Below are 70,402 nucleotides of genomic sequence, written 5' to 3'. Positions count from 1 at the left end.
GGTCAATCATCTTCGACACCGCTATAGAATCGGATTATCAGGCCTGTATGCGGCCATCACGCGCCCCGCGTATGAGATAATGATTGTCGCAAACCCTGGTTCGGCGCTATAGATAATGGTCGTCAGATCTTCATCGGTCGAGAATCAGGCTCATTTTATAATTTCTATTATGCCATTTCAATGGAAAGCGTCTCTGTGAGGCGTGCGGAGGTACAACTTCGTCGTCGGACCGATCAGCAATGAGACGAGGTGAGAGAAGAAGTCAGTCGTTACGTTGCGCTCGAGCACGCCTGGAGCTGATCCGGTGCTCCTGCTCCGTTAACTCCGTCCGCCTTCCAGAGACCTTGTTCTCCTTTTCGAATTGGTGGTTGTTATTGCTTTCAGGAAGGTGCGAGACAACAATGATGTCATGATCATAACTTTCATCCCTTATATGTGAGCACGAATCAGATGGGACAAGCCCCTATCGGATCTGCGATTCCTCGAAAAAGAAGGAATACATGCTCGTCAGCGACTCCGCTTGGTGGGTGCTCAGTGTCCGAAACACGGTAGAGCGGAGCCGTGGATTTTGATTTGCAATCCGACTGATATCTTCCGAGCTGAGGTTCGTAGGGCCGACTTTCCCTAGTTGAGTGAGAACTGGGCGGCATACAGCTCCCAAAGTCATGCTACTGCCCGGAGTCCTTGCTCCGAGGTCACTTTTCGCCCAAGCTCAGGCAGCGCCAAAACCGCTGGGTTTTCAGGCCCAGCCTCTCGCAATGATCGACTCGGCCATCCTGCGATGATGTGTGCCTCATATCCCGAGTTTCCCTCGTTCGGGCGTCCACATGCTACAAAGTAAATCGGCCACAGGCCGCAGAAGTTCCGTTCTCAATGTGACCGTTTCGTAGAGGCACTTGAACATCCTTCCTGAGAACAACACTCGAATAGGTTTCCACAAATGCTTTCTCCGCAGTCTGTCCTCGACCGTCGAAAGCATCATCGATTCGCCCTCGAATGACGTCACCGACGAAGCGGGAATGCATGGGAGTTTTGAAGGCTCAACCTCCGAGAGCACTCCGGACTCGGGTGCATCTCGTTCAGGTGTTCGCAGTCTTGATGGAAAACAAAAACAGCTCCGGGTCCAAGGCCGGATACACGGCCCTTCAGAAACGTGAAACGTCCACTGTCGATGCACGAATGTTCTCCTGAGTTTTTCATCGTCCTGACTCTGAAAGATGTATTTCGAGAGAGTCGATCCTTGTATACTGAATACGATCTCATAAAGTATATCCTCCGAGTATACTATTATGACCTGACCGATGCCTTCGATTTTCGCGGGAAATCATGGGAGTTCTATAAAGTTCTATAAATTCGAATCAGGGCTTCTTCACTAGAAGGTCCGATCCGTATAAAACGCGAGCTTCACGAGTTCGCTATCTTCCATCGTACTCCCACCTGGGGCGTGAGCTCACAATTATCCTCAGTCACGCACATGCTTTACGGCATGCAAGCGAACTTCACCGGTATCGCTCTTCGAATCTCATCGGTCAGACCAAACGGCCAAGTCAGCGGGATCAGCGATCTCGCACCCCTTCGAGGTTCAGGCACTCTACACAACCGTGAGGGTCTATGAGCGACTGAGCTTTAGCTCTCCCTACTTGAACGCCCTCTTCAACTCCTCGCTCTCCGATGGAACCTGTTTGCCTATTGTTCCGACATCCAGATAAGAAGGTGCAAATCTTACCCCGCCTGGCAGCAGCTTGGATCCTTACAGCTATGTCCAATCTGCGTTGAAATTCGATATCCGCCCTCGTAGTAGAATCATTCGACGCGTAGCGAGATCGAGACCACGATTGGGCCCATTTCGGCTCGTGCCTACGATTCAGCGAGAGTTCAGCACGAGCCATGAGAATATGTGCTAGCATCGAGAGCGTCTAAGCAATTCGCAGCCCTGTTCGATAAAACTCAGGTCGCCGCGGGGAGATGGGCGACGGGAATGTCTGGACACGAAGTGGCGTCAGACTCCGTGCTTGGCGAACTTGGATGGTCTACATGCGAAGCCCGAGAAGCAGAGAGCAAAATCCGATGCCTTGCAAGGATCAGTGCAATGGACTGATCACGATGGCCCAGAATAGTTCTATCGATGATGGCTGCTGTCAACATATACCTCGGAAGCCCTAAAGAGACTCAATCTCCGGAAAACAAGATTCGGATGCTCGGACATCCCCTTGAATATCGGGAAGATCAGAGAGCAAAGATCACACTTTTCAATAAAACGGCGAAGAAACGTATCAAAGAGAGGTTGAGCGAGACTTGGTCGGAATCGATGAGAACCAAATCAAACCTGGCGGTCTATAGAGAACGGAAGGCCTGACATACCCGGCCGAGGCAGCGCACTGTTGGCATTGGCCCGTGCGGGAATGCTACCCACGCGAGCCCATCGCACGAAGTACGAATCCATGGACCCGCATTGTACAAGATGCGGTGGTCAAATGGAGACCATACCACACATAATGCTGCAATGTGACTCGCATCACCACGAGGCGGAAGAGCTTGCCAGGAGACTGGGCTTCACTTGGGTGAGTGATGAGGAGGGGGGGGTCTGCGACAGAGCCCCATGGTGATCTCAGCGTATCTTGAAATTGCGCCCGGATCTGATCTGCGAGACTCACTGAACCCGCGAAAAGCAGTGAGACAATCCTCGACGAGACCCATCAATCGCGAAATGTCTCGAGCGGTGACTATCCAGTGTTCAACTTCTATGTATTCTTCCGAGTGAGGCATGTGGAAAGGGACTTGAGACCAACGCGGATACAGACCAGGCTACGTTCAACAAGTACGTAATTATGGATAGAAGTATACCTACACAGGAACAGAGAACAGGCGCTGTCGGATTATAGGCGATGAGCTCAAATCAAAAGATTCACATGAAGAGAGGATTATGCATTATCCACTGGCATCAGGTAACCGTGTTTTTTTTCGGGATACGGAACCAGGCTCGGCCGAGGGGCTCCAATCTAACACCTACTCCCGCTTCTCGCGAATTCCATAGATTAGCATACGCGCCAGCGACAGGTGATCCATCGCTCGCCTCAAGAGATACCGGTTAGCCCGAGATAATTCGCTGATGGAGCTTCTGTGAATCTGAGAGAGATTGATCCCGCGTCCGAGAATTCCGCCTCGTTGAGAAGCGGGCCACAAAAAAGAACGCCTTACTCGAGGAGGTCGTCACTTATCTTGTGAAAACTTTTACTCATGGGAGAACTTTATCAATCTCCGGAATCCCTGCCGAATCGAGCAAATATATACCATATATCCCGTAACCGTGACGCCACGTTATAAATATGCGTACATACGAGCCAGACTACTCTGAGAGTCGAGACACCATTTCGGGACAAGTCACCATGACCGCTCAATACTGAGTGGCCCGATTCCTGATTCCCCAGTAAGTACCGACGATTTCAGCGGGGGCGAGGTCTCCGCGTTCATGCTAGCTGGTGGCATACACACTCACCGACACGGAGTCCGTGCAGTTCGCTCCGTACCTTGACCGGACAATGGGACCAGCTGACTTCCGCAACCGAAACCCGAACCCCGGATTGAATTCAGAGGAATTAGGTCCGTTCAATCGGACCAGTGCTCCGTCTATTCAGACCGCCCTGATCCCAGTCCTTCATCGGTCTCGCGGCGTCGCGTGTCGAGAGAGAATCCGCGATGTAGGATCCCATCTCTCAGGGGACAAGTTTGATACTTGATGAGTTGATGAGATTCTTGACGTGTCGAGAGTTTATCGGGTATATTCGAAGAAGAACCTGCAGCTTCACCGACGACATCGAATATCCTCTTTGAGGGAGACCGTCTACTCGAGGAATCCGTACTCTGACATCCAGGCTGCTCTGACCAGAACATCAGGGCCGATAAGGGGACCAGTTTGGATACCCACGTCGAAGTGATGTCGAGCCATTGAGTGGACCGAGGAGGTTGTTCAAGAATATTCCGAACAGTCTCATTCATAAATGATTCTCAGGCCGAGAAGCTGCTGCGTGCCCAGCAAGACCTGGGTACTGGGACTGGGTTCGCCACGAAAATGAATGATGAGTAGGGCTGTGGATTTTTTTGCGGAAAAGAACGGCTCGAATCGCGAACGATCGTGGGAAGAAATCGGGAAAGTCGCAGATATCGCACTGTCGCTATGTCGGGAAAAATGCTCGTCAAGATAATTACGGTCAGATTTGTCAATGTAGAGCGAGATTGAAGCTGCTGCGAGCGAGCAATGAGTGACCAGGACCAGATGTATGTATTCGGTCCAGTCGGGGCTCATCTGACGAAGACCGGTCAAACTCGAATAACAACGGGCTGTCCGGGCTAGTAGCGGGAGGGGGACCTCTGATGGGCCCGCAGCACCCGAATTGAGATGATTCGTAGGGGAAATGCGCGGGATGCTTGATGAGTCGCCCGTGTTTTTTTTCCCGGGAGCTCCGAGGGAAAATCCATCCGCGAACCTCTTCGGACTCGTCACGTGTTGGACCACACGAGAGCACGTAGACTCCCGGCTCTCGCTCTAAGCTCTCCCTGGGAGGGGTAGTCATCCACAAGCTTTGAGAGCGCAGAAATGGTTCGTATTGCGCTTATCGGAGACGAATCTTAATTTAGAAAAATACACTCCAGTCGACAGCAATCCCGAATTCGAGCAGATATCGAACGCCAGAGCCGCCCGGATTTGAGGGTGATCGAGCAGCCCTTATCATGAGGCCACCATGGACGAAATTAAATAAATTACCTAATTCTCAGCCTTGCGGAATAGAGACCGCGGGAGTTTCGTTATCTATCGATGTGCAATCTATCGAATGAGGACTCATTACTCATGACATGACTCATGATTCATGACATGCTTAATCATACAGGTGACTATGGGACCAAGGTCTGGCAGCTTCTCGGTCGCGAGTTTTTGGAAGTTACTTACATCAGAGAATAGATAAGGAAAAAAATTCTCGTCTCATCCATCGCTGTCTCGCTTTTATCGAAATCGTGAGGCATCTGATCGGATTGAGTATCTCCTCAGCCTTAGACACTAGAGACGATTTCTTCACTGATCATCATCGCTGGAACGTCTTCTTCGATCGACATTGAGACATGTCGAATGCCGGAGGGGGACAAAAGAGCTGGAAGTGGTAACGCGCCTCCTCGCTACCTGTGTTTTAGTTTTGGTACCTAAATATCTTGGAGGGCGCTATGGCCGCCTCCTTCCGCCTCGCCGCGGGAAGACTCACCAATGTGATTTGAAATACAACTTGAGGCAATTCAATGATGCCCATACGATTCGCTAGTGAGACTAATCTTCGAAACCATTACTTCTGTAGAGGACCCACCCGAAGGGAGGAGAGCGTTCGTCTGTTCCTCTGAAAAAGCATCTTGAATGAAATTATCATATCACGCTATTAGAATCATCGGAAAAATCCGTAATCGAAAGCCGAAGTCGGTTATACGTGAGGCACCCCGCAGAATCGGAGCGAACTTGAGAATCACGTCCGTGAACGTCGTAGCTCAACGAACAAATCAGTCCAATACCTCAGGTGGTCCATGAACGTGGGTGGACCCCAACCCCAACTTGGATGGTTGAAGCGTTCGGAATAAGTCGGACCGACGCTTCAGTTGGTCCCGCCGCGCGGGTGGATCCAGTGTCAAGCTGAAACCGATGAGGGAAAATAACAGACTATCCAATGAGCGGCTAGCGTTCCCCGTAGATGAATTCGAATACGAGGGAATATGTCTCATCGACTACGGGAGCTGCGCCGAGCTTAATTTGTGCTCGGATTAATGTCTCGGTATTATGAAGCCTGTACTCCGATTCAGCGCGACTGTTCGAGAGAGGGAGGGGGCAAATCCGGCACTCGGGATGATGGTTAGTCGGGCTGGTGGGTTCGCGAGTTCACGAGAGCTTCAAATATTAGCGAAACAGTGAGGTCACCGGAGCGTCGAATATCAGCGTTTCCTCACTTGACTGACTTCTACTCATTGTTTCAGGTTTCGGCGCTTCAAAAAACTAGTCTCCCTGATCTCCCTTGGGGTGCCCCTACCCGCCGCTTCAATAAAACCGCCGCAATAAAGGTCCGAAGGCTCAACCGCTTCATTAAAGGTCCGTGAACTGATTTGCAGCGACCTTCTCCGCCGCATCGTTCATAAAATCGGTCGCGATCAGGGAAATCTTCGGTTCGTTAGCTCATAGGCGACCTCACCACCCGGCTCTCCGTCGCATCTGACTTATTGAGACTTAAAGGGAAGAAATACACTGAGCTCCTGGACTTTCAGGCACTCGAAAACCCGAGAAGAGACAGGCAAAAAGTCACCGGAAATCGACGGAAAAGGCACTGTGAACGAGGCACCGTTCTCCCCTTTCCCCATTCTCCCGTTTCCCCGTTCTCCCGCTTTTCCGTTTCCCCGCTTTCCCGTTTCCCCGCTTTCCCGTTTCCCCGCTTCCCCGTTTCCCCGCTTTCCCGTTTCCCCGCTTTCCCGTTTCCCCGCTGGCCGGTCGTTTTTGAATGGTGAACGGTCCTGCAAAATCTAGTCCGACCTTCTCAAACGGCCGTCGGGGTGGAGCCACCGCTTCGGCTGAAGGCAGCCGATTTTCACGCCTCGAGGTTTCGAACTTTGACGCACACCACAATTCTTGACATAGTCTTGAACTTGGTTGTGCGACCTTCCCCGAGGAGTGCTTGCTCCCTCCGGATGAGTGTCGTGAAGTGCTCGTCCGATTTACGTTTTCGGTTGTAGTAATCGGCCGGGTTGATTTTCTTGCCTTTCGGAAAGCGGGTGAAGAATTTATATTTGAAAATCTTCGAGTTCGCTGTACCAAGTGTACCATCTCTTGCTATCGTCGTCCAGGGTGCTATAGGTCAACCGGAGTAGTTTTTGTTCCGACCAGTTGATCATGAACACGTCCATCTCCAATTGTTTGAGCCACTTTGGTGGCTCTCTTGGGTCGAGCGCCGGAAGGTCGTTCGGTGGAGTGAGGTTTTCCAGTAAAGCTGTGAGGACTTCCATGGTCAGGGACTGCGGAGGAGGGGGGTGTACAATATTTGGCAGTACATATTTGTTTCAGAAAATCTACATCACAAATGTCTCATGAAACTCAGTCAGTCCCGAGCGTCTCGATCGAGTGCAGACGACGGATCTCCGGCGGCAGGGCACTCCAGAGCGTCGGCAAGCGGTAAGCGAGAAGATGGCGGTTAGGAACACGCCGGGCAAATGGTACCCAGAAGCTCGTAGGTCGACGGGGAGAACGCTTCCCGAGTCGCCTCAGCGGGAACGCTTCGTCACCTGGAATGTCTCCCCTCGACGTCTTGAATGACAGAAATGCCACCGGAGTCCGCTGAATCTCCCGCGCATTCAGAAGTCCATATTCACTATACAGGTGGCCAACCGATTCAGAGCGCCGTTCGTTGAAAACAGCTCAAATGGCATCATTTTGAATGACCCGATGAATGATATTCTCACAACCTCTGCCCCCAGTGAAAAAGAACAAGAACGGAACGAAGAGAGCCCTGTACCTGTAGGCACCGATACGACCATTGATCGGGATGCCCACCAGTCTGAGTCGGCAGGTCGCAGCAACCAGCAACGTTCGAGTAACATTTGGGAATAATGTGATCAAGGTAGGAGCGCCAACTGAGATCCTCAGAGGGAGATGAGCCCAGGCATCTAGCAGAGCTAGAGATCTTGATGACAGCATCTCCCAAATTGACTGCAGGAACATCTATCTCCCTTCTGGTGGAGCGGGAGAGCACGAGCTCGGTCCTGCCCGCATTGGCCACAGACTGAGAGTACGGGAAGTCTCAACAGCCCTCTCGACACTCTGATTTGCTCTGAATGAGTCACCCCCTAGTGTGACGATGCTGATCGGAAATATTAATTTAGTGTCATTTGCATGTGCCATCATCCCCGAAGAAGTGTCTTAGAATATTCTCATGAGCACAGAGTGTGAAGTGTTGAAGACTCTTATTGGGGGCTAGCTATGTGCTCGGTAGCGATTCTCAGCAGCTCATCTGGGACTCCAGTGGTCCCGACTCTCCAGCTTGCCCTTGTGCCCCTAAGAACGTTCAAGGTCTCAGCATCATCAATGGCATTGAACACGAATCCAACACCGGCTCCACAAGTGGAGTCAAGCAGTGGACCCATGTCAACAGCAGCATGCGAGTCACCAATGGTCAAGGAACAAGCTCTTGCAATGATGATTCAGTTAGGAATCAGGCACCAATCCTCATCGGTCGCTTCTGCTATTCCCTTACGGCGATTTCTCCGCTCCCTGACTGAGTGAGACTTATCCGGAAAGATGTCGATTCGAGTCAGATATCCCGAATGAATTATTTTCTCGAGGAAGCTCGAGGAAGTGTGGATCCACCGTGATCCATCTCCTCCGGAAGGACTCGGACTCCTACAGGAGATGTTTCCGCTCCATTTATCATGGCACCGCTTCACATCATCCAGTGGTGGTCAAAATCTTAAGGACGGCAGCTGGAAGTACCGAAGAGGGTGCCGTTCTTGAGATTTTGGCCACCACGTATATTCAGCTTCCTCCCAATAGTGTTCTTCAACAGTCTAATGACCCCGGGAAGGTAGCGTCGTCTCAGCGGATGTTGAGACTCTCTCCCCTCTTTGGCCCGCGTTCTTCGGGTCAGCATCGTGAATAATTAGGGCTCGACTTCCGTCGCGGTTCGCGACCGTGACCGCGATTTTTTCTTGCTCTGCAGGGCGTTTCCCTATAGAAGGTTTATGGGAGCCTGAAAATGCCGCGAATTTCCGGCTAAAAAGCCGCGATGGAAGTCGAGCTCTATGAATAATTATCATAATCCGACATGCCCCATGTGAGGCGAAAACATACCGGACTTCGGGGGAATCGAGGGACAAATACTTGAGTACAGGGCATGAGCGAGAAGAACTAATCCCAACTGAGGCCTCAAGTCACCAATGAGTTCGAGCTTGGCTCGTAGTCCATGAGGAGGGAACAAGCAAAATCGAACGCCGGCACCGCGCTAGGTCTTTTTCCGGCTCTGAAATATTGACACTTTCTGAGGCTCGAGGCTACTCTCCCTTTCGTTCGAGGGGTCCGACTTGAAGCGAGACGCCAGATTCTGCTTCTGGAATTGAGTCACAGACTCGACTTTCCTTATGTCTGATGAATCATGGTCTGAACTACGAATGGACTCATATCCTTAAGCATTCTGAGAGAGAAGCCTTCCTCGGAGCTCGCTGCTCCAGATCTGCCAGATCTTTCTTCCATGTTGTAGTCACGTGATACATTAAGTTCTAATCCTTTCCAACCTTCTGGGCGAAGCTCGCAATGGTCCAATCGCGGTCACTGCCTGACGCCCGACCCCATTATCCGAGACCTACGGCTAATGCAGACACTGACTGTCACCTGCCAAAACAGTGTCTGATTGTTCCTTCGCCTGCCGCCTTCTTGTCCGCCTGCCTAGCGCGAGTCTGAGCGCGTGGTTCGTTAGCGAGGTCGAGAAATCTGAGTTTAAGCCTCGAGACGTTTCAGATTCGGAACGATCTGCTGACTGTGCAACAATCGCCCGGGAAGAAGCTGGGATCAGCGAAACACTTGTTGAGTGATGAACGGCAGAAAGTAAATAATTCAATTGGAAAAAGGGTTGAGGCAACTCGCCGACCAGCCTCCACATTATGTAGGTGATCCGGTGATCAAATCTCTAATCCTTCCGAAGATCGCTGCATGACTGATCCCATCCTCGTATATCGCTTTTTTTTCCGGAATTCGGTCTGACTAGGGTATGGAGAAAAGGCTTCATAACCACCTCTGCTCCTCAATTCCCACTCACAACCTGGTCAGCCTGGTCCCCGGAGAAGAGTCACAAGGGCTCTCGAAGCTCGGAACGGCAGAATACTCCCCCATACCTATCCAAGCTGGCATTCGTGTGGAGATACTCGCTTCCGGCTCTACTTATGCCAATCGGTTCCAGAAGGCGACAGAGGTAGTATGAAACAAATATTTTTGGGGGGGCATTGGCCCCCAATGCCCCCCCCCCTGAATACGCGCCATGAATAGCGACCATGAGCAATAGGAAGGTTACTTACAGGGACTTTGGATCAATGCTTTCCTCCGGCTCGAATGGAAGCTCACCGACGCCGACGGCGACCTCGGGCATACTTCAACATTTTCGCTTGAGTAAGCTACGAGGAATCAGCAGGACGTCTGCGCGAGACGACGTGTGCATACGAATACGCCTCGCACCCATCGCTGCTCGGTACCTACATGGATGGCCTCCAGAGCCGTTTTTCGAAATCCCATTCCTGATGAGCCTCGTCTGAACTTTTCACGGCTGAGCGTTTCATGTTCAAAGTTCTGTACCAGAATCCTCGCCTACCCTCGTGAATTTCCAAACCATCGAAGACCGATATTTCGATTCACCCAGGCCAATTCTTGTCGGGGCGGCGCGCCAGATACCATGAAGTTTTTCGAATGAAACTGCGGCTGTGACGCTTAGAAGTAAAGCCCGTGCTTACAAGCATTCATAATTTTTTCATTAATCATTTATCGATATTTTATTCTCAATTTTTTTGGATTCTCTCCCCATCGAAAAAAAATATATAAATCAATGATTACAGCAACTACTGGAAAAGTGATAAATGCTTGGATCCACGGGCTCTAAACATAAAAATCGGTTCACGCTCTAATAACACTGCGAGCATTGATACCTCGCATGGGTCGCGCTGCGGATTGAGACAGTCGCTTCCCGGCATCTGGAAGTGTTCTTCTCTCGAGCGAGAACTCGACAGGAAACCATGCGCATGACAGGATGGAATCCTCTTATGTGGGAGAGCAAAATAAATTATGCCCGATAATTGTCGAGTGGGCCATGCGCTCTAATCTGCGCAGAGAAAGCGGTCCACCTTCCTAAATCCATCATCAAGCATGCTCGAGGGTGATCCAGAGCTGAAAACAACGGGAGCGTCAGAAAAAGGGGACGCCCACTACTTCTGCGCAGACATGAGCAACACTCTCCAAAGTCTCACTCCGGTGTAGGTCACGAGGAATAATTCCTGATGGAGATGATCATTTGACTCGGGAGAGCGTCGCTGAGACACCGATAAATTCCATAGCTGATGAAAGTGTTCCTCATCCTATGAGCGTTAACTCTTGGCGGCCACTGCATCCGCTCCGCGTTAGCCTGGGGCGAAGCTTCGATTGAGAACGGGACTTGATGAATGAACGAGCAGAGTGACCGAAAAAATTAGCCGGCTGGGCAGCCTGCTAGCCACCCGGTAGCGAATCAGAAAGCGTCAGACAAGGTTCACATAGAGGGCCTACATCCGTGACGTCGGACAGAACAGCGAAAGGGTTTTCAAAGGGATGCAGCTGGACCATGAACTGTCTCGAGTCCGCGCCTTACCCGAGCGTTCGATTGTCCCGGCTGGGATCACGGTACGTCGATTGTTGGTCGAGAGATCCCGGATATCCCGTCATTCGCCGCTCGATTGGACCATCAGCTGGCAGTCTAGACCTCCTCAATCGTGATGAAAGCTTAATTCCCAGCAAAGGAGAATAGGCGAAACCAAATGTATCTCCCCGGGTTGGGTGAACCCGAGCGGTATCGAACGGAAGCGATTCAAAGCCCTTTCCGACACCGATGCGCCCATCGTCCTGCGACGCATGCGACGGAGACGTCGTTCAGAATGCGTCAGATGATTCGTCGTCAAAGTATGTTGAGCGAGCCTTCACTATGGCGTGTCAGGCTGCTGTCAAGGGTCCTGCGCTCACATGGCCGGGAGACGACTTCACCTGACCAATGGCGGTTCTACGACGAGCTCAGCGCTTGTTGTTCCTATGAGTCATCGAAACGAAACGAGAGCGTGACTAAGCATTCGTGTAAGAGCCAGGAAGCCTCCCTGGGCTCTCAGAAACGGAACTCTCAGAAAAGCTTCCTGAGCAAATCTCGGCTATTCGCTCCGTCCGGGTCAGGCATCCCGCCTTCCTAGACGTATACGAGATACGTATACTCCTCCGTGTGCGGAGGAGACACGCTCTGAACAGACTCGCGAGACTCGAAGTATCGGCGTCCATGGCCGGAAACGAAAGAGGCGTATGAGAGGCGATCCGCGAGAAAACTTTCGCTCACTACCCCGACGAGGCATCCGCGAAGCTTACCCGCGAGACCTCGATTCCGCGCTCGGAATTCATTGTCCGACGGGTTCCGATGCTCACTCGGCATTCTGGAGTCTTCGGCTGAGTGCCAGCCTCAAGTCATAGAACCTCAACTTATAGGGGGATCCTTCGTCTGATCGAGCTAATCCCATTCGATACACCCCCAAGAGGGATGGGAAGGAAACGGATCTCCCAGGCTAGCCTCGCGGGGCCAGAACCGCCGCGAAAAGATCCGAGCCCAACCTCCAAGCGTCGGTAGAAGATTCTGTCGTTCGAAAGACATGGACAAGGTCCAGAAGCTCGGGATGCGGCATTCCCGAAGGATCCTTTGCGGCCGGAAGGAGGAAACCGATGGGGAGTAGGTTGGCCGACGGCTATCTATATGTCCCTCGTGCTGTTCTCTGCGAAGGCTTGTCGGGAAAGCCTCGGCGAGGAGATCGTAGCTTCCTCGGGTAAATATGGCTCCAGGATTCAGGACTGAGGTCCCGCCCATGAGATGAGCGTTTTCTGACGATATGTCTCCCAGCGTGCGGTCCTCCGTCTTCTGGTAAGGCAGACTCTGCCTGCAGAGGCAGGGACGCCCCCAATCGTTTCGGCATTGCCCGCCCGCCTCTGTGCCCAGACGACTAAAAATCATTGCCTACTGCAATTGCTCACCATACGAGAGCAAACATAACTCCTAATTATCAATTTTTCCTCTGATTGGAAGATCTTTGAGGACCCGTCACCCCCTCCCTTCAAGAGTCCGATCTTGGCCCGGTCAATGCGCATAACGCAACCTCCGAGGTCTCGAATCATGTTCTGGCCGAAAAACATCTGGCAGCGTACCGTTAGCTCCTATGACGAGTCTTACGTGCTACTCGTATCCATGCTGGAAAATCTACACGATTCAACGATGGAGTGTGGCTCAAAACTGAGACAGCCACCCGAAAGCTGCGGAGCTACCCAGAATGAATCCAAATTACGAATGCTTGAAATCGCAAAAAGGCTGCATCACTATCGATGAAACGAAGGAAAAGTATCTCATCCTATATCTATCGAATGGAGACGAATGTTCCTCGGAAAATATGCTGTGAGGCAGGCATTGGCCAGCCCGCAGAATCGACAAATGACGACATCTTTCGTCTCCCGTTTCTGGCTAGGGTCTCGCGACCATTCTCGAAGCGCTCTACCGAGAAGGTTCCTCAGCTTGCCCTTAGATTTCGGCGTTCAACAGCCTCCCTCATCTGGTTCGTGAGACAGTGTACCGGGTGGCAGTGCGAACAAAAAATCATGTAACCAGACAGCTGTATCCCAAGCCGAGTTTACCGTATCGCTTGCTCGCGTTCGGAGCACTCTTGATGACTCTGACTTTCCGATGTCGCTATATCAAAATATCGCTTCGTGACTTCTGTGCTACCAATCGAAAGCGGAGCGATCTAGTAGGGAGAATATTGAAAGTTCCACCCTTCGCCGAAATCCGATTTGAAGAACATCTCGGTCGAGTTCGCGAGCCCTATACTTCACCACCATCTACGAGATATATAGTTGCGAGGGAGTGCTTCTCGCCAGCCAGCCACCGCCCACAGTCAGATCATATAGAGAGACTTCGAGCCACCTTTGGTGCCACTTGCAGGTCGTCTCGAGCTAAGTCGATTCGTATCCAGACAGCGTAAGTGAACTTCTCCAGCCATGAGTGGCCGTGGACCACAGTACGGCCTCAGTGCCTCCGTCGCTAATAAGGTGAGCTATAGGATAGAGGATACATATCATACGTACGCTTATGGCTCAGATTGATTTCTCCGATTGGTGCTTCCTCAAGTCAGCGAGAAGCTTGCGACATCTCTCAATTCGTGACGACTTGTACCGATTCCGATTGATATACAGTGAAAGCTCGTTACTACGGAGACGAAGGGACCGATGAAACTGGTTCGTTGTACCGAGTTTTCGCTGTGAGGGATGCTGCTCAACACTATCCCTATGGCGAGCTGGCCAAAGGAGGAGAAATTCCTTGTTCGTTGTACCGAGAGATTCGTTGTGATTGGGGTTATTATAACGAGCGTTCTTTGTATCACCGAGCTTCCTCTCTCTAAATGATGGCTCGCTGGGAATGGAGGTGAATCTTAATTTCTATGAATTATACAAACCCCTGTCGGGCTCATTCGGGGCGGCTTCAGCTCATAGGTTTCCGACTCCCTCTCGGGCGATTAATCCATTCCGAACGGAGAGTCACCGATTCAACATCGCACTGCGCCGGAACCTCTCTTTCGGGTTCGACTTTCCTGCATGATTGTTAGGACATACAGTAAAAGCTCGTTACTTCGAACAAGAAGGGACCGACGAAACTGGTTCGTTGTACCGAGTTCCCGCTGCAACGAATGCCGCTCAACACTATCCCTATGGCGAGCTGGCCGAAGGAGGAGAAATTCCTTGTTCGTTGTACCGAGAATTTCGTTGTAATGGGGGTCGTTATAACGAGCTTTTACTGTATAAGAGAAACCCACCATATTGCGGACGACTGCGCCGTCAAGCAGAATCTATTGAAATGATTGCAGTTCACACATATGTAAAAATCTAGATGCTCTCCGCCCGGCAGAGGCTGCCGCAATCGCGGCGACCGACTTTACCAACCAAGACAGCGCCATCGGGTCGATGTGTTCTGAGTTTGTTCTATCAGAGCTTCGTCACCCTCTCTCTTCGCGAGGAGTGCTTGAATCTGGGTTGTATAAAAGCTTGCTGCCGGAGGGATACGCGCAGCCCAGGGCTATAGAAGTCGTTCGGCCGAGAACTTTGCGTGCTTCCCCCATCGTTTGTGGAATGGCGAACCGTGGGCCCAGTTATGGGCTGAGTGCCCAAGTGGCAAACAAAGTAAGTATGGTCGCGGTATCCTCCGGCAGGCCATCTTGGCGTAATATTTGAACGGTGAGCTTCGTTAGGTACTTGTGAGTCTTGGTTGGGCTCTCCTCCGGCGGCTTTCGTCGCGATTTTGTTCATCCCGGTTCCGCCGCGTTCGGCCGAGGCCGAACGAGCAATTTCAACGAATGACGTCACAGACTTCGGGTATCGAATGTCAGAGAGAGATCGGCCATCGGCGTTTCGTTGAGGTCACGGCGCTCGTCCCTCGCGAAAATAGAGTTAAACAGTTGATTCCGTCGATCGACCACCATCGGATCTCCTCTCTCGATTCTCCACGGCAAGGGAACTCCCATCATGTCTGCGTCACTCATACACCGAAAGCGGAAAAGCTTGTTTGAGCCGCTATGAATGGGCTGAATTTCGACTCCCGATCCTTTTTGTGAGACTCACTTGATCGTGTGACCCGCGGTCGATCCGAAAATCACTTCAGAAAAATCGAGAAGTCCCTCCGTGGGCGTTGGCTTGCATTATACCCTCGGCGGGATGTTGTGATTGTGATTACCTCCCGGTAGGGTCGTTCCGAGTGGAGAAGAGAGAGATGTTAACAAGGCTCGGCCGACACAGATTTCAATAAGCCAGACTCGAACCAGAGAGCTTTGACCGAGCTCTGCTCTTCTCGATTGTTCGGCCGGGTTGCCACGTTTCGCGTTCGAGGTCGGGTGTTATCGCGGACTAACGAGTTGGCCGTCGATCCGACGGCGGAGAAGGAAACGATCGTGCACTAGACCATCGATAGAAACAACTCGACGGGAGCTCCCAGTCACTCACGGCTCGAGCCCAGCACCTTCCAGCAAAAAATTGACTGCAGAGCCGAGCCTGGAGCTTCGCTTGTCTGAGCCTTTATTCGCACGGAAATTCTACGATTAATCCTGCTCACAGAGACCAGGTGCCTCGCGTGCCTTCTGCAAGGCAGGCTTTAGCCTCGAGCCCTCCCTGAATTTTCGATTCCATTCAACAGTGGAAGCCTCGAATCTGAACAGCAAGTCGTCTCTCTTGGCTGGCTGTAATCATTCGATCTTGTCCGAGACAGGCGAACGAAATAGCATGATGGCGGGTCAAGAGTCAAGAGCCGAGTGACCAAGCGAACCAACTGTGGTCGATGATCTTGCTCTCCTCGAACCGGCATCGTCTCTGTTTACGGATCGACACGGAAGCAACCAGCTGCGCGTATTTGGCGGGTCTCCGGCCCACAAACAAGAATGCGGTACCTGCAGCGGCGATGAGCAACTTCCACGAGGATCGTCCCGAAGTAGACATCGAACGTACCCCACGTCGTGGGCACTCGTTGCCACCACGCAACGTATCTGCTCCCGCCTTCTATCCGATGTGCGTTTCTTTTGGCTGCTGGTCAAATTTCTCAATGCACTCCGAGGGACACTCAGTCAGCCCTTTCGCATTACGAATATCGCGAAAGCTCGGCACCCGACTCGATCGGGTTTCCTCCGCCTCCTGCCGTCGAAAGCGGCACCTCCATTGGACATACCTAAATATCCATGTCCAATAAGTAGGGGTCTGATGTCCTGGCTGGCAACCCACGCGAACATCGGAGCCGATCCAAATGAAATTACGGTCCAGATCGAGTTCCGCGACCGAACGGATGATGTCTTAGGAAAACAAAGTCTTACCCGGCCGACATTTCTCGAGACTACGATGGTCTCCCTATGCTCTCCGGATGGAAACGTGGCCTGCACGAAATGTTTTCGAGGTTTTCTCGGGTACATCCGACCGATGCGTATTCCTCGTCCTTGCGGATTTCAAATCTTCATTTGTTATACTCCGAAGAGTCAGAACTGAGTGAGCTCTCGGACCGTGCTCCGAAAAGCCGGAATGTTCTCAATATGTCGTGTTCGGAGAATAATGGTCCCCGTTAGACATGCGGCGTCTCGCGGTCTCTATTCCCTTAGATTTATGTCGAAGTTCCCCGACGGCCGATAGGATCGGGTCTGGTATTCGTTCCGTCCATCAGACGAGAAGTCGATAGTATACGTTTCAATGTGGAAGTAAAAACAGACAAGAGCTATGGCTCGAGCACTCTTGACCCGAAACAATGTGACTCCTGCTTGTCGTGAACAATCCCGATGTGTGGTGCTCGCAGTCCTCACTCATTATTCCGTCTCCGATTCTCAGCTCGCGGGAAAACGTGACCCTCAGCTTGAAGCCGACATCCTGGCGTGGATGGGGGATATTGTCGGTCAAAAACTACCCGATGGAGCCATCGAAGACGTTCTCAAGGATGGCGTCATCCTCTGCCAGTAAGCCTATCGGATCTGTGATGTATCTCTCGAATCAGTTACCTGGACCCGACCGGTCTCACTCCTGATACGTCTCCTGACCGACGAATGCGCAATCCTTTCAGTTTCATGAACAAGCTGATGCCTGGCTGCATCACGAAAATCAATACCTCTGGAGGCCAGTTCAAGCAGATGGAGAACATCAACCGTTTCCAAGAGGCCTGCAAAGCCTGGGGGGTTCCTGAAATCGATGTTTTCCAGACAGTCGATCTATACGAGAGACGGAACGTGCCACAAGTCACACAGTGTTTGATGGCTGTCGGACGCGCGGTAAGTGTTATGTTCGGCACTGATCTCGACGGATAAATTAATGAATCATTTCGCGCGAAGCGCCCCATAGAAGCGCAATTCATCCCAAGACAGTGGCGGATCATTGATCTATTTCCACAGTGCTACTTCCATCCCGAATTCCAAGGACCATATATCGGTCCTAAGCCCTCCGAGGAGAATAAACGCGACTTCACAGATGAACAGCTGAGAGCTGGCGAAGGCGTAATCAATTTGCAGATGGGCACCAACAAAGGCGCTAACCAGTCCGGACAGAATTTTGGGAACACCCGTCATATGTAAATGTTCGCCCTCCTATTCTGTGTAGTATGTGACTCGAAAAGCGACTCCTCGCAGCTATTCTGTCGGACTAGCTTCTTCAAAGAGGAGCAAACGAACCTTCATCTCCAGTACATATCCGAATTGTCGATCAGTCAGTATGACCCGTCCCGTAATGAATGGCTGCGATTCAACCTTGCTATCGTCCATTCTGAGGATACCCTTATGTTCCCGAAGTCGGAAACATCACTATGCTATGATATGAACGTCAATAAAGATCGACAATGCTTTTTTTTATCGAACTTGGGCGTGATTTGAGCTAATGCTGTTCCTGTCTACATCGTCCGTTGGGCCAGCTGCCAGGTCGACGCTCAGTTCCGTTTACTTTGAAGCGATGAATTTTCTCTGTTTACGTCGGTCGAGGAGAGCTTCGCCGTGGCTGTGAAAGGTCGAGAAGGACATGGCGCTTGCCTGAGCCTTCGCGGAAGTCGTGCTATAGAAATCGAAGAGGTGAATCGCAGCTGTCTGATGCGAGAGGTGGTTTCAGCAGATTCACAGCTGGATGCGTCGCGCGAGGAGCCCTCCATTGAGGAGCGATTTGACCAATCCATCCCGTCGAATATTCAGTACACTGGATGCAAATTCTCCTCGGGGGTCCACCAGGCTCCTGTTGCTGTCGTTGTTGGGGAGCGACGAGAACTTCAATCAATCAGTCTGGAAAAGAAGCCGTTTCGGCGTGCCACTGGCTAAGGGGAAAAGACGCCCGGAGCTGAGCTCGCAATCTCGTAAACGTCGAAGTGCCATATCGACGGGTCGTGAACTTTTGACGTTCAATATCGCCTCGTAAACATGCAATTATGCTTTACTGCTCCTTCGGGAGGAACGACTCAAATGTTTTCAATGATTTATTCTCCTTCCGATCTCGTCTTCCGCGGCATGCCCCGAGTTTTCATTCTAGGGCTCAGAGCCTCGAGCTGCGAAGCAACGATAAAGCAGGGTAAGTCCGACTCGCGAGCGAAGAGACCGTAGGTACGAAATTTCCGAAAGCCCGGGATGGAAATCGCTGATCTGATATCCCCCCTCACCTGAGCCCTGGCGCGGAGAGTCCCCCCCTTTGGCAGGATTCGCAACCCATTAAGGAGAACTCTCCTGAAAATCGGTTGTTAAAGTCAGCGGTCTGATGAGCACAATGGACAGACTTCCGGCCACCGGGAATAATGGCTGTTATTTCTCCGTTCCGTGATCGTATCTAGAACTGGTTCCTGCGCTCCCCAGAAGATGCCAGGAAGAATGACTAACAGCAAATAAGGATACTTATTCAGATGATAGACCATTTGAGGCGGTCGAGCGCGCAAGTTATCCTTCCTGCATTATTCTCGTTCGCTCCTCGGATAAACTACCATACATGTTCAGTCGATTTGAAGGGAGCCCTATTCACCCCGCGATAACCATTCTCGTTGGAGGATCAACGGGAATTTCCCCCCAATCGACGAAACTCCTGGTCCTCTCGAAATCATAGGAATCCCTCAGCGGGATATCTCATGGAGCGATCTCGTTCCTCGAGATAAGACAACCTCAAAGAGGAAAACAAATCTGCTGCTCATGAGCTGGAGACCGAGACCCCTCTGGGGGGCTGCTTCTAATTTTTCATATTGATTCGATTGCGTTCTCGTCGAAGTTATTCCCAAAGACCCGCAGAACGCCTGGGACCAATCCCGATACCGTTTACTTCAAGGCTATTGATCCCAAGGCCATCCCTCCACTTCCTCAGGACAGTCCCCAAGGAGAATGAGCACGCTGTGGGTGACAGAATCGCTGCCTCTCATTTTTCGAATGCAGTTTCAAACTCGATGCTGATCATCGAATCGGGGGCCGTAAGACGCGGGAGCTCGGTTTGGTCTTGAAAAGCTGCCCCGAAATGCCGGGAAGGGAAATTTTGAGTAAACACAGAAACGGCTCACAGCAAACGCTCCGCTCTTCCTGGCCATTCGGGAGAGATCGATCGCGTCTCCGTCCCGGGACCGGTACTCGACAGGGGGATAATATTTAGTCCATTGTCTCGAGACGGAAAGAGCTGTCTGATTAGAGGTAGCCATTCATTAGGAGCGTGACCGTCTCTCCAAGCTCCGAGGAGCTTCTTAATCCAAGCTCGGCTAGCTCTCCTTGCAGTGGGAAAATGTCGACTTAGCATTCCGATGGACGCTCCCCTCGCAGTTTTTGTTTCAGAGCCACTCCACTGCAGATCGGATGATACTCTTGGGAAAAGGAATCATGCTGATCTCTGCCGAACAGCTGTCTCGCTATCTGTTGTGTCATCTCGACGATTTGTCTTCGTTGAAGCGAGGTCGGCCATCGTTAGGATTGCTCGACCAAGCCGCCAAATGTCTTCGGCTCTTCGAAAATCTTTCCAGGAGAGATGTCATGCCCGAGCTGTGACTGACGCTCTTCCTGAGTGAGATACGGCACGACGGCAGCCGCTGAGATTCCTCAATCGTCAGTAGCTATCAACGTCGATCCGCTCCTGATGGCGCTTCGAAGGCAACAGGAGCGATAGAGTATCCCGAACCAATCGTTGAGGATTTTAGGATATCAATCGGGGAACCCGCCCTAAGGACGATACGATATCTGGGACTCCCTCCCGGGATTTCCGAAATGGAGTTGTTTCTGAACTTCAGATGTTCTCATTCTCATTGAGCTCCCTGGAATCGAAGAAGATTGTGAACCTCCCTGTTAGCTTCCTCGGAGACTCTCACATTGAGTGAGTCGCTCTCGTATGACATTAGAATGCCGCTCGCCTCGTACCATGATCAGCGTCAGAATCGTTTTATGCTCATCTACAGTGCATCTTGATTCACTCACCTTCAATCACCGCGCAGTGACATCCCTCGATTCCTCATCCTTGTACAACTCACGGTCATCCCTGATCGGATAACGGGGATACGCATCTCGCTTCCTATACATCGTGATTTCATAAGAGCTGACAGAGACTCGGAGCTGATATCGGTCATTCCGATGCGATACGTTGAGCTCGCCTAGGGTATGACTCGGAAGAGGAGCAACCTGAGCACGGAAGCCTTAATTTACGCGCCCCATATCACGAATGTAATCGGAGCTAGCGGTTCCGGGCGAGATGCCATAATGCCTTCTCGTTGTACATTTCGTCGCTCCTGCGAATCGTTCATGTTCCCCAGACATTCGGCCTATTCAATATACATGTGTACACATTATATCATGCTCAGACATTCTGTACACAAATATAGCTTATGGGAACATCCCGCTGTCATGTCGCATCTGGGGCTTTTGGAGTGGCTCAGGGACGCAGCTCATCAGAGACGAGTTTAATGATAAGCTCGGATCCCCGACTGGGAACGATCTGGCTCACGCGAAGGACGATGGAGAGACTGATTGATCTACACTTTCCTGGCCTCGATGATGATATTATACAAGCCCGACTCCGCACTCGAGTCTCCCACAGCTTCAATCGCAAACCCGAGAGATAGACTCGGAGGAGCGATTCGCACTGGATGTCTTCGAGCCCTACTGCGTGCTATCAGTGAATACGTCAGAGATTCGATCCGATTAGTGTGCGGGGAACGCATGGGGCGACAACACAAGGGAACAGCTTCACTATCTCCAAAGATCAAGTTTCGGAATTTTTGAAAAAAAGCATAGCAGGAATGACCTCACGACGCACTTCGCGCAGGCCAGTGCTGCGGATCCACTTTGGTCGGGGGAGTAAACTTCGAAAACGCGGACGACTCTGGTAGTGACTAGTGACTCGAAATTCTCCGTGAAGCCCACCTCCAAGACGTTCCAAGTGAGCCCACATATCTATGTTTTTGGGGACGGGCGATCCAGAGATCCCAGAATGACCTAGTGTCCAATAGGTGCATCAAGCAATCCCCCTATAGAATAAAGCAGTAATGTCGGTCCGTCATCGTACCAAATATCGGGGTTATTTGTCTGTCAAAAGACTTCAAGTTACTTTGAGTCGATGCCGAATCATTCCCGCTAGCGTAAGAAGTACTTCTCCACTCGATCAACCGCGTCGTTCTCGAGTTATTCCGGAAAATTATCAAGTTTTTCTCCAGTGTTCGCTGGAAACGAAATCCTCTCCACCACTTCTCTCCACATGATGCCTTGTTCCGGCAAGGCGCGCGATTCGAGAGACGTCGCAGCAGCCTACTAATTTCAGCATGATCTAATTTGATAATGATAATTTCCCCCCCTATAGAATAAAGCAGTAATATCGGTCCGGCATTGAACCAAATATCGGGGTTTTCCACTCGATCATCAGAGGAGAATCGAGAGCTACGAGATCGAACGTAATGCTTTCCAAAATTTCTTCTATAATTCTTGAGCGTATCTGATAAGCGATGCCCATATATTTCACCTGTTTCATTACTGCGCAATCATTTTTCCTGCTCCATGGGAGCGATGGGAGAGTCCGACTCTGCATCCATATATCTTTTTGAACTCCAATCAGAGTTTTCTGTTGTGAACATCTTCGACAAAAAGAACTTTGGGACTCACGCGCGGTTTGCCTACATTCTTCGAGAGATTCAGTGACAAGTACGAGAGACCTAAGCAGTGTTTTTTTGTGATCTGTGGAGTTTCGTCACGAGGCTAAGAGGTCTCCTCATTGAATTCGCCATGCCCAAGACAAGTCGGAGGCATTGCTTCAATTCGCCTGCGAATCGACCCGTCAATGGAGATTCCAAACTGTATACACAGTTGTGAGTGCTCATGCGTCGTTCTATTATTCAGATATCAGATAGGCATACATCGGACAGAGGGAATCTCCATATCAGATATTCCTCAGAACAATAACTGCCGATTACTCACGACAAATTCGTTCAGGCCTGCGAAAGCATCGCATCATTTTTCTCATGCTAATTCATGTGTTCATGCTCTTTGGTGTCGTACTCATTCATTGCGAATCGGTATCACGCTTTCCGTCGTAATCACTCGACAAACTCGCTCGGGCCTTGGATAGAATCGCATCCGGCGTGCGGGCAGTTGAGCCGTGAGGGCGCGGAGCGCCCTCCCGGCTCGTCGATTATAATAATCGAAGTCCCGAGAGAGACAGCACGCTCTATTCCACGGCAATAGAACAGCTCAGAGTGAGCTCTCGCGCTTCCTCGAAAAGCCAAAGAATATAAAACAGGATCTTAAAATGCGGGGTGCACGGAAGGATATCCCATGTTTCGAGCGAATGGTTCGTGCCTCATTCCAAGCCATAAAAATCCTTCAAGCGCAAGCGTACCGTCCGTCAACTTCTCTTCCGGCTCGCCGCGAGGGTCCTCCACGGCCAGGAAGACGGCATCGGGGATCGGAATGCGACCAGTCATCATTCGAGGGAACGAATACATCTCTGGTATCCGCCACGTGTTAAAACGTAGCTCCCAAGGTCTCCCTCGGTCGTACGAGAACCCTAAAGTCTCGCTTGCGGGGACCCTTCCGTTCCCATGAAGGTCCCTTGTCAGGAAGGGACTCATATGCGGGACTTCGAGGCATATACACATAAGCAAGGGCACGAGGGAAATGATTTGGAGGGTTCCACCAAACACGCTATCCTCGGCAATGAATTCATACGGAATATGTACTCCACGGAGATGAGCGCCGTAGCGAATAAAATCCACGTCGAGCATGTCGTCCTGAAGAGTCCATCGTACATAGTTTCAAATGATGGTTTATTCAATTAGGTTCTCCCATCGCCGGATTTCGACTCCGGAGTTTTGTGAGTTTTTTCTTGGTCAGCTTCCAGAAGGAGCGACGCAGCTCCCGCGATCGCAACCGATGAACACCGACCATTTGATGGGCCTGCGGATTGGGAATTGTACTTCCGAAATTCGCCCCCTGCGGCACTTCGGCTTTTGTAGTGCTGGCTGCCACACGCACTTCCGATTACCGCTCATCATAAAGCATGTGAGGAGCCTGAATGAGGAACCTAAGCAGAAACTGGGGAGGGCCTTGAGGAATCGATGATGAGACTGGTTGACAGCCCCCACAGTCATTGCTTGCGGACGGGATCACCCGATATTCGAGCGATTGAAGCTTCATTCCGAAAATTCGGCCCTCTTACTCGAGACGCACCTTCGCGGTGAGACCTCGCGAGATCCATCATCGTGGGATTCGCGAACCGGTACCGTCGGAGAAGTCTCGCTCGATCACGTGTTCTCGAATGATAGCGGAGAACCGATCTGGCCGGGTCGCCCCGTGTTGACAGATAAGCACGATAAGAGCTCGCTCCAATCCCCCCTACTCCTAGGAGTGAAGCGCGATAGTCGTTGTGGGTAAGCCGCAGGTAGGTTTACAATCCTCGTGATCATCATCGGATATTGATCGCATCGTTCCTTTTGTCCGTCTGAAAATCAAGCCATGACTGTTTTTTCAGGGACAACAGTGCGTGCTCCTCGTAGTCGAAGTACCTGCGACCTTCGCTGGTATCACACGAAACGATGCCGCCTTCCTTCCATTTCAAACCGATTCTTCAAATGAGGGATTGAATGATGAGTACAGAGAGACATTTGATGGGTGTATATATGTTTAGATACTCATTGTGATTTTTATACACTATGAACCCAACGAGATCACCTGATTCTCGTCGAGGAAATGAAATTGTGATACAATGGATTTCCCCTCGGAGCCGATGAGCATTCGAATACATCACATTTCCGACTCGATCATATCGCTGCGAATTCGATAAGCTAATGTACATATCCGGGCGCTATACATATATTGATTATCGGGCTCATACCGTGATTCCTTCATATGAGGGGATCTCATTCTCAGGGGCATTGGAGGACTCAAGACGGCCATAGCGTCGGGCATTCTGCTCCACGTACGTCTCGATTCTGGGGCGGAAATCGCGTCGAAAGGCCGGCGATTTACCGATGGCACTCAGATCTGATGCTATGAGTCAGTCAGGATGCTCTGAAACAAATACTCCAAGGGCATATTGATTGGTGTGCCCTCGAATCGAGAAAATAGGAGGGCGAGCCGCCCCAAGGGACCTGATCGCAATCATTTCTCGAAACTGAGGCGTTTTAGGCCTCTCCGATATGCGGGATGAGGTTTCTTGACGCCATTGAGCGGCACAGTGACGCCACGCACTCTTGGTCATTAGCCATGTGTCCGGAAAGCCTTATCACTAATCTCGGGTCCTGAACTCCTGACTGGGATCGGAGGAGTCTGGAGCTTTGGATGGATCTTGTCCATTTGGTGGGGCTCGTGAGCGGGATAAACGGTGAAAATTGCTACGACTAACATGGAAATGACGAAATAGCTGGAACGTGTCATCTGCCTGCGGCGGACCAGACGAGGATGGCTGATGGCGTTGTCCACGTGCTAGATATCGAAGAGTTCAGAGCCCTCGAGGCGCCACGCCCCCGGATCTTTTATTCCGTGATATCGAGCTGTAAAACACGCGGAATATTTCGAGCGGATCATTGTTGTGCTGATTAATGTACTCGTCGGGCGCGCTTCCCCATAGACTTGTAGAGCTTCGCTCTGAGCATCGCCAGCTATCTCGTATCGGACGGCTGTGGCAACAGCCGAATAAGACGCCGCGTGTACGTAATGGAATCGATTCTTTCGTTTGTTGGACACTCGTTACTCCAGCTGAACAACACATGGTAACACGCTGATGGACGTTTCGGGGAATGCTGGAGGATGGCAAGTCGAGAAAAGAGCGACGTAAGTATGCCCTCCATCAATGGCCGATCGTACACACCGTGCTTGGATGGGGCATTCCGATCGAGATGTAGATTACTTATAGATGTCTGGAAATTTGCTAAGGAAATTTCTACGACAGAGGAACTCCTGAGGAAAGTGTTCTTCTCTCTCCAATCGGGGCAGCTGTGCGATTGCTGACGGATCTTTACAGCACTGACGTGCTGTAAAGCTTGAAGCCTTGCCGGCGCGTGAACAAATTGTTGGCGGCTGAGATGTGTTCCTAGAGCGGCTCCGATGGCTGGTTACAATGTTGCACACGTCTCACACCCGTACGATAATGGCCGGCGCCGGCGGTCATGTTCCACTCGAAGACTTAGCATTGCCTTCTGGTACTCACGCGTGAAGCTTCCTGCATGAAAGACCAGCAAACTGAATTGCATGTGAAAAAGCGGATGCTATCATTGGGAGCAGAGCCCTTATCACCGAGCCTACGGGCGACGCTCTGAATCGCTGCGTGATGATCGCTCGACCATCTCCCGGTGTGAGCTAGAGGCTTTGCGATGCTCACAGAGTTCCAATCACAGGATAAGAGCAAGGCCACGGACGGATCCAGCGGAGCGTGTGTATTCAGCGAGTCCAGAGCAAATAAAATATTACTCGCCCCTCGGTCCGACTGTCGGCCTAGGAATCCCGAATTTTCGTTTTTTCCTCTAGTCGGAGTATCCCAGTGAGGATAACATGTTGAGCGCCCTATCCCTCGGCAGAAGAAGACATCGAGCTCATTTCAATAAGGCGGGAGCCCTTGTGAAAAGGGCGGCGGGGACTCGTTAAATGCGCAGAGATGGGTTTCGCTCGCCAATTCACAGCATTCAGGCTCACGGGATATCTGATCGAGAACGGAATCAATCCTATTTTCAGACTTCGGAAAACCTTTAGTTCCTCGCTTGCTCGTTCGGAGTTCGTGATTAGTATCTCGACGGGGCTCTGGAGATTATCCTGAGATGACTATCGCTGGACCTTCCCCCGATTCCGATGATACAGAGACTGGATCCGCTATATTACTTCAGCGACGGCTCCGAGCATGCAGCCTGTCTCTGCACCACCGGGAAATGATTGTTCCCTCAGCGTAGAATATCGAAGCTTAGAGGCCAGAGCTAGAAATAACATGAGCTCGGTGAGTTTTCTCCTCTTCGTATCGTACATTTATTCCGATCCCTTCTAGGTTTGAGTTTGAGTCGAATTCGCCGACCCAGGAGAGCTCAGGAATATAGCTGAGCAAGGCGCACATATGGAGCATCAGCGGCGTAAGAGGGCTATGCGGCGCGCGGTACCGAGCCCGGGGAGGCCGGTACAAAAAGGGCGCCCCTTGCGTCAGCGCATGGTGTAGCGCCCGGTGCGGGCCGGGACTGCCTCCTCAGTTACGCCCCCCTGGAGCACACAGTCACGGTGAAGCAGAGAACTTCTCACCATCACCATTTCACTCCCGATTGGAGGCGCAAACAAACAACAAGTCGAGGGAAGCGATGAGTCCAAATCGACACCCATGACAAGTCAGTACCCTCCGGTGACATGAGACTTTGGTGGGCAGAGTATACGACCAAGAGCAAAGCAATGAAAGAAGAATTTCGCGGCTCGGTCCTGACTCGACGCCGTTTCACCAGAAACGGAGAGATAGCCTTGTCGACCCAGAGGTCTTCCGGGGAGTTTGTACGCAATCTCTGTGGTGGTCGCTTCATCCGCTTTTCATACGATAGATCGGGCTCCGTTAAGCTCCATTAACGACATTCAAGTTCCTTGCACAGCTCCCTCAGTGATGCTCGCTTGGATGCACCTCGAAAAGGCAACTTCCAGCCGGCAGGTTTCCAACATCTCGATTTGGCTGCTATGTTTACACTTTTGTACATATACAATCGTACACATGTATTGTACATTCTACACCAACAACGTGTCTTTTTCGTAGATTCAATAGGACCTAGTCTGTCCAATAATATATATTCGAAGGGCGGAGGGAACATACCTACACAATGCTGCTCGTGCGTCTCCAAAATTCGTATCAATCGATCCGGGGAGTGTTGTTAGATCATTGGCTACTTGTCCAACAACAGACGCTTTTGGCGGTGCTTGGTGGGCTATCAGACTGAGCTCGGTCTGGTATGCGGAGGGAAGGTCAGTGACGGCTGCAGTCGTGAAATCGCATTGACATCATTCAACGAAGGCAGCGAGTTCCCATGAACGGGGATTTCCCCTCGAGGTCGACGGCGAGCGGGGTTCGTATCGTTTACGATCACCGGACTTTCTCGACCGCTTTCTCCCTTACGGACGCTGTTCTGGGGAGCGGTTGCGGCTGCCGGAGCTGCAGCGTAGCCGCAGCCAGATGTCAAGCTCTCAGTCAAAACTTTCCGGCAACCATAGACGGGGCAGCAAAGGACTGAATACGTTGGATCCTGATGGGGTTTCACCATACGCGATGGGTTCGGTCTGATCTGCTTGAGGTGTTCCGCTCCACAGAAAGGATCCTCGTCTGGATTTGGCTGGAACGTGCAGCAGAAACAGAGGAGGGCACGCACGATGCGCCGAAAGCCATTGCGGAAGCGTGTGCTCATCGTGACGTAGATGAAAGGGTTGATGCACGAATTCAGGAAGGCACAAAGATTTATGGCTAGCATCGTCGTGAAATAATTGTGACTCTGCATGTAGTTTGCGCCCGGGATTTGCGTCACCATTGACACCATGAAATATGGGGTCCATGACACCCCGAAGGCGATCGCCACAATGATCACCATCTTAGCAATCTGCGGACAATGAAAATATTAGCTTAGAGAGAGCTTGTGATAAAAACTCGCACCCCGGCTTATTTCCAAAGTAGATTATCGGAGCTAAAAAAGTAGGCGAAGAAGTGGCTTGCGGTCAGGATCACAGTCGGAGCCAATCTCACGTTCTGTGCAATGCGTATATGTGCTCATGAGGGCAACTTGACAGGGCTCACATATAAAGGAGCGTCGCAGAAATCTATGGTCTGATTTTATTATTGGTTTACCTTCCTCCGGTTCGCGTCCTGTCTCCTCAGACTCCCTGACCGGCACAAAGGAACACCGTGGAGTAGACATTGAGCGATCTTGTGGCATGTCCAACCTGTGGAGAAGATTCGAAATTTGACTTATTCGGCAGTTTTCTCGGCACGGTTTCTTCCTTGGAGACGACGCTCCTTCAGGAGCGACGCTCCGGAGTGTGCCACGTCAAAACTAGATACGTATGAGCTCGGGATGCGCGAGTCAGCGACCCATCGCACGGGTAGTCATCGAGAGAGTTTTGAAGTAAGACCCACAATCGATGTTCGGGCTCCCAGAATTCAACGGCACGCTGATGCTACCGATGTTCGTTCGATATAGTCGTCGATCCAACGTGCTGTCTCGTGGAGCCGGGCATCTCCATGGATAAGACTATGCATATTGATATATTCACAGAGATTTCTGCGAATACGGATATGAAGTCGAATACATCCATATTCATGTCCATTTTCATTATTTTATCCCTAAGCATGCATACTCAATGAATATTTCTGAATTGAGAAATGGGGCCGGCCCTAGCTGCGCCGCCGGTCACAGAGCGCGGGCTGGTGTGGAAAGTTATGACCGCTTTCGACTCAGCCGAATGTTAGCCCAGATTATCGTGGGAAACCTATGTATACAGCAGGGAGGTACGGCTCGACGGGTCGTCACAGGAAAGTCTCGAAAGCTCGGGGGTCTATCAGCAAATCATCATGATAGCAACACAGGATAGGGAGTTCGCTTCCTTTTCGTCATTCAGAGATCACAAACTGCACTGAAAGCCGTCTTCACCAAAGTTAGGAGACGGGAAATGAAGCATCAAGCTCTGAGCAAGCTTGCTACGATCCGCATCCCCTCTCGAGAGCCCATTATTCAGCCACGCGATTACTCCCAGCTCCTTTATAACAGGTGTCACGACTCATGACCCGATCATCTCGGAGCAGGGCGATTCCTACTTGGGAGTTCGACTCAACATCTATTAGATCCGCAAGTGAGGACTGAGTTAGCCTTGATGGAATACCCAGTCTCCTGAGATCTGCGAATCTGTATTCGGAGTCGCCGTACAGTACTTCGAGTTGAGTGGGGAAGATCTGCTTGTGATTGTCGGTCACACGGCGAGTCTCCGCCCATTCGAAGTGATTGAACGTGCCCGGCTCGCTATCGTTGGAGGAAATTCCGAGCAGATCGACGACACCAGAAATCTTCGACTCTGTATCCAGGAGAGTTGCATTCGCTCCTTGCAGCTGCAAGTTCAAATCATTGAAGTTTCCGAACAAATCACTCCGGTAGCAGACGTAGGATTCGCAATCGACAGTTCTCATCGGACCATCATATCAGGACCGTACGACAAGAATTCCCCCATCTGATCGAAGACTCCCATGAATATCTCGAGGAGTTCCCTTTCGATACCCAACGAAGCCCAATATGCAACAACGAACGAATGTTCGCGCAATTCGCATCTCTGCAGAAGTGTTCGAGCAGTTGATCAATGAGGGATAGCCCACCGTCCCGGAACGACGGAATTAGGATGGTGCATGCTTGTCCACTCTACGGAGATGACCGTGGTGGTGATTTGAATCTGGTGCGGTTCCTGATTTAGAATGTTCCCGAGAGGATTCAAACCCTCGAGCTTGTGACCAACCTCGAGTATTTACTCGCTGCCCCAAGTAGACCGGAATCTAGTTTCATCATTGTTTTCAGCACGAATCCGATCGCGTACAAACAGAAAATACGCAGCCTATCGACATTGTTTCTCACGACACGGAACAAAACCCGAAGAAGCGCCGCGTCATTCTCAGTCGTAGAAGAAGACTCGCGGAGGGATACTGGATCGTCATCAATTTCCAGTTTGACGCGAATCGTATTCTTTCCCCTACGTCGCATAGGCAAGTCACTCGCCGGTTCTGCCCCTTCCGCACGTCAGGGATCGGACACTTCGAGCCGTTCGTTTTCTGCTGCACAAGGGCATCACCATCTTCACATTCCGTGGAGTCTTGCTGAGCTCTTGCCACAAAAGCAAGTTTCTCGGCTGCCTTCGAAAGAAAGTCGTCGCTATGCTTAGTCTCGATGATATCATCAGTCATCACGACCTCCGTATGCACCACCTTCCGGCGTTAAAAGAACAATCAATCCTCCCAAAACGGCTTAAACCCCTTGCTGGATGACGGCGAGACTACGATGGATCTATGCACCCATATCGCCACATGCGGGGGGAGAAGGAGACCGAACACGCACGTGGGCACCGAATTCGACGCGCGAACATCTCTGCGAGCACTTCACGAATCCTCGAGTAGAGCGGCCGTCCCCATCATCGGGCTCCTACCAGACAGCGATGATGAACCCAGAGACTCTTAAACAGGAGCAACCATCGAGCACAGTTCATAAGGTAGAATTATTATCAATCCAATCTCATGCCCCGGGCTGCACCGATAGAGACGCTCTGGGTGCGAAACGGGGAAGACCACCGGAATCGAAGCCTGCGCTCGATGGGACTGGCTTGTGGAGAAGTAGACATCTGAGGATTTCCGCTGAAATCGGAGTATTCATCGACCTTCATCGGCCCGCGGTCTTCGGGGCTCGCCGGTGCCAGCTGCTCGCAGATGAGATCCTGGGAGCGACTGAGAAGATATTTCTGGTTTCTCGTGATCACACAGGGAATGTACTCTTTCTGAAAACGAGGCAGCGACAGAGCCGCTATTGCAGTCTTCTCGCTTTGTGTTCAGCGACGGTCGGAGACTTCATCGAAGCAGCGCATCAGCACCCCCGAGTATCCATCGATGAAGATTCCAGATATTCGTCAAGATAGAGAGTATCGTCGACGGTCAGGATCTTTCAGAGCTCCAGCAGATTCGACATACGGGCGATGCTTCCTCGAATCCTCACCAGAGCTCTCGGGGTGTCGTATAGGCTGTATCACAGCGTGGCTACAGGTCCCGGCAAACATGCGCCGGTGACGCTCGTGATAACTTCGGCTGGGTTTGGCCAACGACTCACGCTCTAGATATCAGTGCATTTCGCCATTGGCGAATCATAGAGAGCTCGCAGAAGACACATAGAGCGTGACACGTGAATCCCCTCGCGATTCCATCATTGAGCCCCACCCCCGGTTTACGCGCGGCATCTTCCTCCCCGTCGTCAACGTCTTCGCTTTCTTCTTCTCCGTCCTCCCCTAGATTGGTCTCCTCCTCTTCTTCCTCTCCTTCGGTTCTGGCCTGCGCATCCTCGTCTCGCTCTCCTCTCGAAGCCGTAATCTTGACGTTGTCAGGACCCACACAAAGACACGGAAGGCTTCGACAAAGTGAGCAGCTCAGCGTGAGCGTGAGTAAGCTCAATTACCTTGTCGAACGCGTGGGCTCCCGTTAACCGACGGCACGCTAATGCTGCCGCTCTTCGTTTCGAGGTGTCGGTGGTTAAATGTACTGCCCTTCCGGGAAAGCCCTCCTTTCCGCCAGACCAGACATCTGCAGTCGTCGCAACTCAGGCCTGGTGTCCGAGAGCTTCGGGCCGGCGGTCTACGCACCCGTTGTACATTCCGGTGACTCTGAGGCCCAAGGTGCGTCGCCTCATCAGCGTCAGCTCCGAGCGCTGGAGGTTGAGAAAGTTCACCATCATCCTGAGAACAGGGTCCTCGACGAACCGCAGGGTAATCATCGCCTGCGCTATGATGTCTATGAACAGACCGCCAAGGCCTTCTCGCAGGGGAACCGCGCGCTCTTCCGGAGACGCGTCTGACCTTCTTGCTATGGAGTGTTTATCTTGCACGGAAGCAATTCTTTGCTTCTCCAGCCAATAATGATAATCTTCGGAGGCCATTGCTCCTGCATAGGTGTGGTTTTTCTCCAAGTGGTTGATCAGATTCGATGCGCTCTTTTAATTGACGCGGACTTCCTCCTCCTGGTCTGGGATTGAGAGCGCGCATATTTGGCACCCAAATCTTGGAGATTTCTCGGTGCGACAGTCGTCATACTAGTTTCATAAACCGAACGATGGAGACTCCCCGGCACGCCATAGGACAACCCTCTGCTCCGACATTCTAGTTGATTGCGCTCAATTGCCATGATACGGTTGCGGACGCAGACGCAGCGACACTATCAAACCATGAACTCGACATCTTGATTCAAATCAGGAATCCGTGCTTGCCGAAACTCGCTTTTTTGGCATTCAGGGTCGACGCTATGTAGTGTCTCTTCCTGGCTAGGACCTCTCGCAAAATGATACGAGTAGAGCAACGCTTCCGTGATTTTGGACGTGAGGAAATCATTCGCGAATCGGCACCCGCCGAGGTGAGTTAGACGAAGTCGACGACAGATTCCTGTCTGATCGGAGATCCCCTGAATGTGGAGCTCTGAGGGGTCTTTTCTTTCTCTAAATGTCGATTCAGACTTCATCAATCCGGCTGTCAAGGGCTCTCTGCTGTTTCAGAGGGAGCGCTCCACGGAAGGTAATTGATTTACCATCGAGCTCATCGATCCACGTCGACAGATGTATCGACAAATCGACTGTGGACGATGCCCCTAGCCCTATAAGATCCCTTCAGACTACCCCTGATTCGGAGCAGCCCTTTTCCATTCGCCTCAGCGTGGGATGTGAAGACTTAATCCAAATGAGTCGTGCTATGTTAGAATGAACTCCTATCCCGAAACCCTATCGGAGGAGATACGGAGCCGGGACTTTGCTCCTGCCCGCGATGCTCTCGATCCAGAGCTCACTGCTTTACCGGGAAAGAGAGAGGGCGGACTCCAACAGCGTCGCAGCCGAGACGCATCCATTTCAATCTACGTTGAAGCGAATCATCGACGCAAGTTCAACTTGGACACTGATCTTGAACCGAAGTACCGTTGGACTGCTTCCGATATCAGGCGAGAATTTTTATAAATGAGACCCGCGTATGAGAGTGTGACGAGCTCACCACAGCGCTTGATTTTCTAAGCACCACGGGAATACCGCTAACCCTATGATTCGCGACACCTTCCGTGTCGGAACCGGCTCATGCATCTCCGATCGGAGGGATCCGTGTACAGGTTTCTACTTTCTGAGAGCGAACTGCTCGTCTTGCCTCCAGCTTCTTCCGCGGAAAACTCATAGTAATCCTGAAGATGCTCTGCCCCGAAGGGCCCTGCTCGGAACCAACTACTCGTCTCGCGACGACCGGAACTGAAGGAAGCTCTTCAATTTTCCCTTTGTACCTCAGAAGCTGTCTAAACCTTCCATCCCGGGCAAGGCAGGTCGTGGAAGCTCTTTTTCTGCTCGCACAATGTTCACAAATGAAGCTCGAGAGATTAGCCGTGGGAGTCACATGGCAATATTCAGGAAGATGGGTTCAAATTAATCTTTCCAAGCTCCGTGGGAGTCACATGGCAATATTCAGGAAGATGGGTTCAAATTAATCTTTCCAAGCTCCGTTCGTGTACGCGGCATCGTCCGCAAGGAAGAGACTGACGATCGGAGGAGGAATTCCGTATTTCTACGAAACCGTCAGGATCGCATCGCACACCGTTTCAAAGTTCGTGCTTCACAGAACAGTGCATTCAATGAGGGACGATTTCTCATTTCTTTTCTAGCTCCACATAGTGGTTCTATAAGCTCTTCAGAGCATGGATTAAAAAGCATGGAAAGATAAGAAACATACGCAACTTTGGATTGTCGAGGGCGAGCAGCCGCGCATTAGCAGTCGCAAAAGCTCAAAGGAAACGTACTAGCGGCGATTCTCTTCCGAGGAGCCTCGACCTCTCCGAAGTGACGAGAACGGGGATACAGTCGGGCTCACTGGTGCGTTCTTGCTCGCACACAAGCTTCATACATGTCTACAGGGGTTCTCGTTCCCCGCTGCAAGGTAATGCGACCGTCATTCCCACGTCCGGAAGGGGTAGTGTTTCGAGGGACATTTCAGCTGCTCGTGTCGTAATCGTGGATCGAAATGTTGACAAGATTGGAATGCCTCCCGAGTTTCAAGAAGTCGATGAGGATATTCCATCCTCGAGAAGCGGAATCGCTGACTTGAGTGCGAATTGATTTAAATAACCCTCATCAAGCTCAAGTGGCCTAGAGGCAGCAGAAGATCGGAGTATGTAGAATCGGGGTTGAATTTTAATTCTAATAATTATTGATGTCACCGCTTCACGCTGAAATTCGACTTGTTTCAAAATGCCGATGGCTCTATCAGGTTCCATCGCTAACAACAATGAAATCATGTGAGGCTGATTGGCTGCCAACTGTAGACGATGAAGCAGAGTTAGAGCATGGTGGAGTTCACCGGCATATTGTCTGATCTTCTCAACAGACCTTCAAAGCTTGCAATCGCCCGTCAGATTTTCACTTCAGTGAACTATGTATTGTGGAGCCGCGGTATGCGGAGCACACTGCTCAATGCTCGAGGAAGAAGTGAGTAACTCCTGAGTTCGACGTCATGAGTCATGACTACCGTAGCGGGGAACCAACTTTGAAAGTTGATGATACCCCCGTAACTTGATCCCTACGACAGAGCAAGCACCGGGCTGAATTGCTGATCGACGCGCTGCGTCACGAGATCGGGTGTTTCGTGTATCCTATTGGGGTCAAGCCTATGATCCTTCGATTGGATGAGGCTGACTCAGGATGCCATGCCTTCAATCAACCTCCGATACCTTCGGTCATCGAGTGAAAACAACATCTCAAAATACCTAAAGCTAGAGAATCCGAGGCTTGCCGACTCTGAATCTGAATACGTCACACGACCCTTCCATGAGATAGGCATACTGCTAGCTACGATTTTGATGAGAATCATTCACCCACAATCGATGATAACTCATTATCTTCATGCCGGTCTCACGGCGCGATGCGACATCGACGGAGTCCTCGAAAACAAAGTTGTGAGTAATACGGCTCATGATTTCGCAGGGACTATTTTTTGGTTTACTCCTAGCGTCGGCATCGGGAGTTCCAGCGATATCATGAATCATGACTGACGTGAGAGGGGTCTTTCGCCATCATGCCTCCCTACTTTAAACACTTAAGCTCGACGGAATCAAAGAAAACGTCGGCTTCGCGCGCGCAGTCCGGGGCAACACTTCCTGAAGTCTAAGTTTTGAAATTCGATTCTATGTGCCTACAACTTATCTACCTGAGAAATTTCGCTCCTGAAAGTTTACCTCAGCGTACTTCTCGGGGCGAGTTAGCCCAGAAATTCTTCATAAACTCCCCCTCTCCCTTTCATCTGGTCGTCGCGGATGATTCCACGCCGAGGAGCTCCGGAACGTCAGTCTGAGTCCTTTCGGAGCCGATTCGGCAGCCAATGAAGACCCCTAATGTAGAGACTTTGGATGCAATGCGAAACTCTGGGCTCCGGCTCTCCAGGGGAAGCACATTGTATTCACTCAAATCAAGAGTTTCCGTATGTTTGCGCCGACACCTGTCCTGCAGCAAGACCTTAGCCACGTGGGATTCGGGCACGGCCATCGCTGTATTCTGAACCCTACATCGAAGCCGCGCGATTGTAAATACTCTCGGCTACGGCTGATGTGCATCATTCGCTGCTGTCTGTGTTCAGCTGTTGCGAGAGCTCGAAATCGGAGCGCGAATCCCTCGTAGGCTGAGATCAGTGGCGTAGCGAGCGGAGTGCCGCCCGGGGCGGTGATTCGAAATTTTCCGTTTTTTCACCGTGCTCGACGAAAATGCCGCCCCCCGCCAGATACTTTTTCCTCGAAAACACTCCGTTTTTTTTGGATGCAGAACCCCGAAGTGCCGCCCCTAAAAGCTCCGTAGGAAGTGCGGCCCGGGGCGGTCCCGCCCCCCCCCGTCGTCGGCCTTGATACGCTACTGGCTGAGATATCCGAAGAGCTCTCAGTTCTCGATTCCGAAACCCTCCGGATCGCCCCGCTCCTGTGTGTAGACCATCATGGAGTTGAGAACAGAATCTCTGATCCAGTCGTCGATCGCTTCTCGCATCAGCTCATTACATGCTCCTCTGACCAGAGAGTCGTCATCCGGAAGGCTTCGACTTGGTGGCATTCAACGGCCTGCGGGTGCGCGACTGCGACATTCCGGATTCCTGATTGATTCATTGGGATCATAGGACGGTGGCATTCATTCATCGACACTCGGGATTCCGCACCCAGAACAGAGACGATATTCTCTGTGATCTGAATGCATGAGTCATTTCTGATTTATGTTCGAACGATGCCGAGCATTGCTCAGACAAAGCTCATACGGCTAGGCCTCGCATCGACCATAATCCTCGGGCGAGAAGAGGCGGGTGAACCTCGAGGGGCACTAATCGGAGACCTGCACGAGCAGTTATTCCATGGCTTGTATTTTAACCGGCAGATTTTTTTAAATATTTCGGCTGATCTTCTGATATCGATCAGCAGTTATTTAACCGACTTGCCAACTAATTTATAGACTTGGCAGCTTTCCAAGCGGCAGTATAGAATCGGCGGCGATGATTAGAAGAAGGGCAGTTCTCTTTAAGCAGGGGCAGACTTCAACTCGCTTTGTGCTTCTTCTCCAAGGAGGGAGCAGGCAGCTTTATTCGAGTGGCAGTCTTCCTTATTGGATCAGCGGTAATTTTTGCGTTAGGGGAGGGGTTTCGACTTTGAATTCCCCGCCAGAGAGAGCGAATGGGGGAGTTTCGACAACTTCCAGAGGCATGCTTCCTCGGCCTGGGTCGTTAGAATGACAGGTGAGGAGTGGAAGGAGGCGCGCTGCTCCTGTCCATGCTTTCTCAAGGAATACAAATGCAAGCACGCTCTGGTATGGCTATTCGTCGGCAGCTAGTCCGCCCGCCACCCGAAGCTAAGCAGATTCCTCTGGGTCAGAAACGGAAGCCAGGTAGACCGAAGAGGGCAACTCGCGCTCTCCTCGTCGACTAGGGTAGAAGAAGTATGAGCTTCTCTCCTTGCATATCTAACTGCCAGTCTCGTTGTCGAAGACTGCCCGACTCCTCGTGAATAACTGCCAGCTTTGTAAAATAAACTTGTACGAATTGAAGAAAAGACTGCTAGTCCTAAGTAATAAAACTGCCGAAGTTGTGAAATTTCTGCCCGAAATCATTTTCTTAACTGCCCGATCGAGAAACTGCTGAATCTATAATTCGAACCGCCCAGAATATTAATCCCCTTATTCCATGGCCTGTCTCAGAGCAAAGCGCGGCCTGCTCATCCGGCCCCTTTCATGATTGTATCACTCAAAATTTCAAGGCTGATAGTACCCACGACATCAGCTTGTGGGAGCGTCTGCCAAGTCACGTCCCACGTCTCGAGGGCGGAAAATAGCTTTCTTCACCGAAGAAGAATGAGTCATCATCTTCGGGTCCTTGGAGAGCACTCTACCTACTGACTATCTAGAATATGTGGCTAGCACTCCCCCAGATGTGTACGCAATCACAATCGCTGTCAAACCTCAACGGACAACCGACCTGCGGAAACGGAAAAATTTGTCGGAATTGATGTTCGCTGTAATGATGGAGCTTTTCCGACACTTTCCCGGCGAAGAGAAAGGGAGAGTGTTGTGGTAACGCTTCCCGCACCAGTTAGACTTTATTGTGGAACTATTCCGCCTTCCATCGGATTCAAGGAAACTGTGACATCTTCGAGTTTCCCCGAAAAACTTTTGACCCGCTGCTCATAGTCGTTTGTGGTCGGCAAATGCTCGCGGGGCTCTCTCTCAGTCAGGGTTTGATGCATACTCCCCTTAACGGAGTTCATTTCCTCAGATCATTCTGCCACTCGGTGGTTTGGGTCTGGGATCAGCCTTCCCCTCGCCTCATACGCCCCGTATCGTAAAATATTCCCGATCCATGCCGCGGAATCGTCTCCTAATCTTCCCTGAGCTCAAGAGAATTATCGATTACCATTTGAAAGTACTATATTCTCAGAGATTCAGAATTTCCCGTGAGAATCCATCATGTAATCACGAGTCGAGACTTTTACTAGGGTGGCGAGCTCTCTCATGATTCCGTGTGCCGCTATTCTCCCCATGGCAGAGTTCCTATGTTAATTCCGAGTTCGATTCGGATGGAAGACAAAGAAGACCGCCAATACGGAGGATGAGAGTGTCCAGGCGATATTCGCTCACCTGAATCATTCTTTCAGGCATGCTGGCATACACTGTAGCCTCCAGCAACATCTCGCATGCCGTCAGTCCACCCACTCATCTCTCTCAATTCCTCGGGGAAGGCTTCCAACTTCCTTATGCTCGAATTCTCACAGAATGCCAGCTATCTCGGATGTTTTGCACCCCCTCTACCTCAGTGCATGTCATCGCCTCGTCACCCGTTCCTCGTTCTCCACATGCTTGGATCATGTCCCATGGCTAATGACAGTCCGGTGACGGCGGAGGACGTATCAGTGCCTGGCTGCATCGGAGTTCTCGGATCACGATATTGTCTGTCCCTTGTATCAGCTCGCTTGTGCCTCCTTCTAGACCCATTTTCGGTGCTCATCACTTCGATGTTTCGCTAAACCTTCTCTTATGGATCGGAGCATTCTCTGCTCATTCCGTGCTGTCGAAGTGACTTCATCCCCGTGGCGTTCGATATCTATGATGAATGTTTTGAGAGAGTCTCCACTCAACGCCGTTACCGGGCATGACACACGGGATCCCTTGCTCAGATCCGGGATAGGCTCCACGAAAGCGGTTACTACTGATTCTTCTGCCTGAACTGTCTCGCTGAGAGCCGGCGCTTATATGACAGAATCGAGCCATACCGTGAACTCATCTCCATCGCCCGCGCTGAATTATCACCAATATAGGCTGCTCTAGTCGACATGTATGGAGGCTTATGTATCCCGTGGGCGGTCCGCCCGCCTCGGAATGCTGTCCTACTTATGCTCTGGATCTTCTACCTACGCGCTGGCAACCCTCGATCATTTGGCATAGTTCGTCGCCTCGATCAGAGCCAGCTTTGTTCAGGCATGTCCCTTATCGGAGCGTTGGACCCATTGAACGACATTCGGAATCGCTTATATTGATCCAATCTCTCTCGCAGCTGTTTTCGTCGGGCTCAAGGTCACGGACTCCAGCTCTCTCACGGATATCTCCCTCCAGGGTCCGCGGTGTTGCATCACCAACTCTCTCTGTCCCAATTGCATTCATCCACGATCTCTCCTCAATCTCCACAACATTTCTCTTTGCCTCCAAGCACGCCCAGGTCGTTCCGCTTCTGAGGGGTGAGGAGAACGCCTACGATCCTAGCAATCACCGACCTATCAGCCTAACCCCTTTCCTCGCCGAGTTGTCCGAAAAATGTGCTTCGTCCCAATTGTTGCCATTCCTCTCCCGCGCTGTAAGTCTTTCTGTTCACCAATGTGGCTTCATTGCTTTATCCCACAGTGCTCCACTGGAAGTGTCCTGCTGCAGATGAAACAATTCATCTTGGATGCTTCGAGTAGGTTTTTCAGCGTCGTAGTGCCTTCAATGAATCCGGCAGAGGCTTTCGGTTCCTCGGATTGACGCTCTTCCCTCGCTGTTGATTTTCACTGATCACGATCACTCTCTGGCATGGTGCAAATCCTATTTGTCGGGTCGTGTCCTCCGGGTCCCGACCGCCGGCCTGACCTCGGCGGCCCTTGATGTAACCAATGGAATTAAAAAACTAATGAAGTACCATTTCGCGCGGGCAGGAACGGAGTCGAGGGAGGACGGAGGCTGGATGCCATTGAGCGGCATTGCTTAGGAGAGAACGACTCTGCAGCAAACAGCGATATAATTCTTGTGTCGTGAAGATCTGGCGTCACTTTGATGGAGGACCTCTTCGAGGCTCGTATTGCGAACATCAGCGGCCGTGATCACTCCCACCGTCGCGTCGGAGGCCTCAGTGAACCGACAAAAAAGGCAAAACATTCCCGACAGCCTGCTGACGATGCTCCCCGTCTCTAGGTGTTTTATCCTTTCTATCGATTTTTTTGGGGAGCGCTCAATGCGAAGCTGGCAGGCAATCGGATCATGATGGGAGATCCTGGATTCTGGACCTTTTAGTTTTCCGGCTAAGCGAGTCACCGACAAGGATGACGCTTAGGCTGGAGGAATGACCTCGTATAAGGGTAGATACGATTTCAGTATCCTCATTTTGACGTTTCCCACATCTTACGGCGACAGGGTGGACTCATCAGAGGCGATTCCCTCGTCGATCCGCTCCAAGCGATTTGATACATATGGTATGTTCGGAATTAGGGAACTCTAATGATGAATCGCACTGGATGCTGTCGTGATGATTGATTCCGCCCACATCTCCAAGTCCACAGAAGTCACGGGCGGAGACTCGTAAGTCGGAGATCTGCTCAGACATACGGAAACTTCGATACACATCAGGCGAGGAAGTCAATTGGATCGGCTCGATGGATTCCGTTCCCCCCCTCCTGGTCTGAGGAACGCTCAGATCCTCATGAACATGATCCTCCACGAACTGTTTTGGTATCGAGAACGCTGAAGTTAGGTTCTCCAGACTTGGGTCGTTCCGATGAGCATACAATCTCGGACTTTCCTTACAAAATCCCATGGCAAACCATCCGTCGATCATGGGGAGCCGAGAGATCGATGCATTGAGGAGCCTTTCCTCTAAACAGGCGTGAGAGTTCAGAGGGGAACTCCTGATTCGGTGAGGGATCCATAGAAAGGAGTCGACGATGAACGTCGAAGATGCTACTCCAGTAGCCAGCTTATTAACAGGGCTCAGAAATGAGCCTGCAGATGAAGTCGATGGAAGAGGCTGAGCAGCTGACGTTACGCGAATGGAATTTTCGATGTCTTGGTCTACCGGTTTCGGGGAGTTGTGACCATAGCGGGGACCACGCGGGTTGTGAGACAATTCGACTCTCGAAAAGATCTCGCAGAGCAGAAGACTGGTCTCTTCTCGAGTCCCTGTCGCTCCTGTTACGCCGACGTTCCCTGTCGCGTCCGGAGAAACCACTCTCCAACCTGTCTGACCGGAGAGGGGTTCCCCCGTCCAGTTCGCCGGCGCCGAGGGAGACCCGAGAAGCTTGACTCGAATTTATTAAGTTCGCTGACCCTCAACCAAACTAAGCTCGAGCTATTCAGTGATACCCAGATCGTTTGGTGACAGAGCCTCCCTATGCTCATATCGAGACTTTCCTCTACGAGGGAGATCTCGTCACTCGCATTGCATCTTACTGCTTGAGTCTATAAATTAGACACAGGCCAGTAAATAGACCCACCAGCAGGCTCTAATCGCCTGCGGGTTGACAATGAGACTTATGCTCGTCGTGAGTCCCGCTCGAAGGGGCAGAGTAAGTCCCAGTCAGCCCGAATCGTCGGCCGGAGTAGCCATCTGACAACCCCAATCGGAGCGACACCAAGCGAGCTCGTAGCTGTCCACATACTTTTTAGCACTCCATGAAGAAAGGAGGTCTCCCGAACTCGCGGACTCCATCGTGGTTGTCGGAAGAGTCACCATCACGAGTCTCGCTTCCGGATCACTTAATTATACTCGTTCGTCAGCCTTAGATCCAAAGAATAGGGCCACAAGGTCACAGCTTGGAGCAGAAGAATGGAGCGGCGAAGAATTCCGTGGCAGAGATCCGATGTCGGCCGCAATCCTTCGTAATCTGATCGCATGGAGTGTCATCCATAAGGAAGTGCCGTAGGATATGTATATTGAAGCCGCACTCGTTGCGCCATCTGTTTCTATGGAAGCCGCAGCTAGTTCCAAATACATCATCATCGCTTGTCTGATCCTGGTTCTCTGATAGAGGAGGTCATGATATGGTGTATTCTGGATGATGGAGATCTGGAGCATCTCGGGATCCGGGGTATGGAACGCCGCGTACCGGAACGCGATGATCTTGGTAAACGCCTTCGTCGTCGTGTGGGTGAGTATACTAAGAAGAATCGCCTGATTTGTCGGTTTCGAAGGACACCTATCCGCAGAAAGGTGCCCTCAGAGTCATCCGTGCCCGTAATTCCTCGGGGTCGCCGCTCAGGCGGCCAAAGGTGGCACGACGATCAATAGAGGCCATCGGTCGCTGAGGAAGGCTCTGAGACTTGCAAGAGAGCGCCGAGGCAAAAGGTGTCATTACGCGTCCCTCTCAGGCCGAAACATCTGTCGGAGTTTTGTCAGGCAGTGCTCCGCACGCCGTCAACTCCTGCTGCCCGCTGCGGGCATGTCCGCAACGACCCCTCGAAGGAGGACGTTCAGAATCGGTAGCATGGCCGAATTAAGGGGCGCTCGTAGCGCCATCCGTTTCTAATGTCACGCTACAAAATGTACAACCGAAGTCCCTCCGAAGAGGGATCCCCCGTTCCCCAGAGCTCGGATGTTGGGGGAACTTCGATCCCTTGAACATGAATGTAGCAGTCCTCCATCTGGAGAGTCCCCCATAGGCAGGACTTCGGGATGTAAGTACTACATATGTATGCATAGTAATGATAATTCGTTGATATACGCACATCCACGCCTATATGCACATACATTCTGATAGTATAAGGTGCCCGACGATAGACGTCCTATGTCACGCGTCCGTCCTGGGTATTCTGGGGCTCTGCCTCATGAGAAACAACCGAGAACCATGATATGATGGCTCCCCATCCGGATGCCTTGACCGACTGAGATGGATACTTTTTGAGTACATGCGCTATCGCTGTCACTTAGAATAATTTGGGCTCGCAGAAATGCGACTCGAACTAAGATTTTTCCTTGTGTCGCAAGGAAGGCGAGGCGCAGGTCGGACCACGCATACATCGCATGGTGGATAGAGGCTGGCGAGCGATGTGTTCTGGTTATAGAGTAAGGCATCCTTAAACAGCGTTTCCGAGAGCACCAGTCTGCAGCAGCACCGAGAGCTATAAAGCTCATTCGGAGGGAAACCTCGATGCTCGGTCGACGCATCGAAAGCAATGTGGATACTGAGATGCGGCCGAATCTAGGCGGTGCGCGGAGAAGAGCGAAGTAAAATTCATCGCTCATGTGTGCAGCACAAACTCAGCCGGTCGCTGGATTTAGAATTCCTTCGGACGCTCTTCGATTCCGTTGAAAATTGATGAATTAGGGGGCGCGCACGCCTTGGATGTTACCTCAGCCTGTAGGGAGTGAATTCGTGCCGGATCCTCTAAAATGCGCCATATCCGATGAGAGGGTGGGCGCGATCCATTTGAGCCTCTAGGTAAAACAGCCAATTGTGTGACAAACACGATTGGTTCTCCAGATCCAATCGGGACTTCGTTTTCCGGTTGTGCATGACACTCACCAATGAACGTTAAAGGCAGAAGGTAAATGGTGAAGAATAGGAAGGTGTAGTAGCCCTGACGAAACGGCTCTTTGATGGTTATCATGCATGTTGTACGGGTGATGGATCCGAGGTCAGAAACCAAGGTGTCGGTGTCTGCTCTAGAAAGTGGATACAAAAACGGAGATGCCACAATACAGGGAGCCGTCCACACCACAAAAAGTATCTTTTTCGCGCGTCGCTTGGACTGCAATTGCATCCGGCTCAGGAGCGGGTCACAGATGGCGAAATACCTGCAACGTTCAGTCGATTAGGAGGGATTCTAATTACGAGGGGCTTTTCTGGCTCCCTCTCATCCGCGGAGCCTTGAGCCAGTACTCGAACACTTATGACTGGAGAATGCACCCCTTGGTCCGGTAGGAAACTCGCCAGATCTCAACTTCGCAAATATTTTGCAATCGTATCTATCATCTATTTCCCTCGTCCCGAATCGCCTGGCGCATATACTCCCTACGGACCGTGCATCACGGCGCGGGAGGGGAGGGAGAAGGTCAAGCGGGGGAAAAGCAACCGACGGAAAGTACCAGCTGGACGAAGCTATGGTACTGTACATATAGTAACTCCCGCCGAAACGCTCGTCCCGAAGCAGGGGAGTGTATCTTCGAAGGCTCTTGCGAAAACTCAAAACTGCGAGGAAGACGACGAACCTCGTCGAGATGTCGGATATCGTTCCATGTAGGTGTGAATATCAGTAGATGATAGTCTTCTCATTCTTTTCCTCTTCGAGGTCTTAGTGAGACATCGAGTAGCCAGTAGCCAGAAGGCCGGCTCTGGGATCTCTCCCTCAGAATCATCCGTGAGCCTGATCGAGGAGCTTACCTTTCAAGACAGGTAGCCACGAGGGTGAGAACGCTGGCGAACACAACAATCGTTTGCAGATACAACATAGCTGTACACAATTCATCCGTCATGAAAGAGAGCGTTGCAGGGGTAGCCAGTTCCAAGAGTTTCATTGGCAGAACAAACGCTCCGACAGCAAAATCACAGACTGCGAGATTGACGATGTAATAGTTGACCACTGTATGCATTCGACGATTACTCCACACGGTGTAGATGACCATGGCGTTACCTGGTGACAAACACAGAGTCAGCTTGTCGGATGGGTTCTCCGACCCCCTCCTATCCCTGATGTTTTGCCGACCTTGACAGCTCCCCACAGCCAGAATAGAGCACGAGCATCTGATGCGTCTCCATCGCCCGATCACACGTATGCTAGAATCAGCGGGCAGCTGTTCTTTCGATCGAAGTGCGCGTCGTCAACATCGCGGGACTTCTTTTCTCACGATTTTTTTCTCTTGGATACAGGCGTCCCGTGTATATATTCCTCGCGATGTAGAAGAGCGCCTAGAACATGATCGAGACCAACCCGAAGGCTCTACGCAAGAGGTCGGGCGACAGGTGAGCTTTCACCGGCCGAGAGAGAGATGACAGCCATTCCGTTGATGGCGTAGGACGTACCCCTTCCGATGAGCTATTTGCCCAAACAAAAGGTCAAGGTGGTCGAATTGCCCGCGCGGAGGAACAGTAATCGCCCACGCACACTCAATGCACGATAGCCGTGCGCTCTTTTGGCCTATGAGGACGATAATAATAACAATAATCTGACCGATCAATCGACTGCTTACCACTTAGAGCTAATATCCATATGATCACAAATGCAGAAACGAAGCTGAGCCAAACGGTAGATATCTGAGTAAAGTCCTCATAGGGATCCATGTATTCAGGAGGAGGTCCATCGGATGGAACAGATAATCCATACGCTCCACTGGAACTGTTCCCGATCAGCGACAACATCATCGGAGCCGACCGGCGCGTGGAAGCACAGGATCATGTGAACTCAGCAACACCGCTCTCAGTGCGAGCTCTGTCTTCGCAGATTCAGCCCCCGATGCGGCCCCGAACATCTTGAATGCGACCAGCAACTGGTGGATCACGTGTAACACAGGCCGAATGTTCATATTTCATGACTGATAGAGGAAAGTCGATTTTCGTCGAATCAGAATTCCCGAAGTCACTGTCGAGTTCAGTCCACCGTCCACGCATGGGAGGACGGTTTGCTTCGGAAGTAGCAAGCATACGGACTTTGGTGAATGGAGCTCTCCCCTCCAAGAAGGGGAACATCCGTTCGAAGAGTAATCCTAATTTTGGCGGCAGGGCTTCGAGAAGTACCCATGAACGAGTCGCTCTAAGATCGAACAATCGAATCACTCGGTTCCCTTATCTTACGTCGGAGAGCGAAGTCGGCCACTGCGGCCAGAATCTTCGACTGCGGCTTGGATTTGCCAAAACATGGGTGGGGAGAACCGCGAGCTTGCACATGCGAGTGCGCGAAAGACGACAATCCTCTGAGCTCGCTACCGAAACCGGCTTCGGACCTGTGAGCCCTCTCCGTCTTACTCCTTGCCCTCTCTCATGTCCTACCCTTCTCCATTGTTTAGAGTCTAGAGTAGTACATCCTCCGTTGTGTGACATGGAAGTCGTATCTAACTTTGACACAATAAAATCCAGTTTTTCGAATCATTCGTCATTCAATGACTCAAACCGAAATCAGCTGACAATGAGTCGCTTCCCCGTATTCCGAGCAAGCTCACGAGCGTCTTTCGTCCCATGCGACCGACAAACCCGATTGCCCCAGCTTGAATGCACACTCTGTCTGCGAGTAAAGTTATTTTGAGACCTTGATTCAGCTTGTACCTCTATGCTTGTATGCGATGCTTTCGCTCGATGCGACGCTCGGCTCTATCTTCAACATTTTGAGATTCAATTTCAGACTGTGCCGACTGCGATGGCAATGTGTATCTCTTTCTGAGTAAATCATTGTTTTCTGGAATGAAACCACGGGCGATTCCTCTATATGAGCCCTTCAGCTCCGTTCTAGGAATGAGACGACCTTGTTCCGATCGATGCCTAGCACCGTGGATCGGTGTGTGCGGGGCGTATCACCGAGGACTTCTGAAGGCGGCATCTTGGAGTATTGCATTCAATGAAACAGGATTTTTTTGGGAGAAATCCCCGCGAGAAGCGGCATATCGTTGACCGCATTAGAAAACCAGGGATTCCGGATGGCACTCCGACACGGTCCGTTATTGACTCCTATAATTCTACTCATCAGATATCACCCGCTTCCATGGGTATCGCCGCGATATCGAAGCGCATGGTGGAGGCATGGCTGTAATCCACATCATAGACTGAAGACAGTTTACTTCGCCGAAGGACCAAACATCGTCATATATGTATGCCGACATTCTAAAATTCGTCTCCCTCTTACGGGCTTCAAGATCCGGGAAGATATTTTTCAGACTCGGGATTTCCGGGTGGCGGAGTCTAAAAATTGGGACAAGCCGGCACGAAGAATGATAGACTCGACGTCGACGGCAATATGCCTGCGATCTGATGACATCTTCAGCTGAGCATTGATGACTGCCAGAGGAGTTCGCCGGATTCCGCCAGCTTTAGGTTCTTCCCCATCTTCTCGGTCGGCTTCTCTAAATTTCCTTCTTTGGAACCCTCATGAGGCGCGGATCGAGCCGCGATTCCACCGGACACGTCGGGTATGAACTGGATCGTCCGTTTTTCGGTCAAATCCGCGGAATGTCCGCGTGCGTGAGAGTTGGGTTTTCGAGGGCTTCATGGACCCCCCTAAAGAGTATTGTTCAGTAGAGACGTCACGCTCTTAGGATTCTAGCTCGAATCGCTCTCGATGCAGTGGACGCGAGGCGAGAGTAGTTCTGGTGCGAGGAGTCTCAAGGAGCGATGAAGAAGCGTCACATTTGGATGTCTGTCCATCTCCTCGGGAGCACAGATGGATTTTTGCACTCTTGGCTAGGCTTCGCGAAAAAGCGCTTTCATGGAAAACCGCGGTTATCGACTGCGGTTATTCGCTGTCCCCCATAGAGTCCCATGTTGAAGAAAAACCGCATTTGCGGTTATTAACCGCGGTCGCAAAGCCTACTCATGGCTTCGCAGTCTGGGAGCCAGAAACCCGGAAGAAAAAACTGATTTTCCGCTAGTCGGACCTGACATGCGGGGTGCCGATTCTGAGCTTAGGCCCTTCAGTGTTTCGATTGGGGTCCGTGCCAGTCTCCAGCGACGAAGCTGAGTTGCGTTCACCGAAGAGTCTGGTTCTCCAGTGACTGACTGCTCATAAGGCGAAGTTCCTCGATCCGGGTTTCAGGTCGTTTTTTGCAGACATTGATAATCATTCAACTTGGTACTCCTGCCAGGATGTTGGCCTGCCAACATTGTTCCCGTTTCGTCTCCTCACGGTGAGCCACGTGGGCCCGTTCCATCGAATCCAAAGCTCGCCTCAACGCCTTGCTCCACTTTCATTAGCGGCGGGAAACTTCACGTCTGATTGAGCGAGCGGGGAATCGCTCTGCTTTTCCTCAGAATTGCATTGCTACCGTCTTTAGACGCTGAGGGTATATAAATATTTTTGTCGTCCAGGAGTTGACTTATGGGAAGAAAATTTCTGGGTGTGCTGCCCGGGGGTGATGGGAGCGGAGGATTCTTTCCGCGGTTTCGGGTTTCCTTCACGATCCGGTGCATGGTACTTCGATTGTCGCTGTTCGATTGTCTCAAGGAAGACGTGCATCAGAATCGGACCCCAGGTTTGCTCTCCAAACTCCTCCCATCAGAGGGTACCCACGCCGCCCGAGATGACTCATCGTGGGCTTGAGCGGAAATGCGAGACGACGGTAAACCTGAATCGGGGAAGGGCACATCGTTCTCGACTGCAAACGTTCGCCTATGCGGCGCCGCTGCGTCGTCGCGTCGGCGTCTATGAACGTTCGGCACTACTGATGACAAATGTGCTGACCATTCGAAAATCCTCTCAGTTCAGAGCTCCATCCCATGATGGAGCCATCGGTCTCCATCCCAGAGTCCCATGACTCTGCGGAGAGAGACCGATGATCTTCAAACTGTCGGACCTGGTCCCAGCACTGTCTCCCCCTTCTCGATCGAATCAAAGCATCTGTCCTCTCCTTTTCAGTTTCGAAAGCGCCTTAGCAGTCACGTTCCGAAAGCGCCTCATATGAGAGCCTCGCAGTCACGATATGATTTTCATGTAGATGGCTTTGTAAGGGACAGGAGGGACACGCGACGAATCATGGACTTCTCTCACAACGAGCTTCATTATTCGCCTGGTCCCCTTACCGAATCTCATCTCTGGAGAATGATTTTTGATTCTCTTCTAACACTGCACCGTGACTTGTTAGCGGATCCCTTATTCGAATTCTTGTACGAGATTTCTCAACTGCTTGGAGAAAATCTATTCGAATCTACGGTCAGGTAGGCGCTCTCCAGGCGGTATCGATGCCTTGGCAGGCGACCGAGCCCAAAACCGCCAGTTTCAACAGGGCCCTGATTCCTCGCCAACCCACGAATCCATTCCCATGCTCATGATAAGAACTGATCGATCTGAGTCGCTTAGTCGAAATTTGAATATTTGCGGGCCGAAGATCAGAGGGGTCAAGATCCTGTCTCGCCCGATCGGGAGCTCTCCGCGATATCGAGAGTTGGGATAGGATTAATATACCCCCGGTCTCCCGGATTGGCGGTATCCCCTCTCGCGTAGCGACGAGCGGAATATACGACAAGACCGAGGAATGATGATAATCAAATGCGAACCGCCCCTGCGCTCAAGTGACTCGGCACTTTTATTTACATCCATTGTACAAGGATACCAGACGAATATTTTCCGGGAGACGATCGCTTCCCACAAGCGAGAGAGCCCAATGATGAATTCATGACGTAACTCGAATCATCATTCCACCTGGGTTCGATCACATGTGTCGCGTCAGGCCGAAGTTCTGTCCTGATTGAGTCGCTCCTTTGTTCGTTCCATACTGCAGGTTGATTGTAGACTGCCCGGCCCGTAACTGCTCTCGAGTGAATTGCCTCACTTGTCGATCTGCGGGCCTCGGCCCGAGACAAGGACCAGCGTACTCCTGGTGCGAATAACACTGCCGAACAATAACGAGTTACATTCAGGCATCTAACTTCTAGAGGCATGTCCGCTGATACGGTGCTGAGGCGAGACTCACCTCATTCGGCTGCAATGATCGGAGGGATCCGAGAGAATCTCTCGGGTAGGGGTGAGGGGGAGCTATGGGAGGGATAGCCGGATGTATGCTAAAAGTCAAGGAAATTATAACTCACCGTTCGACCCAACGCCAAAATGCATTGAGAGACCTGAGGTATGTTCCGTCTCTCCCACAAGTCTACCGATTGGAATAAGTCAGCTTCATCGACGCCGTACTCCTTACACGCGATGGTGAACTTGGTGAGATTTTCCATCTTTTTGAAGTGCGTTCCCGATGTGTGGTACTTCTTTATGCTCCCAGGACTGATCGCGTTCATCAATCTGAGCGGGAGAGAAAATTATTAGCATCCAACTCGACGTACAGATCGGAGCGATAGAAATTCAGACAGAAATCTTAGCCCAGCCAGCGGAATCGCCGCACTTGCACAGAATGATGCCGTCTCTTAGCACCTCCTCGTAGGATCCGTGTGGCGATTTCTCGCCTACTACGTCTTCTATCCAGCTAAGAATTTGTCCCTCGAGTTCCGGGTCCCGCTTCGATGCAATCTGCGGGTAGGAGAATAAGTTATAACTTAGGACTCCTTTCGGACTGCGGAGCTCCTTGGTCGGATCAGATACAATTAGTTTATCGCTAGGAAATGTATTTTCGAATGGAGATACGCCACGTCGGTCAGCGGGTAGAAATTGATGAAAGCGATATTTGGACTGGTATGCGAGCCCGATCGACGCGAGCCTGGCAGGGTTCCAGCTTCTATTCCCTAACGAAATATTGATTCCCCGCGAGTCGTTTGAGGTGCGTGGGTCGAAGCTGATGCTTTCATTCGGTAGTCCTCCCGATTTCTTTGTAGCGATTCCACAACCACCACTCCGGGCATCTAACAATATGAGAGGACCCTTCCGGTCTCAAATGCACCACAAAGGGACCCCCCCACCTCTTCCCGTCGATGCCAGGATCTGCACGGACATCGGGACCAGGTCTAATACGTCGTCTCCCTCCTCAATGGAGCGAAGTATACAGGTGAGCAGAAGCGAATTCTCCGGATCGCAGGTGCTGCTTTCGGATGCTGGGGCCTCGGCTCTCCCTTAGTGCAGAGCGTGCGAACGTTGCGCGCGGTAGACGTAGTGGAAGGAGGTCTGAATTCATTTTTTGAACTGATGAGCGTAGAGGCCCGACGTCAGAATGGAGATTCTAAATTTCTCGGATATTATTCGCGTGCATCCATCGCACACGAGCCACGACTATCGGGAGTCGGAGGCGAAGAACATTGATTTGCGGGCCTGATCTAGCGGATACTATATTTTTCGCTAGCTGGCCGATCCGTTGGCTTCGGAGAGACGAGATGTGTCTGTGGACACTGTCGGGAGCCCAGTCGAACAATCGCCCGAGAAGTTCGAGGACACGGAAGTGGTGACACCGATGCGAGGTAGAGAAGACTTCAGATACTTCGGGATCGGAACTCGCGACGGAATGGCTGTGGGAAGGAAGCTAGCAGGCCGATGCTCCGCGAGCAAACCGCCATTTCGTCTCCCGAATGACAATCACACCTGAGCTCCCGTCAAAATGCTCCCGTGGAGGCTATGAACTTATCATGGACTCGAAAGGAGGAACACCAGTTTGAGCTCCGAGAAAGGCAAGACTTGTCGCGTCACATCGCGGCACTTTTCGTCTTTCCCCAGCGAGCTCCAAGACGTGCTCCACGTCAAGAGGACCCACCCAGAGGAAGGTCGAGAGCGTTATCGAAGACCTAGGTTCCCGGGTCGATCGATGCATCGGCTAGGAGTGATTGCGCCGGAATAAGGTACAATATTCTCTACCTTGGTGGCGACCTCGGCGCTCAGCCCGTATGAAATTCCACGGAATGCCATCACTCCATCGCATCCTCGGGCATACGACGAAATTCACGACGAAGCGGTTCAAACGGCAACAGAATCGACTCACTAACTCGACTGACCGACGGGCCAGTAATTTTATCAAACCGCCAAGGGAACAGACGCAGAAAGCAAGTCAGTCTCACACAGAACACCTAGCACAGGGTCTGATTATCCCTCTCCACGAAGAAGCGGAGACAGAGACCCTTCACTTGTAGAGCGGCAGACCCAGGCAGTGTTGGCCAGCCAATCGGCGCAGCGAGCTTCAGCTTCTACTGAGCTCGTTCAGCCACCGCATCGGAGCGATCTAGTAGCACATATTTATGAAAACAAGGCAACGGCAACCTTTGAACAAGACCGTCATGGCCGTTCCTCCCGTTTGGAGGATCTTCCACGAATTTCCGCGGTCCGATCCGACTCGAGTTCAAATAGGACCCTCCCCATGCTTCTCGGAAGCTTATTAAGAGGACCCAGAGAGGGAAGAGTCAGCTGTACGCTGCTAGCGCTTACCCTTCATCGGAGTTCCCCGTCATTGACATTCTCGTGGTCAGATGCCGAGGCAAATGAGTCAATGGGGCAGATGCTGTTTGAGCGGCCCATTCTCTGTCGAAAAGTGGAAACGAGTCGGGCGGACACTACCCCAGAGATCGAGTCAGAAACCTAGACAAAAGAAAAAACAAGAAGTGTCTTGGGAAAAAAAAAACGAGAATCTCTCTCATTGCTATTTCCATTCTAGTACACTCATTCATTGCTCAGAGAGTGAATTCGAATCGATGTGGGCGGGAGTGGCGTGCAAAATCAAGGTCACGTGATCCATTATGTGACGATTGTTAGTGGACAAATTCCCGAAGAATGGAGAGTCTCTCGAGTAGCGACTAGGTTCCCCTCCGAAAAAGCGAAAGTTTGGACCTGGGCTTGGGATTAGTGCGAATCGACGCGTAGTTCGAACGGAAGCTGCGGAAGGAAATGCAATATCAGGTGTCTCTTTCGAGATACAGGTGAAGTACCTTCGCTGGCAGTTGGCACCCGTTCCCCGTCGGCGAGTCGCTTCATTGATCGAAGCGTCGTTACCGTCGATGCTTCTTCCTTTTCTGAAGAGAAACGGTGTCTTGCCTCACTCGAATATCCGCCATATCTATTCTCGGTTCGAGGATTTTCCTTCTCGCAGATAGACTGGAATTGATGGTCGAGAAGCGCGTCTCCAGCGGTTCTCAGGATTCCGAGCGTGATATGTCGGCCCCGATTTAGTCGTCTTTACGGTCAGAATGGCGGATGAGAGCGCTCCACAACAGTATTTCCCCGCAAGCCAAGCATTACGGAGCAAGAACGCAAGACTCCAATAAGTCAGCATCCGAGCAAGAGGATGAGAGGAAGGGTCAGAAATCGATCATAAGAGTTTTCAAACGGTTTCCACAACCTCCCTGATTTTTCATCAGAGTCGAGAATCTTCCTCGAAGTCTTTTGAGAAATATGAGAATACCATCGAGAGAGGCATTGCGATCCTCGAGAGCGACCCGGGAAGCGCAATTGGACCAGGACGAAAGGGATTATGGGCTAAGGAAATACTGCAAGAGCATTGAACCCTCTTGCCATCTCTATGATTGATTCCCGCTGTGGAGACGTCTGGTCGACTCCACAGAAATATAATACGTCCGGCGCCGCCCATATCGAATTCCGAGGAAACGATAGAATTCAAAAACGATGAAGTCTTCTATCGAATGCATGCGGGAACATGGTGGTGTGTCAATGAGGCTGAAACCACCGACATATTCTAGGAGGCCGCCTGTGTACGGTGCTGGTACTCTCGTACAACCACGTTTAGGCCGAGCATCGGAACCACAATACCTGGGCTCGAAGGGGGCACTTCACAGAAGCATATCCACGAAACCGAACGGATATCAGAGAAGCGGAATGAGGATCAGATTTTCCGGAACCCGATGCGCATGTATTCCCAATAGAAGCCCAGCCTCGCAGTCTGCCGATTCTTCGCTCGACATGACACCGGATGCTCGAGAAGGTGGAGAATCCGCAGCTCTCTAGAAGCAATACTATTCTTCGTATAGGACAGATGGACAGGGTGGAGGCTTGATCCTTGAATTACCGTCTTAGCTACTCCCGGACACGGGGCTGCGGAGTTCCGGATGCAGTGTATGTTCGTTCTACAACCCCAGATGAATGGGTAGATGTGTTTCCTCGATCTTGGTGTCTCCATTTCGATTTCGCATAACTCCGAAGGAGCTCCCGACGCGATCCATTCAGAGGAGCAACATAGCTGACACAGTGTATCGCGGAAGAGCATGGGAGGTGAGTGTCTGAGCATCAGAACCACTCTCGGTGGAAGTGACGGGAGGCGCAGACGAATTTCGATCTGGATCGAGTGACGAATTTCGCGGTCCCTGGAATCGCCTCGACTAGGACTGTAGCACACACCCGTCAGATGCTCTGGCGAGGTCAAGGGATTCGCAGGATCGCTATTGTTGAATACATTCCAGTCTCATCTATTCTAGATCCAAAAATCACAATGTCAGTGTTGTCGTCTCTCCGTGTGAAGTTCTACAGAATCATAGGACTTCGGTTCAGAGTTTAGGAATGGAGAGCTTAGTGCTTCCCACTCCCACCGAGTCCGCATAATGAGATAAGCCAGAGTGGAATACTTGTTGGCATGGATGCGTTCTCGTTCACATAGCACGGATTAATGTTAAATCATTGGACTTCAAGGATGCCCGAAACGGTGCGAGATGAGGATTCGAGCTGGAATATTCAAACTTGAGATCCCGTGGACCCATGTATCCCCAGTGTTCACGATCCTTCCCCAAAATCGCGAGATGTTCTTTACCGGCGAATTCTTTCTTATCGTCTGAGATACCAGAAGCTCTGAAACTTTGTTATCGGATCTCCTCTCTGATGAGTGACCGTTGATCCCGGCTGTAAAGCTCCTGAGCATCGGAGGAGAAGAGGCCCGTACGTGAAGCAATAGCCAAGCTCTGTTCGTGCTAGACGCAGCAAAAGGGACATCCGCCGAGCGTGGAACAGACATGCATGTATACTATCGCAGGTACAAAGAAGGTCCAAGACTCCGAATCACTTTCCGTACTGGTCATGCAGTCGCGGAGCGCTCATGCCCCGACTCTGCTAAGCGAACGGGTTCTTTGCAAAGGCTCTTCGTCTCCGGATGCTCATACGAGCTCAATGACGATTTCAACTCATTTTTGAGAAATCAAAAGGCGCTGTTCTCGGCATAGCGAGGGAATTCGCCCGTCGGCGTTGGTTGGGTCCTCCGTTCCCTGGAGCTCGGCTATCCGCGGGCCGAGTCCCCACAGCAATGGTGGGGATGACGAATCACATGATCTCATATCCTGAGACATATTCGACGCCGCTCAGTCAGTTTGTGAATATACAAACAGCGCAGCGCCGTCGTTTGCCAACCAGCGGCTTTCGGCGCTTGCTATGGGTGCGTTGCAATAAGCGCCCTTGCGATGTTGTCCCTCGCTGTCGTTATGTTCTTCATTGGTATTTACTTCTCTCCTAATGATTCAATTCGCGTTTTCCCGCTCACCGTCCAGTCTCCGTCGTTTCATCCGGTATTCCGTTTCTCTTCCACTTTCCAACTTGTTTCCTTTCTCTTGTTTTCTGTAATCCGTTATCCCGTTTTTATTCGACATGCGCTCTGGGAATCTATAGCCTACTCCGGCTACGACGACTTTCATCGAGATTTATCGTCGGGAGATACTATCGCATGACGGGGGAATCCCCGATAAGCTCCCTGTAAGCTCTTGTGAATCCAAGCGCGAAGGTAGAGCTTATTCATCGCATGGAACACACGACCACCAGGGGTTTCAGGTTGGAAGCTTCTTGATTATGGTTCATGAACTCCGTAGAAGATTGGCTTGTAATAATTGAAGTAGCTTATGTTGGTGAAGCTTCCCAAAATTGGACAATCTCGGGTGACGATCAAATCCAAACGTTTGACCTCTTGTTGTGAAATTGGCGAAGGTGTCTTCAACTGAAACACGTATTCGGAATCGAGAAATTTTGATGAAGACATTTTTTTGGTCTCAGATTTTATATCATAATAATAGCCGTGAGGCCGCTTCGCGCCCCCACAGCCTTAAGAAAATCAAGTGTTGCTTTTCGTTGTCCAAGGGGAAGGGTATGCAAGCAATAGACATCTTGTTCCTCTTTGAGTCTGGACTACATAATTATCGTGAATAAGGGGTGTTGGGAGGAGCTCATTCTCGTGAAGATTATTTTTCAAGTCTCGAAGTGGGAAAAGGTCTGACTGCGCTTCATAACCGGGCATGGTTCCAAATCCAAGCGCAGAGAGCCGGAGCCTGACGGGACCGGCCAACGTTGCGGCGTACTTTCTTAGCGCGGGGTTACGCTTCCGAACGAAGCGGACGAGTTTTTTTTATTTTCACGGGATGATGGGCACCTCACGGCATTCCGGGCATCTCTTCTCAGAGCCGCAGCCCCTCGGAACGTGCCCCCGGGATACGCCGCTCGACACGCTCGCTGAGCGCTGAAACGAATGGAGTAGAGGCTCCTTCCTTGATACAGGTTCCGATTGCAGAGCTAGTTCAATGTAGACTGTGGTCTCGTGCCCGTAGAACCGTCAGAAAGGTGACCTGATGAGTACTGATGGCATCAAAGAAGCGGCTTTGCATTTTGTGAAAAATAACGATTACTGGAGAAAAACGTACATTTCACGGAGAACATGCGGTCAAGCAGTTAGAAAAGTATATCTCGACCTCACTGGAGTGATTGCGCATCGATCGGGAGAAGGGGTCTGTTCGGAGGTGGAGAGCTCTAAAAAGTGGTCCGGTGTCAGGCAGACATTGCGCTTTTATTATATAGGGGGAAGGGGGATTATTATATAGGGGGATTGAAATCTCCACAAGGATCATGGGATCCCGATTCGATATATAATCTCTTTTTTTTCAATGAACGTAACTGTTTCATAATGATTCATTAGTAATTGATCCGTCTCGAGATCCTTAGAATGAGCCCTTATCGTCGTGCCATGAGCATGGTAAAAGGTAAAGTCTTCTGTCGTGTTCCTTATATATAATCCATCTAACCTAGTGACTCGGTATATAATGAAGCTACATAAACCAACTGCTGTTGGAAACTCTTATGGTAGTTGAAGACTACCCTCCTAAATGTCGCTCCTTGAGATTTGTGTGTGGTGATTGCTCCAGCTAAACTATGGGGGAAATTAGACCTGTTGCATCTGAATTGAGATTCCTTAGGGAGGGCGAAGATTATTTTCTTTCTAAAGAGAGGGATCCAGTCAGCATCCAGTTCTACTCGAGACTCGAGACATTGTAGCGTGTCTGTATTTTGTTCGGGTTAGGTTTCCGATACGAGCATTGTCCGTGAAATCTAGCCAGAGACAATATGGTTTCGCATCAGCATTCTCATTGATCTCATTATCACTATTCAGAAAATCCACATATTTCAGTGTTGCAATTTGCAATACCCCCGTAGACAATACTGTCATCAACGTCAATATCACAAGTTATCATGTAGGCTTGATTTGAAGCCAAGGGTGGATGAAATTCCTTTCCACTTCCAGCAGTGGACATATTGTAAACTTTGGAGCGAGCATCACTGAGTTCTATGGCTGTTCCAGCAACGTGGAGTCACTGGATCTCATGCCGATGCATATGCCGACCGGCTAGTCGGAATATCAGCGAGAACAGCAAACTTCCCGCGGCGAACTCAGGGGTCAGGTACATACCGCATCGTCTACGTAGAGTCGACATAACGACACCGTTGAGTCTACGAAATGAAATTCTTGGAGGCTGCGCCCAATATTGAGTGAACTTCGTTTTTTTAATCTCCGAATTCAGAGCTCGAGTAAACTTCGTTACTTCCTCGTCTGGTCTTGCTGAAAATGGTCGAAGTGCGGAATATGGCGGGATACAATGTTTACTATAAACAGACGCACTCTGCCAGAAAATTTGAATGCCTCTCGAACGGAAAAAGTCACGCTGAATCTTTTCAATCATCACACTTTCACGCTTTTGACGTCTCGTTCCTGAGAAAACGGTAGAAACGTAAATTTTCCGTGCCGAACCCTAGAACGGAGTCCTACGCTAAAACGGGGAGGCTCTCAGCAACGCGCGACAGGCATGGCTGGCGCTAAAAATTTCTAATAGTCGGGCCCGGTGGCGCGGTGTTGTCGCATAGAAGAGATTGAGTTAAGTCAGTGAGGCGCAGAATGAAGGAAATATTGATCGCACGCGTATAGATTGTCGAATTTCCCATGAATTTCACGGATGGCTTCCCATAGCCTCTGCCATCCCTTCGCCCTTCGTTTCTCCTGGTTCTTACCTCGTCCTTTCTTCCGTTCTCCCCGGCGTTCGTCTGAGACTATTGATATGAAGATTCATCACAAAAAATCATTTTCCGCTCGTTATCCTGTTCCACTAACGCTCCTTTTCATCGTCCCATTCCCCGCCCGACCCGTTCCTTGTCCCACTCCTCCTCCCCGTTCCTTTCCCTGTTCCTGTTCACGTTCCTTTTCCCGTTCAGAAATTTCCAGTACGGCTCACTCTTCCCCATTTCCTACAGCTCCATTGCCATGGAGATGATGTTGGACAGGAGTATTTTGAATTAAAATGCGAATTGATTTCGTACTACATTCATTACCCCGAGCATTCATCACAACGAACAGGTTTCGCCGCTCCCACCAAGCTCCCCGTGAGAGTTTCCACTGTGGTGATGGGTGACTCGAAAGAATAACAGAATCTGATGCATGAAGCAAGCCTATGACGTCTGATGGCCTTTTGTTTCGCTTTTAGAAAATTTACAAGGCGAAGGTATCACAATCGCGAATATCATCTGCAGAGGAACCGTGGTCCCCCTATAGATGAAGGAAATTCAAGAACGATTCCTGAAAATTATTTCAAGGCCTGTTCTGTTTCGGGGCCATGAGCTCTGTTTCCGGATACGGGTTGACATCTTTTTTGACTTCGACTTTTTCTTCCTCGTACAAGTTTTTGACGTCTTTGGCGTAGTAGCTCATCATGATATAACAGCCGACCGCCAAACCGTAGAAGAAAACAGTCAAACCCAGGAAACGCTGTCGTAACAGATCATTGTCGTAGTACCAACAGTTTCCTGCGGAAAATGCTGTACTTAGAGGGGCTCATCATATTATGTAATGGGCAATGGAACCCATCAGGCCAGGAGCCCATTCCGAATGAATTTCTAGTCAAGGACAAACAATCGCGGTGACCGATCGAGGATATCCCTCACGTCGGAGCGATCGGGGAGGTCCAGTTATGGTCTAGGAAACAAAGGAACGTACCGTGTTTACCGCCTCGACCACCCCACACGAGACAAGTTGAGTCGAACAGCGCCCCGTAGATGAGTGGGTAAGGCAGAGCTCCTGAGATCGAACGGACTTAGCAAGTTTGATTCCAAGCATCGAATCTAGTACAGATCTACTCCCATCCAGAACATTCCAGAGAGTCTTACAAGGGTCTCCTCTTCATTATGGAACGTGACCACGCTGCCGAATCTCAGAGGGCGAGGCCTTCGACAAGTGTGGTTGTGAAAAGGAAACCCGTGAGCCTTTCATCGGGTTTCCGGCTACTGGCGGTGATAGCCTCGACTTCGCGAATACTCAGACACGGTAATCAATTTCATCTATGCATCCTCGAACATTCTCCGGCACACGGTGGTTTATTGATTAGAGCTCGAACCTTCAGTTAACTCGAGGTCCATGTGAAGGCAACATGGCTTCGTCCTCTTTCGCGCGAGCTCTCGTCTCTTCGCTGTTATCAGATCCCGATGGTGCTACATCAGAGTACATATCTCCCATGTCTGCGGCGTAATAGGCCATGAAACAAAGGCACACGGTGCCGATAGAGTAAAAGATGCAAGTGACGCCGAAGAAACGGATTCTGAGGAGGTCGTTATCAGAGTACAAACAATTCCCGCGCGATCCCCATAAGAGACACACAGAGTCGAATAGTGTGCCGTACACTAATGGATATGGGATAAAGGCTGCAAAAATTTGATGGTATTTTAGGATATGTCCGAAACAGCTCGTCACCGCAACCATCATCAGCGCGTTCGAGAGGCGTTTTTATGTCCATGCAAGCAGCTCCCATTCGGGGCAGCCGTGTCCGCGGGGGACGCTCCTACTCAGAAATCAGTCTAAGGCAAGCGGCTGGTTTGAGGGATTAGTGCGGGAGAAAACATTCTTTCCGCGGATCTGACTATGCAATTCCTGCAGGATGTTAGGTTTCCCGGAAGTCTTGCCATCCATTCTCCATGGCCAAACGGAAGGAAGCTCTCTAGCTAAAAGCTGCGCTTGGAAGCAGACTGTCTCTTCTCTGAACATCCTGAGAAAGCTTGAGATACTCACCGAAGATGTTTAGGACGAAACCTGTGAAGCCCATAGCGAGCGCTTTGTCAGCGGGATCCACACATCTGTAATGATCCAGGATTCGTCCAAATTCAAGATGGAGTCTCACTATTTATGGGATTCATGCAGAAATCAGTGGTCCGGGGAAATGCAGAAATCCCCGTTCGAGGAATGTCCTCTACGGTACTTCCCTCCAGATGGGGTATCAATCGCAAAGATAAGCGGGAAATTCTTCATGAGAGCCGCTCCTCGATTCCCCAATGAGGACTCACCTCAAACTGACGAGCATGCTCCCCACTCTCGGTAGAGTGCACAGAAACTTCGCGGCGGTTGTTATGATTATGAAAACGGCCAGGTTACTGCAATCGTTCCGACAAAACCCACCGACATATCTAGCAGCGTCGGTGATTGTGTACGATTCACTACCACTCGGTGGGTCGAGACATTGGCAATCCATGCTGGTCAGCTGAAATTTCATTGGTTGCCTTGTATTTTCGGTCATAGGTTGTGGATTCACGGATCTACGGGTCTCCTCCCGGACCCGGACTGAGAGGCACGCACGTGGCTCCGTCGTCCTGAGGACAGCGGTCTAACCCGGAACCGGTACCCACCCGTAGCCCAAACGAGTGCCGCGACGGGCACGCATGCCATATACTTTGTATCCTCAATATGAATAGCATCGTCCACATGAGAAAAACATTGACAATACTAACATTTGAGCCGAAACATCCTCCGTGGCAGGGAGAGAAATATGATTGGTCCATTGCCCGGTCGCAGAAGGGTTGGAACTTATTCGAGCAGCCACAGATTTCGTTGCATTGAGAAGTTAATGACAGGCTGTAATGAAAAGTGTTGAGCTGACTACAGAGCACGGTTATATCCGTGTGCCCATGTCCGAACACGTGAGAGGGGTCTACGCTAACATAAGAGCAGGGACTGTTTTCGCGTGTGTCGCGATTCCCATAGTTCGGTCTGCGCTCGAAGAAGTCCGAACAAGTCCACGGCGTTGTGTAGATCTTTTTGAGGCACACATTTTTAATGTCAGAAGTCTTGGTTTGGTCGCCGACCGAATTCCCAAAGAAGTCGACGTAGCTTCAATTCCTCTCTATTCTCACGAGACTTTCATGGTGGAAAATTTCGCTCCCGATGAAATCCATACCAATCGAAAAAAAAACGCCTCTGATTCGGATCTTGAGATCGCAAAAAGGTTGGAACATGAGCACTTCAGCATTCGATGTACACGGATATTTTCTCCTTCCAATCTCGGAAATTCGCATTTTGCTGCTCAGTCGGGAGTGGACAAACGCATTGGGGACGTGGTCGATGAACTCCCCGCATTTTTCGTGTCAGAGCAGTTGGGCCTATCCAACAGGCCGCTCCTGTTTCTTCGCGACACGGGCTCGGAAAAGAAGTGCTTGAACCCGTTCACAAGTTTCTATTCCTCCCCATAGCTCCTGACTGTATAACCACGGATTTCATCGGGAGCGAATCGGGAACTCTCCGCAGGACGTTCAAGGGAATGAGGGAGAAATTGAGGAGAGCTTCGTGGTCGGATCGTGGAGAGAAGGCCGTCGATACAGTCTTCCGGAGATCCTCCAGACTTTTGACTCAGCGAATGCAGCGCTGGCCCCAAGGTCCAGCAGGCCCAAATTTTCCCAGTTGACTCTCGTCCATGCTTAATTCATCGGGGACAAATCTTTGACTAACCTTCCGTCCGCCATATACGACGTCCCACCGAGTTTCCAATTGTCACACGGCAGATATATGGCCGTTATGATCGTCGCAATGTTCACGATATCGAACGCGACCGCCCATAAGCAGATAGCGCGAGCTGATGGTCTGAAAATTCGCATCGCGAAACCACCCAATATCATCGCTAGAATCATGGCTAGAACCTTCGTTGATCCTAGGGAGAGGAATTTTTTACCACTCTTTGTCGATAGGGGCAGTTCCGCGATCGATATGAGCGACTCCTGATTGCTCATAAATTCGATTACGTACGGAAAGACTCACCGGTCAAGAGACTGGCTTTCGCAGCTGAAACTCGGTACTGCGTCTCTATGTATTTCGGCAAGTTCATAACCTGGCCCCCGAGTCCATTCATGATGAAGACAAGGCCGATGCACTTCCACATGTAGATCTTGTTCTTGGAAAGGCGTTTCAGGCCTCTGCCGAAATCCTGATCAAGATTCTATGGATTATTACCCAGGAGGCGTCAAGCAAAGCTCGGCGTTTCCGGAGAGCGATTCGACCATGGATTCCTCCAGGCCTTGCAAGAGGAAATACCTTGATATCGTCTACGATCTTATCCCGGAGAGATCTTGGAAGGGGTTTCACCGTCGTGCCGGGAATTCGCGCGGGGCGTCTGACTTGATCGGGGGCTCGACGGATGTTCCTCGGGAACAAGAGAAGCGGTAAGGAAACGAGAGTCATCAAGACACCCCAGCCGGCGAAGGGCAACCACCACGCTCCGATCCAACGAGGGTCGCGACTGCTCATTCCTGATGGTGGACCTGAAATTCGAGGGAATACTCACTAACATTGGGGAACATGCGACAACCTCTGGAGCATCTCATTGAATATTTACTCGTAGGATTTCTGAATGATCAGTGAGACCTCATTCCAGAGAGATCCCCCTCGATTCATTGACTCAGGCCGAGAGACTCACTGAAGGGGTGTTCATTCAAAGTCAAAAAGTATGAGTTGATTATAACGCCCAGAAGCGGTCCGATCATCCTGAGGGACATTATCACGCCTGGAAACATGACGGGAACGTGACGCGAAGAGTTGTTTGTCGACGGCGAGCTTGAAGCTTAAGGCGAGAGCGCGCCATCGAGCTTTACCAAAGTAGATGGGTGAATTTTTCTTCTTGACATTGTCGTCCGTGTAAGTTACTCCAGCGATGTAGAAAGCAGTGCCACCGATTCCATTAACCATATTCCCAATGGAAAGTAGAATTTGCACTGGAAGCGCGACCGACCGCGTCTCTCCCAAAGCAGGAGGGGCATTCAAGACGAAGGAATCGTTCAAGTTCTGCTCCTTTGCTTGATTGCAGAACTCCGTGAAATGTCCTTTGTTGACACGTGCGGTGGACGTTTTGAGCAGATTTCTGGAACATGAGTCGGTTAAGAATGAGCTCCGAGCTGATATTAGGCGGATAGGATATCAAAATATGGAGCTCGACAGAAGGACGCGTGACTCGAGGGTTCGAATGATCGGGCCGTGGAACCCTTCCATCAACTCCCAGCATCATAGACGATGCCTATGGACTCCGACCTAGGGTAAGCTCTTCAGTCGGCTCAAATTGATGGCTCGAAAATCCCAGCCCTCCTGTTCTAGACCTCGCGCGAGAATCGGTCGAAACATAATCATCTTGGATTGGAAGATGTAGCTGGGCGGGGATCGGAACTCCTTGATTGTATAAGGCTTCAAGTTTGGGGAGCCGCAACGATGCCGCCCAATGGAATATCCGCGGAAGTACCCGAACAAGTTCCTTCTTCCATTTCTCATTCTTTCCTCCGTTTTCTTATTCACGGGGTTCTGGGCAGATCCATCTGAGTTCAGAATAGAATATGCGTAAGGGTATGAGCTAGGCATCCCGCGAGATTCGTCGGCGGGAGAGAATCTCTCAGAGCCGAATCCCCTCGAAGTCGAAGTCAGTTCCTAGGAATGGCCACCGGAGGCGGGCCTATCCATCTCGCCATTCCTCTCCGCACGCTTCTGATTCTGAATCAGTCTTCTAAACTGAGGGCTCATATGACCGACATGGCCCTCAATGATGAAGATAGTGAACACCTGAACGGAGCAGTGAGCGTGGTTCGTTGTCTGTTGTCTCGGCGGCTGGTCGGAAAGCGACAGAAAAGCGTAACAGATTAAGAATTTCCCTCGAACAAACGCTGCGTCGGGCTGGCCACCTAGGAGCTCCGGGCCACGTTTGAAAGGTTCCGAATTCCCCCTCCCATCGACATGCTTAGGCTCTACATGACAGCTACTTACGTATTAACACCAAGTCCACCGTAGATGACATGCGGCAGCACGAAGAAGATGCAGCCGAGAATCGACATCCACACTCCGAACACCAAAATTTTCGGCCGAGAAATCTGATGAGCGGAGGTGTATAAGTGGCAGCTATCCATCAAGAATCACCGTCACTCAATATTCGCTCATGTTCGATCAACTGCAGACAACCAAATATTGGGCTGACCTTCGTAGCATAATATCCCACGATCAAACTCGCCAAGGTGCCAGTAATGTTGTCCATGATCATTACCACTGATATCTGCTTCCCCGACATTCCGAATTTACGTTCTATGGTTGTCATAGAGGAGTTGAGCCCGGTTTTCATCGCGCCCTGTGGGGTATAGCACCTTGTTATCCGGAACACCGCGATGCAACGATTTGAGTCATGTCGAGTTTCGAGAGACAAACCTGGAAGATTCCATAGAGCATGTACACGAGCGTGAAGTATATCGGTCGCGCGAACTGTTGCAAATATCCAGGCCTCCATGAAAACACTCCGCAACGATAATCATTGGGGTCGCCCTCCGCGTGCTCGAGATCCTCCGTTCGCTCCATACCATCAATTGCTTCTCTGTTCTTCTTCATGTCCATTCTGGCGTTGTCTCGATTCGCTCACTGTAGAACCGAGAAGACTATTCGTGATTCCATGCAGTCCTCCAGCTTTCGGATGATCATCGAGATTGAGAGAGAGTCCCCGGCATTTGAAGCGCAATAATCATCTCTGTTCCTCTAAAGCGAATCCGTGCCAAGGGAGATCGACTGATCATTGTTCATTCACTTGACTGATTGCTCCAAGTCTTGTTATGCGCTATTGTCACACCGCTACACTGCTCCTTTCGAGAAAGCGACAGGCGCAAAGCATTCTCGACGTTTCTCGATAAGGAACCATTGTTCCTAACAGAAATCCTTTGACCATCGCAGCCAGCGTTTCGGAGCATCGTATAGTTGCCCACAATATCGAGGAGAAATTAAGAGAGCAAAAGGCCCCACTTCGGGACCCACGTAGCGGATGAACCTTGTGGGCTAAGGGGAGACGGACTCCCGCGACCCCCGCTTGATTCGCTCCCAAGATCCCGAGAACCACACTGCCTGATGCTCTGGTGAGGAGAAAACTGGCTTTTTCATTCTCCTTCATTCTAGATTTCGTCGGGGGCGGGCTTCGATTTATTGTGCCTGAAGCGGCCGTTCACTTCGACTCGAGCCTTCAGGCGCGGCAACTGGATGCGGGGACATCTCTGACACGGCCATGAACCTCATATCCGACTTCAAAGTCTGTCCGTGCTCTCCGGAGTCTCCGCCAAAGTCTGCAAGGGTCCGGTTTCAAGTATCAGTTCTATCGAAGATACATCTCTGCTCACTGCAAAGCCGTTTTCGGACCTCGAGTGTGCCGCCACATTTGAATGATGTGGAGTACGGTGAGGGAGGACGGGGATTCCCGGACGGTATATCTGACGATCCATGCTGTCTCCGAGGCCACTTCGTTCCCCCGAAAAGAGGGGACGAGTGTCTTTCATCTCTGAGTTTTCTCCTAGGATACCGTTTTCTCTCCAACAGCGGGGCACCTCGAACTCCGACTTAGATGCACCGGCGAATCGTCTTTGAGAGAGGGAGCGCAACCGCTCAGCTCGCATTCCAAAGTTCCGTCATCTAGCACAGGGATGACCGACGGATTGTTGCGCGAGCACACTCCTGACAGATTTGTCGGGGTATCAGAGTTAGAGCCGGGGGTAACCCACTATTAGAGAGAATACGTTGATTGGGTACTTGATCTTGCCCCCTCCGCCAGATTGGAAGCCGTTTTTTACAGCCGTGGTCTGCGTCCGTCTAAGCGTGGCGTAATGAGATTTCATCCGTGCCCTGGTTCCGGACAGATGATTTGCTCGCGCTCTTTTCCTTGCGAGCCTCGGCTTCGGGGGACGTGTGGATCAGAATTGCCGCTCAAGAAACTCCACGGTATTCGTGCCGCCCCTCGCGACCGAGACATTCACCGAGATATTCTTTGAGAGGAGAGCTTCGAACCGAGGGATGATGTTCCAATTCTCAGATGAGTCATACGCATAATCCCATCGGATCGAAATCCGGGGATGAGTTGTCGTACAAAGACCGGAAGGATCCGACTGCCGGGACTCATCCCGAAACCGAAAGATTCGCTTGAAACACTAGCATGGCTAAAAGGAGAGCTGACCACGGCTGACTCCTCCACAGTTATAGCCGCCTGGAGGATGTTCTTATACTCGAGTCCGTGACAGCCGGAATAACCCATCGCCTTGACTGGACGGTTGGGAGCAATTGATGACAAAGCATTGTCATTCTGTGAGCTATCTTGATATGACATCGATAACCACTCCACTCCGTGTCATGGTAGGGGGAACAGCCTTCCGACATATTGCCGTCCCGAGACGCTGCAGCGGAGTGTTCTAGCGGCAGGGAACGCCTCGCAAGGATGACCGGTGGGTGAGATTAAAAGAACAGACAGCTAGTGACCGGTTCCGTCCTCGAACGTGCGACAGGCTCTCGAGAGCTCTCTATATCCGTGCCTGAATTTTCGCAAGACTTCCGAGTGGCATATGGTACATCTGAGCCAATGGTCGAGGCCGCATATTCCCCGGCGAACGAGGTTCCATGGTGCCGAGCATGACTTGCGGGCAAACTCGTGCGATTGCGGAGTGCGATCCGGAACACGAGTGTTGAGTGTTGAGGCGATAGAAGGCTTGGGAAATCCTAAGTCGAATCGATCTTCCGAACATCGGCGAACAGTGCAGACAACGGAGATTTCCCCGCCCCTATGGCGGCAGCTGAAACCCATTTGGCTATCGATCGAGTCGTCTTCCGCATAATCAACATTTCGAAATCGCCTTGGAGATCGGATATCCTCGAGCCCTCGTCTGATCCTCAGCTTCCCATCTAAAGATCGACATCTGGCTATCTCTACCCTAGAAGAGGAGACCTCTCGCTTGAATGTTCCCTTACGAGAGCCGACGCATTCTCGGCCAGAAGTTGGTGAAGTAGAGGACTATGCGAGCGATGCGAGGCGTGAATCCCAGAACCTGATCAAGATCTTCGGAGCATTAATAATCAGGAATATGCCATATGTATGTATACAGGTGGGCTGCAGCAATTCGGGAATTGCGCCAATCAATTCTGAGCTGTGTAGACCGGAAAGTAGACAGTACTCGAGAATACAAGTTGTATTGAGGAGAAACGAAATCGATCTTACTCTACGAGCTTTCAGCGCGTCTACGTGGATGATGTGAAAAAGTAACACTCCAGATGATGCATTTACAGTATTCATGTTATGGCACGTGTAAAAGCATCTCTGGAACGGAACAGAATCACTGAACAGAGCCGGTTGGTCTTCCGTGGGCACCCTGACGCGCAGAGAGAATCTCGATTTGGATTCACCGAATTATTAGCGGCACAGGAAGGCGAAACTTCGTGTGGAAGCGGAATGCGCAGCGGAGTGAGGCTTTGCCGCAAGCAGGTTCCTTCGAGCTGCTTTATGTAGGAGGCGCCGACCACAATTAAAATGAGGAATTGGTAGATTAACGGAATGCTCGCAATGAGCGCCGATCCTCTCCTCTAAAACCAGGGGATCGAAAGTCGAACGGACAATCGGCTGGATAAACGGCTATAGAGGATAAGCGTTCCCGCTCTCTATCTTTCCAAGGGCGTTTTTTTACAAACCAACGCTGTGATTCCGGTCTGACGCCTGTTCCGCCCATTCGCTCTCTATTCACCGGGAATCTCAGGTTCCTTCGGAAAGTGGTTAATTCAGGGATGCCAACACATCCGCATGACTTAGGTGTACTAATTTGGTCCATACACTGCCTATCGATCATCGCTCACAGTGATGCGGAGGGGGCGTCAAATGGAGTCAATGGAATCACCTGACTCCCTTCCGAGGCTTCTTCCTCGTCTGGAACGCATCACCGGCTTTAAACTGGTCCGCTGATCATGATCAACGCCTCGAAGGGGGTAACTAAACGAATGAGGGTGTTCTCTGTCTCAATTCAAGGTCGCGATGGCACATACCTTGAATGTTTCGGTGGCCGCTAACACGTGATCGAGTTTACACTGCGCTTGCTGGGACAATTCTACCCGAGTCATTAGTTTCTCTTAGCGATAACAGAGAAGATAGATAGACAGTTGCCTAGAACGCCCCTAAATATCCGCTCTTCGAAGTTCTCGTCGTGGGATCAGTCTATCTCTTTTACAAGAGGATGTCTATTAGCATCGCGAGCAATCAGTAGACTCTGAGAGATCCATGGCGTACTTGAAAGTGACAACTCATCTCCCTCATTCAATACTGCGAAATCTGACAATGGATCCTGACGAACCGGCTGGATCTATCGAGACGACAGCTTTCTTCAATTCACGGTTTCGGAGAGTGATTAAAAGACAGGTCATCCGTTCTATTGCTGTTTGGGAATGGAGGTTTTCCATATTAAGCGATAAGGCAGTAAATGATGATTCTCTCTCCCTCCCTTATTCCAGTGCGGAGTCCCTCGGCGGGCGAGATCATGAGTCAAGGCTCACTCGGCCAAAGGGGATGCGCGAGCTTTCAGCGCCCACACGGTGAATACATTTACTTCTCCACCTCACCTCGGTCTCCGAGATTTTCGGTATGAATTCCGCGTACAATGTTTTTTCTCCTTCATTGTGCCCGCTATAACCAAGAAATGACTATCTTCACGTTCTGCAGGGGAACACTCGAATAATTGATCCCCTAGCCTATCTGAATGGGGAGAGGGAGCCCCGTATGCCCTCCATTAACCGAGAGTAGGTAGTCCTAGGCTACTAAGTCCGAGGCTTTGCATCGAAGGGACTTTGCCATCTGCTGATAACGGCAGGGTTTGCCGAAGAACTGCCTCCGCCTGTCCCGAATAATCTGCGATCGCACAGAGGGCAGTAAAATCCATCAGTTACCGTGGAGCATGTCGTTCATGCGTATCACAGGAATTATTATTGTTGTGTAATTGATGTAAATAGAGACCAAGAAGAAGAAGGGACCATACTCCCCTATGGCGAAGCAAATCGGTTATTTCGAGAGGGGAGACGAATCGTTCGCCACTCTCCCGAAGGACCCCGATCATCGACGAAGTTTCCCCCGAAAAGAGCAAGCGCGAGCAGAAAGCCCGCCACAACCTAAAGCCCGAGCCAGAGTCCCGAAACAGATCATATCACGAGATCTCTACTCCTTCGAAGTATGACATACAGATCGCATTTGACCGCCCTGGCGGGATCCTCGATTAAGTTTTGTGCCAGATTAAGATCTACATAGATCTATGTGATCCTAGATTAAGTATACATATATTTGTGTCAGTTTTCGAAAGTCGCGACAACGCTCTCGAGGCACTTCTGCGTAATCAGAAACATGCTCTACTGGTTTTCGGAAGTGAATTGCGTTTCTTCTCAGGTGATGATGGTAGCATAGGAGCTGATGCAGTAAATGCCTCTAACACACGAAACAAAATCTGGGCATCATCCGGTTGGGGCTGCATAGTAGGAAGTGTTTGATGAATGCGACGCATGGCCGACCGCGCGCAGAATTCAAGACTTTGACGTTTTTCCCTCATGGGGCTTATAAGTGAGAGCGCGAGCCCTGCCACCATTCTTCATTCCGACTCAGACAGTGATGGTGTGCGGATCCCGTGTCTTCCTCTCTGCCCTGGCCCTGGGGTCGTACTTATCGGCACATCATGTAGTGTACGGGAATTCCAACTCCAGTATCTATATTGATCAACGGTGGAAGAAGAACAGCAAGTCAGCAAGTCCTCCGACGAAGCGCCAGACTGCCGTTCAAATGGCAAACGTGAGACGTTCCAAGAAGACTGCCAGGCGAATAAAGGTGCGAATCCAGAAGATCAGCAGAGAATCCGATTCCTTCCGCAATGGCTTTGCGTCTCCAGAAGGTTCTGGAAGCTTCCACCGACCGCGACAACGACATCGACAGGAGAAGCATCCAGCGCAGTACTCATTCGACCACACGGCTCAATCATTCGAGCCGGAACACCAGGCATCAGAAATGATCAATTTTCATCACCCGGGGGCTTATCTCACGAGATTCAGTCACCCGAGTGCTATCGAGTACCCAAGACCGAAAAGACGACAAGGCTTCAGTCATCGCCTCGATTTCTTCGGCGTTGAAAATCCATGGGCGCTCTTTGGCGTCGTTGCGTCTCTTTTACTCACGTTGCCTTTCTTGAAGGCAGTCATAACTTTCCCGTTGGCCAGTGTGGTGAACAATATCGGCCGCCTTGTATACTTGGCG

The 70,402-nt window shown here is 51.0% G+C and overlaps 4 protein-coding genes across 4 annotated transcripts; 1 reads left to right on the top strand and 3 right to left on the bottom strand.

Annotated features, from left to right (window-relative positions):
- Positions 1-13,746: 13,746 nt before the first annotated feature.
- LOC100909247 (muscle-specific protein 20) lies at positions 13,747-18,175 on the top strand. Its single transcript, XM_003737942.2, has 4 exons — positions 13,747-13,867; positions 17,168-17,292; positions 17,397-17,601; positions 17,722-18,175. Exons 1-4 carry the CDS (start codon positions 13,817-13,819, stop codon positions 17,899-17,901), a joined length of 561 nt encoding a protein of 186 aa, XP_003737990.1. The 5' UTR covers positions 13,747-13,816; the 3' UTR covers positions 17,902-18,175.
- Positions 18,176-27,686: 9,511 nt separating this feature from the next.
- LOC100898530 (QRFP-like peptide receptor) lies at positions 27,687-45,532 on the bottom strand. Its single transcript, XM_003737953.2, has 5 exons — positions 45,442-45,532; positions 44,636-44,885; positions 43,778-44,049; positions 28,592-28,686; positions 27,687-28,346 (listed from the first exon to the last, which is right to left on the bottom strand). The coding sequence occupies exons 1-5, from the start codon at positions 45,530-45,532 to the stop codon at positions 27,687-27,689; spliced, it is 1,368 nt and encodes a 455-aa protein (XP_003738001.2).
- A 3,925-nt stretch (positions 45,533-49,457) lies between these two features.
- On the bottom strand, positions 49,458-51,728 carry LOC100908955 (muscle-specific protein 20). Its single transcript, XM_003737940.1, has 4 exons — positions 51,678-51,728; positions 50,284-50,408; positions 49,979-50,183; positions 49,458-49,782 (listed from the first exon to the last, which is right to left on the bottom strand). Exons 1-4 carry the CDS (start codon positions 51,726-51,728, stop codon positions 49,603-49,605), a joined length of 561 nt encoding a protein of 186 aa, XP_003737988.1. The 3' UTR covers positions 49,458-49,602.
- A 6,760-nt stretch (positions 51,729-58,488) lies between these two features.
- On the bottom strand, positions 58,489-64,766 carry LOC100908815 (solute carrier organic anion transporter family member 1A1). The gene is made up of 13 exons (XM_003737939.2): positions 64,540-64,766; positions 64,316-64,462; positions 64,108-64,211; positions 62,955-63,220; positions 62,780-62,866; positions 62,398-62,624; positions 62,125-62,290; positions 61,819-62,017; positions 60,825-60,948; positions 60,384-60,577; positions 60,112-60,176; positions 59,047-59,127; positions 58,489-58,856 (listed from the first exon to the last, which is right to left on the bottom strand). Exons 1-13 carry the CDS (start codon positions 64,720-64,722, stop codon positions 58,642-58,644), a joined length of 2,058 nt encoding a protein of 685 aa, XP_003737987.1. The 5' UTR covers positions 64,723-64,766; the 3' UTR covers positions 58,489-58,641.
- Positions 64,767-70,402: the final 5,636 nt, after the last annotated feature.

This window comes from Galendromus occidentalis, unplaced genomic scaffold, assembly GCF_000255335.2.
Source record: "Galendromus occidentalis unplaced genomic scaffold, Mocc_1.1 scf7180000075708, whole genome shotgun sequence".
Classification (NCBI taxonomy): Eukaryota; Metazoa; Arthropoda; class Arachnida; order Mesostigmata; family Phytoseiidae; genus Galendromus; species Galendromus occidentalis.
This window is presented reverse-complemented; position numbering and strand designations above follow the sequence as displayed.

Bases quoted from the DNA above. Each gene is read 5' to 3' on its own strand.
- LOC100898530 (XM_003737953.2), bottom strand. From the start codon at position 45,532: ATGGATCCCTATGAGGACTTTACTCAGATATCTACCGTTTGGCTCAGC. The intron at 44,886-45,441 runs GTAAGCAGTCGA...GTTTGTCACCAG, and splicing joins ATGGATATTAGCTCTAAGTG to GTAACGCCATGGTCATCTAC. The intron at 28,687-43,777 runs GTGAGTGTCATG...TCTTCTCCACAG, and splicing joins TCTGCCTTTAACGTTCATTG to GTTGGACATGCCACAAGATC.
- LOC100908815 (XM_003737939.2), bottom strand. From the start codon at position 64,722: ATGGACATGAAGAAGAACAGAGAAGCAATTGATGGTATGGAGCGAACG. The intron at 60,578-60,824 runs GTTAGTATTGTC...ATGAAATTTCAG, and splicing joins GAGGATGTTTCGGCTCAAAT to CTGACCAGCATGGATTGCCA. The intron at 58,857-59,046 runs GTACGTTCCTTT...CATTTTCCGCAG, and splicing joins TGGTCGAGGCGGTAAACACG to GAAACTGTTGGTACTACGAC.
- LOC100909247 (XM_003737942.2), top strand. From the start codon at position 13,817: ATGAGTGGCCGTGGACCACAGTACGGCCTCAGTGCCTCCGTCGCTAAT. The intron at 17,293-17,396 runs GTAAGCCTATCG...CAATCCTTTCAG, and splicing joins GATGGCGTCATCCTCTGCCA to TTTCATGAACAAGCTGATGC. The intron at 17,602-17,721 runs GTAAGTGTTATG...CTATTTCCACAG, and splicing joins TGATGGCTGTCGGACGCGCG to TGCTACTTCCATCCCGAATT.
- LOC100908955 (XM_003737940.1), bottom strand. From the start codon at position 51,728: ATGGCATTCCGTGGAATTTCATACGGGCTGAGCGCCGAGGTCGCCACC. The intron at 50,409-51,677 runs GTAGAGAATATT...TCCTACCCGCAG, and splicing joins GCGCCGAGGTCGCCACCAAG to ATTGCATCGAAGCGGGACCC. The intron at 50,184-50,283 runs GTGCGGCGATTC...TCTCCCGCTCAG, and splicing joins GACGGCATCATTCTGTGCAA to ATTGATGAACGCGATCAGTC.